At 40.7% G+C, this 71788-nt stretch overlaps 4 protein-coding genes and 1 long non-coding RNA gene across 12 annotated transcripts in view; 3 read left to right on the top strand and 2 right to left on the bottom strand.

The window, feature by feature from the left end:
• LOC102722817 (SAGA-associated factor 29 homolog A-like) overlaps positions 1-5740 on the bottom strand; it is a 14178-nt gene extending 8438 nt beyond the window's left edge. Inside the window, exons 1-4 of one of the 2 annotated variants that reach the window (XM_006663896.3) lie at positions 5442-5740; positions 2337-2430; positions 251-327; positions 50-162 (exon numbers count right to left, since the gene is read on the bottom strand). In XM_006663896.3, the coding sequence (XP_006663959.3) occupies positions 50-162; positions 251-327; positions 2337-2430; positions 5442-5607 (450 nt within the window). In that variant the 5' untranslated portion in view covers positions 5608-5740. Of the gene's footprint in view, positions 1-49; positions 163-250; positions 328-2336; positions 2431-3731; positions 4362-5441 lie in introns of those variants that run through there. The other variant, XM_040529287.1, reaches the window with a different exon arrangement.
• A 9293-nt stretch (positions 5741-15033) lies between these two features.
• LOC107305417 lies at positions 15034-18331 on the bottom strand. Of its 3 annotated transcripts, XR_001551570.2 has the most exons (5): positions 17948-18331; positions 16969-17101; positions 16658-16750; positions 16295-16408; positions 15034-15350 (listed from the first exon to the last, which is right to left on the bottom strand). It is a non-coding gene; the product is annotated as an uncharacterized LOC107305417 (long non-coding RNA). The 3 variants fall into 3 exon arrangements; XR_001551571.2 differs by lacking the exon at positions 16658-16750 and having other exon boundaries at positions 16295-16397; XR_005812939.1 differs by having other exon boundaries at positions 16295-16750.
• A 9572-nt stretch (positions 18332-27903) lies between these two features.
• On the top strand, positions 27904-50282 carry LOC102699269 (helicase and polymerase-containing protein TEBICHI). 4 transcript variants are annotated; one of them, XM_015842789.2, is made up of 28 exons: positions 27904-27988; positions 28086-28372; positions 28467-28617; positions 28706-28774; positions 28874-29818; positions 31064-31128; positions 31308-31413; positions 31494-31694; positions 33640-33840; positions 36150-36311; positions 36406-36645; positions 36879-37091; positions 37239-37589; positions 37657-37809; positions 38339-38548; positions 38738-38956; positions 39039-39156; positions 39400-40388; positions 40603-40800; positions 40872-41131; positions 42677-42866; positions 42973-43074; positions 43162-43514; positions 48778-48886; positions 48965-49114; positions 49217-49313; positions 49398-49560; positions 49724-50282. In XM_015842789.2, exons 1-27 carry the CDS (start codon positions 27953-27955, stop codon positions 49466-49468), a joined length of 6246 nt encoding a protein of 2081 aa, XP_015698275.1. In that variant the 5' UTR covers positions 27904-27952; the 3' UTR covers positions 49469-49560; positions 49724-50282. The 4 variants fall into 4 exon arrangements, with proteins under 4 accessions (XP_015698275.1, XP_040385265.1, XP_040385264.1 ...); XM_040529331.1 differs by having other exon boundaries at positions 49826-50282; XM_040529330.1 differs by having other exon boundaries at positions 49398-49555.
• Positions 50283-60971: 10689 nt separating this feature from the next.
• Positions 60972-61970, top strand: LOC102699550 (ribulose bisphosphate carboxylase small chain, chloroplastic-like). Its single transcript, XM_006663898.3, has 2 exons — positions 60972-61201; positions 61310-61970. The coding sequence occupies exons 1-2, from the start codon at positions 61055-61057 to the stop codon at positions 61709-61711; spliced, it is 549 nt and encodes a 182-aa protein (XP_006663961.2). The 5' UTR covers positions 60972-61054; the 3' UTR covers positions 61712-61970.
• Positions 61971-64301: 2331 nt separating this feature from the next.
• LOC102717485 (telomerase reverse transcriptase) overlaps positions 64302-71788 on the top strand; it is a 13420-nt gene continuing 5933 nt past the window's right edge. The window contains exons 1-6 of one of the 2 annotated variants that reach the window (XM_006664442.3): positions 64302-64746; positions 64852-64932; positions 66959-67024; positions 67107-67286; positions 69320-69943; positions 70637-70763. In XM_006664442.3, coding sequence (XP_006664505.1) covers positions 64408-64746; positions 64852-64932; positions 66959-67024; positions 67107-67286; positions 69320-69943; positions 70637-70763 — 1417 coding nt within the window. In that variant the 5' untranslated portion in view covers positions 64302-64407. The other variant, XM_040529283.1, reaches the window with a different exon arrangement.

Raw genomic sequence — 71788 nt, forward strand, 5'->3', positions numbered from 1 at the left:
CTGAAATGCAAAACTAACTAATATTTCCAAATTCAGCTGAAGTTGAGACCTGTTCTCCTTTCAGGTTTGTAGCATGATCAAGTTGGCTCCTCATAGATGCAGAGGAGAATCGTGTAGTATCTGTATCAGACTTCATCCTCTTCTTTTTCTGCTCACTAAGTTCTACAAATGTAGAAAGAATTGATTGTTTTTCATGCTCAACAATAAAATGTTATGGCCTGATTTGCAATATGTTACTTCTAGTGATTACCTATTTTTTTTCTTTGTGCAGATGAAGCTCCAGATTGCAACAAACCATCCAATAGTCCTACCAAAGAAGACGAAGCACTGCAGGAAAAAAGTAATATGAAATATTTAATCTCATTGCATTGCACATTTCTTCAAATAATAGACATGCATTCAGGTAGGAGCAAACATGAAGCGTGATGAAAGCAATGATACATGTAAATATATTTCAAATCACCAGACATTCCAAACAGATAAATAGTGATCCCCATGCTGGTCAGCATGAAGAACAATATTGAGCAACACCAAAGTTCAATGTTTCAACAAATCGTGCCCAACAAAAATAGCAACTTTCTGCTGACAAATAGGAAAAAAGTAAAAAATCAAACTGGTTTTTAGTCCACCATACAATGTTACATTCTGAAAGGAAACAATAATGTAAAATAGGTTAGCATGTGCAAGATATGTACACATCCATAGCACCCAAAGTGAAATGTTAGTTTCATAAGAGTATATTTTTTTTTTTCGAAATACACTGCATTAATTTCACATAGGATGTGATGCGCAATTCTCTTCCCTTATTTACAGTCAGTTCTTTTTGAACTAAGTTTCCGTTCAGGCATATAGGTTGATGTATTCATTGTTGAGAAGCAAAAGTGAATATGATAAACTTCTTAGACGCTTTTTTTACTTTTAGTGCTTCAGTTTTATTGAATCAGAACTGTTCTCTCAGGTAAGCAGTTGGTCACAACTAGCACCTATTATTTTGCATTTGCAGTTTTGCACTCAGTAGATTGGGTAGGGAAAATTAGACTTAAACTTTCTGGCAGATCATGATGTTGAGAGCTACCTTTTTACTACATCTTAATGGGCCAAAAGAATAGCATGTGAACACTTCAACTAATAAGATTTCGACATGCTTGATCCCAAATTTAGTTGAAACTGATTAAGAAAAAGCTTCAGCGTGTATGATTTTGATAACAAATACACTGAGTTGGTTCACCCCCTATTGTTTCTTCGTTTCATTTATAGTTACTATGTCGTGGACCAAAGTTCTCAACAGAATAACTACCAAAGGAAGAGGCCAGATAGCATTTCTTTGAACAAGGAAGCCCTAGATGAACAATGCTACTTGGCAGAGAGGGACCAGGTAGGAAGCCACAAGAACAGGACAACGACTACTTAAATTTTTCGTACTTAACCTTCCAATAACAGTTAGGCATCCCTTTATTGATTATGGTGTCACAAGTAAGAGATAGACTCAGACTAACTAACGCATAACCTGAACATTGAATAACGAGTCAACTTAATGCCTAATGACTTGTCTGCCGCAGCACTCATCTCGTGTTGCTGCAGCCTTGACAGGCTGCTGCCACAATAGACTTGAAGTAACTTACAATAACATAGTGACATTTTCTAGGTCTAGATTGTTAGAAGGAACTAATGTGTTTGTGCGTTTCATTTATAGTTCTAAACAACATAGATTTATAGCATTGATTTCTACTACATAGTTTATGAACTTAAAATAAAGTGCTACCTTGTACTGTGCAGTTATACCTGGGGATAGAGATAATATAGATCCGATTTATGCTTGCCAAATTTGTTAGGCTTAAGGCTATTCAAAGTTTCAAACCCCACCATCAAAGGCTTAAAAAGTAATGCAGATTCCACCTCTACTCAGTCCTCTTGACCCCCAAAAGAAATTGATCGAATCAATGTATATTCCAACTAATGCAATTTCAACAAGATTGTGCCATAGGAGCGGCACCTAACCACAATATTGCAAATTCAAATAATAGTATGCTTGCATTTTTTTTGAAAATTGGTAATGACTTCAACAGATAAGCTAGTATAATAGTGGTCAAAAGGTGACCTTTTATAAGTATGGTGCCTAAACAGAACAGAATGCAGCAATGTTTTTCCTAAAGGAGCATGAAGAAACTTGAAGTGAGAAAGCACATGCATCTTCACAAAATTCAATGCCTTAATTCTACTTCTTTGAGTTCTTGACATAGAGACCCTCAATAGTAATTGATTTATCATTACAAAACATCTTAAGAGAACAGAAAAACAAAAGAAAAATTCCACCAGTCTGAACTCTGAGAAATTACCTGACTTCACTCTCACAGAGTTCTTTGGCGCGTGTATACAAAGCACGAAGCCGAAGCAAAGTATTATCAACTTGTTTATCGTTCATCTCTGGAGCTACAACACAAACCAAATGTTAAAAAAAAATTAAGAATTAGTCCATGCAATAGCATAGCAGATTGCAAACATTACTGTCCATTAAATAGTAGCAATCTCAAAACAAAATCCATACAACAAAAATATCAGAGGGCAAGGGCTCAGGCAGACAGTAACACCAGAACCCCAGACATCCATCAGCTGGAGACTGATCCAAGGAAAGGCATCAATGATCTGGATGAGCACTTCTTGTGCGATACAGGAATCACCCACATTGACCCAGGCTACAGGACAATCATGCAGCAGCAGCAATGTGCATGCCAATATTGGCCAAGAGATCCAGATGCAAGAAGCCAGTTCTGACACAGGCAGCAGAAGCATGGACATGATATCCAAACAGCAAGAGGCCATAGTTTCGACAGAGTCAGCAGAAGAATGCTAGGACATCTAGCCAATTCCAACAGAAGCAGCAGAAACATTCTAGAGGACCTGTACTCACTAGGAGCCTGCTTCAAAGTTTCTCTCTATATGGAATATCAATTTATCTGCTGGCTTAACATTTGCTTCATATTCAAGTTTGATACTTCGTGTCTACTAAAGGGTACGTTTGGATCCTTGGCAAACGAAATCCTAACCTGGCTTAGCCAGGAGATGCATTTGGTAACACCACAAAAACTCCTAGGCAATAAAGGCTATAACCGCCCACAAAATCTTCCTCTGTTGGCCAGCAAGCAAGCACTCGTATTAACTTCACGGGCTAGTTTATCTTCTCAGCAAACTAAACAACACACGTGCTGCTTCGAGCTACCCCAGCTGTTTTAGCTAATACTTACCTGGCCAAGGAAAATAGGAAAGAGATCCGAACGTGCCCTAACCTAATGAACAGTACGATGTTCCTAATTTGCCTCCACAAATCTGACTATAAAAAGACCACTTGTGTCAGACCTAGTCCATCATGACATGATGACTACAATGGCCATGGATCAAAACTTAAAATTTCTAATCTTGAGCAGAACAAACACAGGGAAACCACCAGCATGGCAGCATTCAAACATGATTTCAGAGGGTTTGAGAAGAACGATTTCAAGCAGCCTCTAGAAAAGATAACAGTCTTCTGACAAAGACCCTGGCAAACCTGAAGTGGTCCTTCTGTAAACAGTGATTCAGAAATAACAAGTAGTTAAATGCACAACATAAACCGATAGAAAACAAGGAGAAAAAGGGAACCCTTCATTCTCCTGTAAATCCATTCAGATTTCTCCTTTCCCAGCCAAAGAAGGAAAAAACATGAAAGGCATAGGGATGGGAAGAAAGCAGCTTACAGGAGCGGAGTTTTCTATGGATTTCATTGATCTTCTTGGTGATTCTGTCCTGATCTTTCTGCAGCTGATCCAGCCGATTCAACTTCTCAATCAGGTGCTCCATGTAACCTTGCCCTCTTCTTCCTCCTCCTCCCCCTATCACTCCCCCAGATGATGAAATTTCCTCCTACTATCCCTTAGATAAGAACTTGACCAGATTTGTGTGTGTGGACGAGGTACAGATTGATACAGATCTAAGAAAGGGGATTTGGTTTGTTCTCTTAATTCAGCTTTACAGGTGTGCACCAGCAACAGCAGGTGGCCTGGAAGTGAATAAATGAGCAGTCCATTTCTAAACGGACAAATTCAGGCGCAGCCAGGTTATGGTTGCATCCTTTATTGCTGATTTCTAGGCGCATGTGCCAGTTTTCCTTCCTGGCTGTCGTTTTTCTCATTGGGCTCTGCAACTTGTTCGCTTCCAATTTTGTTCAGCAGATTATATGGGTGCTATGAGTCTATGACCTCATGAGTACTCTTTAGCGCATAGCAATATAATGTGTCACTTATACATTTGGGTTCCACAAAAGAAAGGCAACCTAGGATCATCTAATATCCTCTATATATATTAAGATTGACTAACTAATTAATTGGTGAAACATTAAGGTTTTAGAAAAGATAGTTACCTAACTTAATTGAACAAATAATAAGATTGTCGTAATCTTCTACTGTAGTTCTATTCTTATCTGCAGTTCTTGATGAGTAAAGATAATGGTATATCTTTAACTATAGAAGCTATAAAGTTCTAATTTGTCTGATTTACCCTGTGTCCCCTTTCGAAAATACCATTTTTGCCCACATACATGCGATGCACTCTTGTGGTATCTTACGTATGTATGGAGGAACGCTTACAATTTTTGCCCGGTTACCTATACAAAAATTTGAATCTATGCTTTTCCTGAAAAATACGCATTCATGATAAGAAGCTGAGTGTGAGCAAGCATCTTGACTGCGGTTAGCTCACAAAATGGAAATGAGCTGCCATTAAATATTTGAGCTAGCCTTTGAGATTGTTTCTTTCATGCCCCCACTCACCAGCCAATAAATATTTCGAATTAATAGAAGGAAACAGTATTTACTGATCCACAAGTATCCTTATAAATTTGGCTTTAAAAAACACAAACCTAGCAGTTCTGTTCATATTTTGAATTTTTTTTAATGAATAAGGCTCATACTACATAAACCCCGAATTTTTATCCCAACAAGCACGCACAATTAAGAAAAGGACAACAAATCAGACTTTCAGTTATACAGAGCCAAAACACCTCTTTCCAGCGTTCCTAGAGTGAAGACAACAGCAGTCATGCACGACCCACCCACCCACCCCGCACAACCATAACGGCTGTGCTCGAGCAAGACATCAATCCTGCAGCTAAGCATATCCCATCCAACTAGCATATCGAACAAACCAACAAAATTACAAAATCCCCTAGCACTGCCTCTCAATCCACCTGTAATTAATTCGAGGTAGCAAGCAGCTAAAATCCATCTAAACCAGCGAAAACTGACAACTCAGATAACTGGATAAGAAACGGACCCCAACATCGTCCGTTACCTACGAATATAATCGAACACCTCGGCGACAACTCGAACAAAAGCATGGAAACGAAGAGGCAGATTTCGCCCGCGCGCGCAATTAGGGGCCGCGCGCGCCGAGAGGGTGGAGCTACTTACTGGAGAGGATCTTCTTATGCATCTTGTTGATCTCGGTGACGACGTCGTCCTGCTCCTTGCGCAGCTGGTCCAGCTCCTTGGCCTTCTCCAGCAGGCTCGCGATGTCCGCTCCTCCGCCACCGGCCCCCGCGCCGCCTCCCCCTCCGCCTCCGACCGACGACGACATCCCCGATGGCTGCGGCTGCGGCGGCGGAGCGTTCGAGCGGGCGGGTGGATCGATCTACTTTCTAGTTTGGGGTGGGGGACGGACGGACAGGCAGCCGCTGCTCGAGGCGAGCCGAGGCTTTTGTTCGGTGCGCCGCAGCAGCGAAAGGGAGAGCAGCGCGATGCGTTGCTTTTCTATGGAAGGACAACCGTGTGGTGTTTTGGTTTGACGGGTACTGTTTAGCTCCAAAAAGTTTTTTTCTAAAAACATCAGACGAATCTTTTGAGCCTAATTAATTCATGATTAGCCATAAGTGCTACAGTAACTCACGTGTGCTAATGATGGTTCAATTAGGCTTAAAGATTCGTCCCGTGGTTTCCAAACGAGCTGTGAAATTTTTTTTTATTCGTGTTCAAAAATCTCTTCCGACATCCGGTCAAACGTCCGATGTAACTCTTCTCCAAAAAATTTTGCCATTTAAATGGGCCTTAGGCGCTGAGCTAGGGCGTGTGTTTTGGTGGCAGCATATATTTCTAGATTGAAGATGGCCATCTCTAGTTTGGTTTGTGAGTGAAAGATTGTTCATCTAGTTTTTTTTAAGATGTGTTTGGTTATTGATCTGTCTTTTGTGCACATAGCTCGATAAGAATGTACTATACGATGAATTGGTCAGATGAGTTTATACACTTTAAATTAGTGATAATACACTTTAAATTAGTGTGAACTAGAGATAATAGATATATTTTGTTGTTAGTTACTCCTCAGGTTCGTAATGTAATATGTCTGATTTTTTTCTTGTAATTTTTGACCATTTGTCTTATTCAAAAAATTGTGGAAATATTATTTATTTTGCTCGTGACTTAATTTATTATCAAAAGAACTTTAAGCATGACTTGTCATTTTTTATATTTGTACTAAATTTTTGAGTAAGATGAATGATCAAACGTTGCAACAAAAAGTTAAACATCTTACATTATTAATTTTATATTATAATTTATAAGTAATTCAATATGTTTATTCCGCTACCCTAGTCCATACAACCAAATAAAAATCACATCATTTCATCTATTCTACTGCAGATAAAATTGGATCCGTATCCTTGAAAATATATAGTCATCCCATCCCATCTAGATTACCAACTAAATGCACCCTAGGCTTTTGTTGGAAGAAAAAAGACCAGACGACTAGACAAGTGACCGTAAATTATATATATTAATAAATCTATATATATATTAATAAATCTATATATATATATATATTCATTGGTATATGAATAAATCTATGAAACATCTTGTAATATAGAACAGAGATATTGCTTGGTTGGTTGCCTTGACCAGATTGAGAATGCAAATTGCAAACGAGGTTATTTGGTTTTGTATAAAGTTTGCTTGAGTTGATATGTCTTTATTATCGATGTAATGTTTATATCATTATGTTGGTTGATTTATCGGTTAGCCGATATTTAGCAAAGGATATAACCACCGTAGTCCTATCCGTAATCTATCTCTAACTCTAAAATTCGTAACCCTCATGGGCCGTAACTGCGATCGGTGGTTACGGGTCAGAATTGGATTAGAAAAAACCCCCGAGGCCCACCAGTGCGATATAAAAGAAGAGGAGCCCACGGGGACGCTCGTGTCGCTTATTCTCACAACTAGAAATTTGAAATCAATCTCTCCCGATCAGAAACGCGCTGGAAGGGTTTCGTGCGGCAATTCTAGGGCAGTGCCGCTGGAGACCCGAAGGTCGGAGATTCAGAACAGATCATCGGCGATCTAATCTCGCCGGAGACGAAGGACAGAAGACGGAATTGAAGGAAAGGAAAGAAGGGAATTAGATGGCTTCATCTGAAGGTTTATTTAGTTTTCCGCATTTGAATTAATCGGTGATCATGTATTGATTAGAGTTTAAATTCGTAGTCTATTGTTTATGATTGAATTAAATTATCTAACATTGTTGGTATCAGAGCCAATCCTAGTCGTATTTGATCCCATCAGTGATTGATTATGAATCAATTGATTGTTTTCGGTCTGTTATTAATCTAATCGGTGAAGGATTCGAGTTAGCTACATACACTGTTGTTGATTCGAATTCCAAACCGAGAAATCAAAACCTCAAACCCTAGATCAACCAAAACTATTTGATCCGGCTTTGGATTGAAGAAACTCACCGAAGTGAGATTAGTCGTCGTCATCGCTGTCGTGTAGGCCTCGGCGACCGCATGACGTCGCCGTCGCCGCCATCTAACGCTGGGGGAATAGGCTGCCACTGCCGCCGCCGTGTGGGCTTCGCCCTGCGCGTGACTGTGCGTGGTCGCCGTCGCCGCCGTGCGGGCTTCGGCCCGTGCACACTTGCGCGCGCTGTCGCCTCCGCTCTCCTCCTCCGGCCATGCTGGCTACGCCGCGCGTGCACCGCCACCGTCGCCGGGCCTCCGCGCTGACGGGAACGGCTGGCTTGGGCGTCGCCGCCTTCAGGCGCGCTCGTCCCCCCAGCTGGTAGGTGATGGGCCGCGCTTTTGGCACATGCCCTCCCCGCTGGACCACCGCGCCGCCACCATCTTCCGTCGTGGATGCTCGTCGTCCACCGCCAGAGAAAGAGGAATCCGAATTGAATTTCGCTTAGGGTTTTTCCGGCCGGCGGGTTCTTAATCTCGCCGCGCCAAATCGCAGCCATCCGATCTGATCGGACGGCCACGGGCCAAGCGCCCTTGCTCTTGGGCCGCCGCCACTTACCGGGTCGCCGCCGCCTATTGAGCCGCTTCAGCAGAGTGGGCCGGCGCCCATAATGTGCCTGCTTGCCACTTAAACAGGCCGGCCTCTTTGCGGGCCGGCTCATCAATTAATTGGCCGAATTCATTATTTATTTTTCTTAATTATTTTTTTATTGTTTCTTAATTCCAGAAATTATTTTATACCTTGTTTGGGCTAACCTTTAATTTTAAATTAGAATATATATATTTAATTTCTTTTTTGCATAAATTCTTTTATCCTTCCTAGGCCAATTTTAAATTTATTTATCATGATTATTACTTTAAAATTACATAAATTACTCTTTTGTTCCTTTTGTGGCATTTAAAATTACTTTTAAAAAATATTAATAACATATATTTAATTATTTAGAAAATTATTTCTAGTCAAATGGAACCAACGGAAAGTTTGCTAGAAAGAATTCATTATTTTATATTCTTTCCTGGGCCATTTAAAATTAGTGAAACGTTGCGTTCTAAGGGATATCGATTTTACTGTCCAGACTGTGTCACTAAATTTGTAGAAACCAGACATGATGTATTATTGGAAAATTATGAAACGGGGAGTTCACAGGAAAGGAAAATTAATCTTGAGGAAATTCGGGTGAGTGTTTCTTCTCCTCCGGAAATCCAAGAGAATAATGTCCCTATTTTTCATAATGTACCACAAACTGTAGTTTTCACTGTTGGCGCTACGACTACTGCTGAGGAAAATACCGAAACCCATGAAAATAATGAGCCTCAACAGAGTCCTGTGATACACAATGAAGAAGAAATTCTGCAACCTGATCCTGAACCATCTGTGGTCAATAATGAAAATTAAGAATTAAGACGATCACAATGGAAGAGGAGATCTGCCATCCCTGATTATTATGAAATTTACATGGGTGAAGATATTGGGAAGGTAGACGACCCCACCTCATTTAAAGAAGCCATAAGCAGTCAAAATTTCATCCAAGTGGATTCAAGCCATGAAAGACGAACTCAAATCAATGAGCCAAAATAAAGTGTGGGATATAGTAGAAATTCCTATAGGAGTAAAAACAGTAGGCTGCAAATGGGTTTACAAAACTAAATTGGACTCCAAAGGAAATATCGAACAGTTCAAAGCAAGACGTGTGGCAAAGGGTTTTTCGCAGAGAGAAGGAATTGATTACAATGAAACTTTTCTCCTGTCTCTAGGAAAAACTCATTCAGAATTGTCATGGCGCTAGTGGCACATTATGATTTAGAACTCCATCAAATGGATGTGAAAACGACATTTTTAAATAGCGACTTAAATAAAAATGTTTACATGGCTCAACCAGAAGGTTTTGTTGTGGAAAGAAAGAGCCATATGGGATGCAAACTTAAGAAATCCATCTATGGACTTAAACAGGCGTCAAGGCAATGGAACCTTAAGTTCGATGAAATTATCAAGAAATTCAGATTTAAGGAAAATAAGGTGGACAACTACATTTATACCAAAATTAAAGGTGGGAAATTCATTATACTAGTACTCTATGTAGATGACATTTTATTAGCAGCAATGACAAAAATCTGCTGCGAGAAACCAAGGAATTTTTGTCATCGAAATTTGATATGAAAATCTCGGTGATGCATCATACGTTTTGGGTATTGAGATTCACCGAGACAGGTCCAAAGGGGTGCTAGGATTATCTCAGAAATCATATATTTCCAAAGTAATGAAAAGATATAATATGAGCAAATGCTCGATATCACCTGCTCCAATTATGAAAGGGGACAAATTTGGATCATTCCAAAGTCCGAGAAATGAATTGGAAGAAAAAGAAATGACTAAGGTACCATATGCTTCAGCTGTCGGAAGCTTAATGTATGCTCAAGTTTGTACGCGGCCAGACTTGGCGTTTGTAACCGGGATGCTTGGCAGATATCTGTCTAAACCAGGTATGGATCACTGGAAGGCAGTAAAGAAAGTATGGCATTATTTGCAAGGAACTAAACATTACATGCTCACATACAGAAATTCTGATAAGCTTGAAGTTACAGGCTATTCGGATGCTGACTTCGCTAGGTGTTTAGATACCAAGAAATCTACTTCTGGGTATATATTCACTCTCGCGGGGGGGAGCCATTTCATGGAAAAGTACTAAACAAACACTGACTACATCGTCGACAATGTAGGCAAAATTTGTGGCATGTTATCACGCAACGGGGCAGGCTGTATGGCTTAAAAATTTTATCCCGGGATTACAAGTGGTTGACAGCATTGAAAGACCACTGACACTATACTGCGACAATGAGGCCGCAGTTTTCTATACAAGTAACAACAAGCCAAGTGAAGCTGCCAAACACATTGACATTAAATATCATGTTGTGAAAGATAGAGTACAGGATCAAACAATTAAAGTTGAATATATAAACACTAAATCAATGCTTGTGGATCCGTTAACCAAAGGCTTACCTCCCAATTTGTTCAAATAACATGTGGCCAACATGGGATTGTGTAATGACCTTGACTATGATCCTGGAAACCGGGGCAATTAAATTCAATCAACACCCGCTTAATTAATCAAGGGTTTATTTGTATGATATTGTGAACTATAAGTCTTGTTGTCTCAATGATGCTAAATGTTGTTGTGACACATTGCTTTGGGGAGCTATATTATATGATGGACTCGTAATTAACCTCTAAATCAAGGGGAGAATGTTGGTTGATTTATCGGTTAGTGTCATGCCCCGAAATTCCTCACACAAATTTCTGAACTTAATTGTGTATTAAAATCCCTGTCCAGGACCAGCCAGGGTACACAAATAGACAATGTTGATTACATAACCATCGTTCCTAGAGAACAACTGAAAATAACACTTATTCTGACGAAAATGCTGCGAAAAGAAAGGTAGACTAGCTCCAGCGGGTACGGCTCCAGTCCAGAGGTAAAACTTCAACGGTAGGCCGGCTCACTCCTGAGAGTCTCCTCCATCAGACTCAACTTCTAGCTCTGGAGGGGGAAATTGAGCAAGGCTGAGTATAAACCACCGTACTCAACAAGTAGCACGGAAAAGAGGGTAATAAATGATGCATAAGGATCATCAAGGATAGGCTTAGGGTTAGTTGCAATAAAGCAGCACTTAAATAAATAATAGAGATTAAACCGAATAAAGGTAATTAAATACGTTAAAGGATAAGTAAATAACAGTTATAAAATACCACAACACTGTCCAACGTTACACCACGTTGCGACAGGCCCAACCACTACTCAACGTTACACTACGTTGCAGTAGTCCCAAGTGAAAACCAGTTTACCCAAGTCATTAAAGGTTCACTAATCACAATGAAGGTGGGAGTTCGCCCGTAACTGTGGGCACGGCTATTCGAGTAGGTTATACTCTGATCAGAGGTGTACTACTATACCCACAAGACACGACTCCACTGCACTTGAACATGCGCCGACATACCACCATGGCATACCAGAAAGGAGACCGTGATAGGACCCATCACATAACCCTCCCTATTCAATCGCACCACACTTCAGGTTTCACCCCCTCCTTTACACCAAGTCAGGCAGTCCCCTCTTGTGCCTTGGTAGATCCGGAAGCAGTAGAGGCTTTCGTTACACCACGATTGCCCGTCCATACTCCATCACGCCTACCCTTGCCTTGGTACGTCAAATAGTTCGAAGCCATGCTCCAGATCTCACGTTACCCATTCGGCATGTGATTAGCACTTAATTACTTCCAAGGTTTCCCATGAACCGGTCCTTAATTACCATGGGTGCGACTCTCAAAACCGTGCACCCACAACCCACCATTAGCAATATTTTAGTTGCCATTAACCCGAACCGGATAATGAATCATTATTACAGCTATTCTTAGCTAATCATGATTATTAAATCATCCCATGAGCTACTTGATCTAAGCATGGCTAAGCATTAACCTAAGCCTAACTCTAGTCAAGTTACCCCTAGTCTAGCATGAATAAAGTTGGATAATCAACGGCATAATAATAAGGATTACCCGAGAAATAAATACAGTAAATACTTTAATTAAAACAATGCATATTTGAATAAATAAAGCGGGGAATTTGCAATAATAGGTTCAATATGATCAAAGATGAATGCCACTTGCCTTGCTCTGGCCCCTGGGGTACTTCGGCGACGATCTCAAAGTAAACCGGCTCTTCGATGGGGTCCAAATCTAAGCGACAAAGCAAAAAATAAATAAAACAGGCACAAACTCTACTGAAACAGCAAAAGAAAGTATTTTTAATGGATTCTTGACATTTTTATGAATTTAATGAAATTTGAATGGGCCTAAACGGAGACTAGATGAATTACTTATGAATTTTAGAAGTTTTCTGGGTTTTAATTAAACAGAAAAGTCCTAAATCGATTATTGCGTAATTAATAGGGCTGCTGACGTCAGCGAGGGGAGAGGAGGATGGCGCAGACAGGTGGGCCCCGCAGGCAGTGAGAGGGAGGGGTGAGGGGAGGATGACGTGCGGGCCCAGGGAAGAGAGAGAGGAAGAGGTGGCGCCGACTGACGAGTGGGCCCGGGGTGGCGAGAGAGAGACGGAGAGGCCAACGGGTGGGGTCCACCCGTCGGGGGGCAAGGAAAATAGGGGAGGAGAGGGAGATGGCGACCGGCGGCGCTCGGCGGCGGCAACCGGTGGCGGTGTGCGGCGGCCTCGGCGGCGCGCACCGACGGGGAGGAGCGGCGACGCGCCCGCGGAGGGGAGGGCAGCGCGAGGTGACGCGGAGACGGCCCGGAGGCGGCTCCAGCGCAGGGAGGAAGACGGTGGCGAGGGCGGCCGAGATGGCGACGACGTGCGGTGGCGGAGGGCGGTGGCGTCGCGAGGTGGCGATGACACGACGGCCGCGAGGCGACAACGACGTTGGGCAGCCACCTGGTGGTGGCGGCAGGCGGCTTCCGGCGCGAGGCAACGGCACGGGCGTACCGACGACGATGGCGGAAGGAAGGGAGAGGGGGAGGAGAAGATGGAGGCGCTCACCGGCGATGGGGGAAGTGGCGGCGAGGTCGGCGACGACCGAGAACGAGCGACGGCGAGCGGAGAGGTGGCGGCGATGTCCGGAGCGCGGTCGGCAGCGAGGGCGCTCGGGTGCCCACCGGCGGCGGCGAAGTCCGGCGGAGAGTTGGCGAGGTCGAGGTGGAGGTGGCGACGCGGATGGGCGACGGCGAGCGGCGCTCGACGATGGGATCGGATGCGGCGGCGAAGGAGGAGGGCGCGGCGGCGACAGAGCTTGGGCGGACGGGGAAAAGTTGCGGTGGCGCGCGGACGACGGGATTTATAGGAGGAAAGCGCCAGCTAGGGCGGGGCGGCCGGTGGAGACCGAGTCGCACACGCGGGCGTGGCAGGCGGCGGCCGTTGCGAGCGGCGGAGTTGGGGTCGGCAACGACTCCGGCGCGGGCTCGGGTTCGGCCAGGAGGGAGGGAAGCCGGACTTCGGGGACGTGGGCGTGATGGCGAGCGAGCCGGCAGCTGGGCCGAGACGGCCTGGCTCGGCTGGGCGGGGAAGGTGCGCGCGGCGCGGGGAGGAGGAGGAGGAAGCGGGGCCGGCTCGGCCGGACTGGGCTGGGAGAGGGAAAAGGGGAAAAAGGAAAAAGAAAAGAGAGAGGAAAATTGGACTTTGGCCCAATTTGGGAAGGAAGGGAAAAAAGAAAAAGGAGGGAAAAAGGAAAGCCCCACTTTTGCCGAGTTTTAAATTAATTTGTTTGGCCAAATTTTATACTTCTTTAATTTGAGTTTAAATCTAGTTAATCGATTTGCGAACCACGATTTAATTAAATTAATTTCTTTAGAGAGTTTTTTCCTGAGTTAATTAAGCCAATTATTATTTACGAATTTCCTTTACGAATTTAGGCATAGGATAAAACTCCGGGTGTGACAGTTTGCCGATATTTAGGAAAGGATATAACCACCATAGTCCTATCCGTAATCTATCTCTAACTCTAAAATTCGTAACCCTCATGGGGCGTAACTGCTATCGGTGGTTACGGGTCAGAATCGGATTAGGAAAAGCCCCCGAGGCCCACCAGTGCGATATAAAAGAAGAGGAGCCCACGGGGACGCTCGTGTCGCTTATTCTCGCAACCAGAAATTCGAAATCAATCTCTCCCGATCAGAGACGCGCTGGAAGGGTTTCGTGCGGGGATTCCAGGGCAGTGCCGTTGGAGACCCGAAGGTCGGAGATTCAGAACAGATCATCGGCGATCTAATCTCGCCGGAGACGAAGGAAAGAAGACGGAATTGAAGGAAAGGAAAGAAGGGAATCAGATGGCTTTATCTACAGGTTTATTTAGTTTTCCGCATTTGAATTAATCGGTGATCATGTATTGATTAGGGTTTAAATTCGTAATCTATTGTTTATAATTGAATTAAATTATCTAACACATTATAGTCTACGAGAATTTTTGGTTGGTCATATGGATTCAAGCTCTTATATTTATACTTGTGACGGTGACATTGCCAGAAGTCGAACATTGCACATTCATGCGACTCTCGCCATTATTACGTGCCATGAAAACTGCAGATTTTATAAGAAAACTAGTAATCGTGCACGTGCAGCACGTATGTCACAAAAATATTGTAGGAAAATACATATAGTCACATTCTAAATTTAGGAACTACATCTCAAATAACCAAAAAGGTGTGCTCGCGTTCATTGCTGACTTGGTATTCTAAAAAGATCACTATTGAAAAAAAATCAAATCAGACCAGCACTCAAAATCAATTTGTTAGCAATAGAATCAGTTTGCTTAGTCGATTTAGTTCCCTGGTTAGATATTCATTGGATTCACTTCTTAATAGATATGAAGCCATAGTCTCATTGTCTTGAGTGCCGAAATTCATTTGTCTACACAAAGTGAATATTCATGTTCCACTTAATATCAAGCAGTGGACAAATAATGTTCACTTTCTGCAACTAAAATTACCTAATTTCGTAGATAAGCTCCCAATATTCCTCTAATAGATGTGACCACCAGAGATTGAAGGAAATGACAGATTCACAGTAGAGCTTCTCAGGTTCTTTAGTAGCCTGTAGTCAAAGTTTTGTGGAAAAAAAATGACTAAAGAGGAGCAAAGCAAGATTCATATATGCTATAGGTAGAATCCAACTATTTCTCATCATTCATAACAATATTTTACGGTCACAGAACATAACACAAGTACCATGGAACAGGAAAAATAACTAATACCTACACACCGGCTAGATTGTATGGGGGCAACAGGAATAACTACTTCTCCATTTCTTCTCATACAAGAAGAATAACTAATGTTCCATGGACGAAAAAGAAATAACTATTGCTCAACAATGGTAAATAATTAAACCAGAAATCATGTAGTGGCATCTCTTGCCATAACCAAAGTATTCATTATTTAGCACATATTCTGGGACAATTTTCTTGGTCTGTATTTGCAGGAGCTGAAACCTCAACCTATAATATTATGCAGATGAATTAGCACTACATGAGCCTCTGCTATGTCAATAGATCATAAGAATAATATAATTGATTATAAAGTTTGATAATAGAATAATATGGCAGTATATCATTCAACTGTGGTAGGAGCAAGAAACTGAGTATCAAGACAGGACAACGATGATATCCTACAAAAGTGTGAAAGTACAAACTGATTATTTCACCCAATTACCAAGGCAAGCAATCAGTGCTGCAAAATTGATCGGTTAAAATGTCTCAACTATCAAGATGCCATAATAAATTAAATTAGTTAAACCATGCTAGTTTTCACATCGTCAGTTCGCCGACGGCAATCTCCTCCGGTCTACGTGCAACCCCAAATTGCACTGCCATTAATGATCACATAAAAAGCAAATTATCTAGCTATAAGGGCAGCTAGTATCAATAGACCAGTGAAGTGCCTGATTGGTAACAAGGACAGGGGGTTAGGCAGGAAGGTGAGGATACGGGGGAAAACAGGCTAAGCAACAAAGGAAGTGGAGCAGGAGTTAGAGCGGGTTACCTGAATGTGGAGATCGTCGATGATGACAAGGCTGCAATTTCACCCTGGTAGCATTTCACTCCTCAAATTTGAATGCTAGTTTCTTCCCCAACTTCAACGAAATCTGAAACACCACTATGTGATATTCACTGTTAGGAGTATATAGATATTCACAAACTTCCTGGCTGCCAGTGGTAACTTTTATTGGACAAGGCTAAAAATAATTTTTGACTGGTATTAGATAAGCCAATCGTTCACACAATTATTCTACAATACACATATATAGAGAGGAACTTTAGAGTTTAGAGAGCATATATTCTGCGTACAAAGAGTTTGGTTGAGAAATTGAAAGTTGAAGCATTGGAGACATGAATGGGTTATTACATGTTTGTGCATAAAAAAATGGTGTGGAGCTTCCACTTGTAGTGGTGCTATGTATTATAGTAGACAGAAGGGCAGAGATCAGTGACCACGTACCTGCATTGTGTACATACATGAGCACTGATTGGAACCAATAGTTGATTGAATAAGTTTCAAGAAGAAGAAAACAAAAAATAATACTCCCTCCCATTTTTTATATATGACGTTTTGAACTAACCAACGTCATATATTTAATCATGGATAAAGTACATGATCTAAATAACTGCTTGATAACCCATACAGTGAATAATGTGTTATGTATAACACATATTTACCTGTAGTTGTGCATAGCTGAGGTGTAGAGGGTACTGCATTTTTCATCAAAGAAATCGCCGGATTTGGGGCAGGAGCTTTCGTTGGTGTCGGCGCCGGTCGGGAGTGTTATGGTAGCATTAGTAAAATAAGAAACTGTATGGCAAGATGAATAAAAAAAGCATAAAAGGGAGTATAAGATTTATTTAATGATGCTGGGTTGCACTATTTGGTCTGGAAAAAATCATTATGAAATGGACACAGTGAAAATATTGAGAGTTTGGGAAGTTGAAAGAACTATAAACAAATTAGCGACAAGACAATTCATCAGTATCCATGTCCATGTATAGTGCATATATTAACGGGATGTATGTATTGCATCAACAAAAGCAGAACTCTTCACCAACTGAATAGGCAGGCATAGCTCAGTTGTGAACAATTAAAGTGACACATGTATCTTCGTTAATTGAATTCAAAAGGGTTAGGAATTCAAATGAAGTGTTATGGAAAGGATCACGGCATAAAGAAAAAAATTACAAGGAACATAGGATAGGCAGGAATTAAATACAACAAACTTGGACTAACAGACAGTGCAGTTATACCTAATACATTATATTTTTTCACACAGCAAACATCCATTTACCCTAATAACAGTAACAAAACAAAGGATGTAATAATTAGAAAAGCACATGGATATATATTATATTGGACAAGCGGTAATATGTTGAAAGAATGAATTTACATACTCCCTCCATATTTTTTTTATGTATGACACCGTTGACTTTTAGAATCACGTTTGATCATTCGTCTTATTCAAAATGTATATCCAAATATGCAAAATTATAATGCATAATTAAAGTTTCTATAATAATAAATCATATTATAACAATATAATTAATAATTATATAATTTTTTGAATAAGACTAATGGTTAAACATAGACCTAAAAGTCAACGGCGTCATATAAAAAAATATGAAGGGAGTATAAGATAAGAACACATACACTGCAAGGCAGCGTCCTACTATACTCTGATCAGTTGCCTATAATTGGTGCTCTGCGCGGCGGGCGGAGGCGGCGTGTTGCGCCTGGCTTTTTAACGAAGGCGGCTTGAGCGTCGAGCGGCGTCGGCTTGAGCGGGAGGGGGTGGCATCTTGGGCTGTGCGGGGGTGGCGTCCTGCGGCGGTCAGACGCGGTGGCCTGCAACGGGGGACGGGGACGACGGCGGTGTCCTTGGCGGAGGCGGCGCCCTATGCCGGGCGGAGGCCACCACCTGTGCCGGGCGGCGGTAGCATCTTGCCGAGAGGAGGTGAAGGTCTGCCTCAGGCGGCGATGGCGCCGGTCGGGTTGCGTTTCGCTACAAAATCGGGACAACGTAGTTAGGGGGTGTGTCCTGTGTGAAGGATTGCAAGAGAGGGATGTTTCAAAACATTCTAGGCCATTGGATAGATGTATCTAAAAGTGGAAAATAGATCTAATAAAATTCTGTGTACATTTGGTAGTGTGGCTATAAATAAATTCCAACTTCTCCTTTTTATATTAGTATAGATGATTCAAAGTATAATATAAGGCTATTTTAAAAAAAAATATGTTGACAATTGAGTTGGATCATAAAAGCATTTGTGCAGCTACGATGGCTGGCCATCCTTCCGTTTGTTTCGTTATTTCGTCCGTCATGACTATACATGCGACATTGCTACTGTGGAGTTTACTTATATATGCATATGCATGAGACCATAAGTAATCACTTCGATATTTTTTCCTTGTATATATGCTTCTAATTTCTAAAAACAATGGTAGAATCAAACAACAAACTATTCATGGTACTATATTTGTGTACATCTTATTAATTAATTTAGATTGAAACATTGAATATGTATATCACAATCAATGTAATACCCAACATTACTCTTTAGTATAGTTTAAATTAAAATCAATAATCAATAGTAGAACATGTACCGGTTTAGCTTTTTGCATGTAATATATTGCACCCTAAATGATCTAATAATTATGGAAAGTAACAGTGTAGATTAGCCATTAAGTCCTTTTAAATGAAGGATTTACACAAATTTTATTTAAATTCAATTCTCTTAGTGTTTTTCTATATAACCCATTGATTCAAATGAGGAAGATAGAAAATTTATGATGGTGTTGTCGAATAGAGATCTAACTACGGTGTTTTAATTAAGATACATGATTCAGGTCGCGTTCGCCCTCAGTTAACTTAACTCCCTCGTTTTTCATGCGCACGTTTTCCACGCGGTGTATTTTTTGCAAACATTTTCTATAGGAAAGTTGTTTTAAAAAAATCATATTAATCTATTTTGTATTTAAATAATTAATAAATCATGTACTATAATATGTTACTATGTTTTCCGCGTCAAGTTAACTTACCACCCCTCTAACCGAATGTGACCTCAATAGGTGCTAAGGTACATCTGACACAGTAGCAACGAGAAAGAGATAGATTTTTATACATATTCAAGTCCAATTAGGTAATGGCTTTATTCTTGTCGGTTGTAGCCATTTTTGCTATTATATAAATCTCACATCAGTACAATATATAGGGAGAGAACTCTAATCTAGTCTGCAACTATAGCGGTATGGTAGCATGGGAGTGATTGTCGGTAGCTAGGCATTATCATGCTTTTCTGATGTTGACTTGATGGTATTTATTTAATTCAATTTTTCTTAGTTTTTTTCTATATAACATATTGATTGGAAGGAAGAAGATAGAAATTATATGATGGTGTTGTCGAATAGATATATAGGTACGGTATTTTAAGATACAAGGTTCAATGGGTGCTAAGGTATACATGACACAATAGCAACGAGAAAGAAATATAGAGATTTTTATATATATTCCGATCCAATTAGGTAATAGTTTTATTCTTGTTTGTTGTAGCATCTTTCGTCATTATATCAAATCTCACAGAAATACACCATACATGAAGAAAACTCTGGTCTAACTTGCAACTATACGTATGGTAGCATGGGAGTGATTATACCGGACTTTATATAAAGATAAATATATACAATTTTTAATCATAAAGTTTTTACAAATATGCAATGTATATCTTTAGAATCTAACTTAAATCACAATTTTTTAATCAAATTGTTAGAACCAGTGTTGTGGAAAACTACCAACTCGGCCACTAAGTCGTTGATGTTAGTAAAATTGTCGCGTATTGATGATACGGTCATCATTTTGCGTTCATGAACATTAAATTTTCATATTAATCATCCAATTTTCTGTTTAATCGTTCGCATAAGCCATATAAATCGCCCACAATAGCTAACATATATTGACTCGGTACATTTGATTTTGTTATGTTTGGCATTTCATCATCGGCAACTAATCTATGTTTCTTATATAGTTCTTATCCACTAGGTATAGAGCTCAACATGCACACATGTCATATCATCACTCACTAGAAGCTATTATATTTAAAGCTCATGCAATGTCACACCCTGAGTTTTGCCCTAGCCAATAAATCTTTTTCCTCAATTAAATCTCAAGAAATTGTGTTTGTTTAACTAGGATAAAACAATCCAAAAGAAAATATTTAATTAAATTGCCTAAATTTCGTTGGGTCTAAATCGATTAACACGACGTATGTTCAATTTCAGAAGGATTGCATTAAAAATTGACCGAATAAAAATCAATCAAAGTTTTAACGGCAACTTGGCATTCGTTTTCTCTTTTTAGCCATAGGCTTTCATTTATGGGCTGAAACTGAGTTTTGCTCGAGTTTTGGGCTCAAAAGGCTACAGGCCCATCTCCCCCCACCTACGGCATGCCTCCTTCCCTCTCCCCTGCCAGGCCGCACTCCCCCTCCCTCCTCATGCGCCCTCTCCCACCCCGCGTTGCTCATCTCCCCACCCTTTCCCTGTGTGTGCACTTTCCCCTCCCCTCATGTCGTCGCCTGTTCCCGGGCGACCGTCTCCACCCTCAGTCGCCACATCCCTTGCTGCCCACCCCTACTCGACCGACCCAAGCATTAGCGAGTAGCAGTGTAGCCGCTTGCCAGCTTTTCTCCACTGAATCTCAGATTCGCATGATGTTTCTGCTTGCAAATCAATCTATTGTGATCTACTCCCTCCATATTTTTTTATATGACGCCGTTGACTTTTAGGTACATGTTTGACCATTTGTCGTATTCAAAAAAATTATATAATTATTAATTATTTTGTTATAATATGATTTATTATTATATGAACTTTAAGTATGCATTATAATTTTGCATATTTGGATATAAATTTTGAATGAGACGAAGGGTCAAACGTAATCCTAAAAGTCAACGGTGTCATACATAAAAATATGGAGGGAGTACTATTTAATTATGTAGGTTTTCTAATCTGGTGGCTAACATAATATCATTTTGTCGTGCGAAATTCAATTTTGCCTTTGCCAGCGCCGATTCCCGGCCGGCCTTCTCCACCCTCAGCCACCACATCCCCTGCCGCTCACCCCTGTTCGGCCAACCCAAGCATCAGTGAGCAGCAGTGCAGCCGTTCACCGATTTTTCTCCACCGAATCTTAGGTTCGCATGACATTTGTACTTGCGAATCAATCTACTGTGATCTACCATTTAATTGCGTAGGTTTTCTAATCTAGTAGCTAACATAAGATCATTTTGCCGTGCAAAATTCAATTTCGTATGCATAGATCCGTTTTGTATGCACAGATCTGTTTTACATTAAAGTCATTATGTTTCAATTTAGCAAGTCCTTAAATCCCGTCGTTGTTCTGCCGATAGTTCACGGGTTCGCGTTTCGAGTCTGATTCGTCGTATGAATCTCTGATTCGTGCATGTTTCAATTCTATCACGTGAATACATGTTCCATTCGCGGTTTTCCCGAGTCGTTTAGTTGTCATTAAAAAGTCGTTAACCCGTTTTTCTGCAGGTTAAACAAGAAAACAATGTAACTTCTAAAAGTCACAACTTTTTAATCCGAAGTTCGTTTAAGCCCATTCAAATTGCATTGGATCAAAAATTTTGTCAAGAATCCATTACAAATAGTTTTGCATCCTGTTTCAATAGTCTTATAGACTGTTTTTTCTTGTTTTTGCTTTGATTGTAGTGTAGAAGCCAATTTTGTCGAAGCGCCATTTCTCCTCGAAGTCATCGCGGAGGTTCCTCATGGTTCAGAGCAAGGTAAGTGGCACCCCTACCTTGAACATTGATCCCATGATTATAAAATCTTTGTTTTACATTCAAATATGTATATGCCCTATAGTGCATCAACGAGATTTACTCATTGGACAAATCTAACGGTTCATATCATCTGCTTCAGATCGGACAATCCATGTTTCATCTACCTCTTTCCATTTATCAGCTCTTCAAATTGCGCGCACATTCCATCTATCTTCCCAACATTAAATCTAATACATTAAATCCGAATTTTTAAACTATTAATATATTATTTAAACTACAAAGAATTCATGCGATAAATATTTGATAGAAATTATATTTTGACTTAATATTTAATTTAAATATATTTTCATGTAATATATAAAGACACGAAGAAATTTATTTTTAAACTCAAGAGATGCACAATTGTTTTATACGTCAGGAGAATTTTTTTTTATTAAAGGAAGACAGAAAATTGTATGTGATGCAACTCATGTTTGTGTAAAGTGGTTTACATTAAATTTAGTTTTTATAGAGTTTAAATTTTATGTTAATATCAGATAATGTGAATAAATTATTTAATTAAAATTGTCCTTGCAATATATGAACTTGGCAGTTGATTCTGAAATTAGTATATCAATTATCCTTGCAATTTGTTGATATTGTAGTGATTTTGAAATTAGTAATTACAGGTTATGCAATTACTGTCCAAACTTAAAAACTCTTAATTTATTACGATATGGTCTAACCTATAATTAATTATGCAAAGTTGCAAGTCACCATTAACTAGTGGTTTGCTGGTATTTTGTTAGAGTTTGTTTAAATAATTAAATTAACAAATGCTTGATAGACAAACAAATTTGAATATTTGGTTTATATATGATTGCATTAAAATAAATTTATAATATCTTATTTACATTATTAAATTGTAAATTAGACTGTAGCGTTAGCACGGGTATATTGCTAGTTGTATTAAATGTATTTACTTTATTTACTTGTCGGGCAATTACCTATTATTCATCCATTGATTAGTATTCAATATTCTTGTTATAACAAGGATAATTTGACTATATTTAGGGTTAGGCAATGCTTAGTCATGCTTAGTTCAACTAGCTCATGTGTTATTATTTCATTAATGCTAGACTTTTATAGCAATTGTTTATGATTAATTACCCGATAAGGGTTAAAGACAATTAAAATATTACTTAATGGTGGGCTATGGGTGAATGGTTTGAAGAGTCGTGCCATGGTAATTAAGGACCGGTTCTAGGAAAATTCTGGAAGTCTTACACATACTAATCACAAACTAGAGTGGGCAACGGTAGGACTCGTAGCTTAGCTCATCCTTATTCGACATACCTAGGCAAGGGTGGGTGCAATGGAGTATGGATAGACCCCGCGATGATCTATGCTGCTTCAGAATTCACCTAGGCACAAGAGGGGCTATCCGACTTGGTGTAAAAGAGGGGGTGAAAACTGTAGTGTGGTGTGATTGTTTAGGGAGGGTTAGGTGAAAGGTCTTATCATGGTTTCCATTCCGCGGTATCGTGGTGATACGTCAGTGCACGACAATGTGTGTGAGACCATGTCTTATGGGTAAAGTTGTACACATCTAATCAGAGTAAAACTATTTGAATAGCTGAGCCCGTGGTTATGGGGCAAACTGCCAGACTCGCTGGGATTAGTTGAACCTTTAATAACTTGATGAATCTAGAACTAGTTTGACCCTATCGCAACGTGGTGTAACGTTGGACAATGTGATTTGGGCCTGTTGCAACGTTGGACAGTGGATGATTATTTTACATATTTACTTTATGTTTTTATTCATTCTATTTTATTTATTATTTTGCAAAATGTTGCCGCTTTATGCAAACTAACCCTAGCATCTCCTTGTTACAAAATGCATTCATTCTTATTCCTCTCTTGGGTGCTACTTGTTGAGTACCGTGGTTTGTACTCAGCATTGCTTAATTTTTCTACTACCAGAGCAAGAGAAAGAGCTTGAGTTAGAAGTAGCTAGTTCACAGGAGTGAGGTTCGTCCTATCGTCGAGAATGTCTGTGGTGTGGAGTCATCTTTGCCAGCTCAAGATTAGATAGTTAGAGTTTATTTCCTTTTCGCCGCATTTCAATAGACAATTGTTTTTATATGTTTTTAAGTCGTGGAACAAGTTGGTGTGTACTCGGGCAGATTCCTGGATCGAGATTAATGCATGCTATTGGTTTAAATTTATGGGTGTGACATGCAAGTATTCTACAAAAGCTCCACATGCAAACATGACATGTCACAACCCATTAGTAACTATTAGATTTAAAGTTCATGTAATCATACCACATCATATGTGAAAGTGCATCTAGCCCCTAAATGGAGTTTTGAATGATTAATGATAATGCTAGCCAGACATGTGTGCATTAATGGGTTGTGATTACAGAGAAGATAAGGGGTCAATTCAATTAAAGGAATACGCGATCTAATTTGAAGCATGTGTGACCCGAAACGACGTTTCTACGGAGTTGAAGGCGTTCGAAGGCGGATTTTATTGTAGTTAGGGTTAAGTTTGAGCTGGGTGGAAGTTTGTCGCTGTTTTCCTAAGCAATAGGGACCGGACGGTCCACCCCCTGGGTGGACAGTCCGGCGGCAGGACGTTCGGACCTTGGTCTAGCCCCTGCTCAGGCTAAGTGAGTTAAGTGTCAGCCGGGCGGTCCAACCCCCTAGCCAAACAGTTCGGTTAGGTTTCTTTGCCAACGGTTAAGTGACGTCTACCAGCCTATATAAAGCCCCCTTTAGATCTAGCCGTTGGTGAGACTTTCTGTTTGAATTCACTGGTTGCTAGGGCAAGTTTAGCACCTCTCAAGCCTCCCCACTAACCCAAAATACTTTCTAGAGAGATTAATCGCTGGATCATATCTTAGGGAGAGTGTTTAGGCTAGTGAGTGATTGAGTGTTCATTCTTGAGTGTTGATGGATGCATGCGGAGTCAAGGTGGCCTATTACTCTTGGAGATTGATCTCCTAGACGGATAGACGTCGCCCGCGAGCCTCCGATTCTTGTGGATCGTCCGGGAGCAAGTTTGTGAAGGTTGTTGCCTAACCTCCGCAAGGAAATAGGTAAGATTGTTAGTGGATTCTTGTGCTTCTTCGTAGAAGGCTACAGGGTAGAGCGGATTGCAACCTAGGGCTGGGCAAGCCGCCTTGATCTTTATCTTGGTGGTCGATCAAAGGGGTTGCTAGTCGTTAGGTGTGAATTCGGAGACCCGTGTTTGGCCTTGTGGGAAGAAGCCAAGAGAGGAAATGGATCGAGAGAGATCCCGCTCGCAGGAGCGCCTCAACGGATAGTAGGATCGAAAGATCCGAACTTTGGGATAAATCTCTCGTGTCTTCATTTTTGTGATTTCGGTGTTCTTGTTGTTCCTGCGATATTTCTGCGTTTATATTCTGCACACGATCACTTCACATTTCCAGGAACTTCACTGAAAAGGAAGACGACCAAGTCTTCATTTTTCACTGACCGGACAATCCAGTGTTTTAACCCAGACGGTTCGTCTAGAGCTCTCGGTCTAACCGAGAGTGTCGACCGGACGGTCCGGCCCCTACTAACCGTTGTTGTTTCAAAGAATTTTTCAAGACACCTATTCACCCCCTTCTAGGCTCTCCCTAGGACTTCAATATATAGTTTATTAGATTCTAAAGATTAATATGTAACAATATCAAATCATCATCTTTACTATTTTCATAATATTTCAACGTAAATTCATCCATTATTTCAACTTATTTTACCTGCATTTATCCATGTATCCCAAATTAAGTATATTTATGTATTATTTCAATATATTTAACATACATTCATTCATATATCCCACATGTCATCTAGTTATACTTATACTTGTGCCTTTGTTTATTACCATTTTATATTTTATTACAAGTTTGTATGATTTAGAATAATAAAATAAACTAAACATATTACTATTTGGTGTGAAATTGTAGCCTTCACATGTCATGATTATATTCTTATGGTTGCTCAAATTAATAATAGTATAAATACATCTATTTTATATGATCTTTGGCATTTAAATATCTCCAAAACAAATAGTAGTACTAATGCATACATATATTAATACAAACGTTAAATTTTCGTATAATTCCTAAATGTCTCAATTAATCATTTGACAACAACCTACGCATCCGACACCCGATTTCCAAACTTGAAAATTCTACAATTACTGTCCAAACTTGAAAACTTGTATTTATTACAATATGATAAACCTGATTAATTATGCAAAGCTATAATAATCACTATTAACTAGTGGTTTGCTGCTACTCCCTCCATTCCGTAATATAAAATTATGGATATCTATACTGGAGGTATCCAGAGATTATACAAATACGTACGGTCAATGGGGTACCGAATAGGAAGGAGAATATACCTGTATGATATCGGCTAGGAGTCTGGTACGTACCGGATTGCATACCGTGTACTTAGGACCAGAGCCATAACCGAATTGAGATAGATCTTAGTCTTACTAAATTAGAACTCTATCATATCTGTAACACTTCCCCCACTATACAAGGGGTACGGGGTGCCTCTTGAGGGCAACGGAGATTTATCTGCGCAATACAATTGCCAAGCAGGAGTAAGGTATTATTTCGCCACGTCGAGAGCCAGAACCTAGGTAAATCGTCTACCTCGTCATCTTAACCATTGAATTCCGAGCTCGGTAGCCACTCTGTAAGTTTATTGCCGACACCAATCGTCGACAAAGATATAACCACTTTTTTCTTTGTCCCATAATATAAGGCGCGCATGCAAGTATGCATTAACTAAAACATTTTCATCATCAAAACATCCAATCACATTACATGCATGCATACATTCACATATTCTTTGGGTTAGCGGTGGTTTTGCCTTATATTATGTAACGAAGGAGTTATTTGTTAGAGTTTGTTTAAATAATCAAATTAACAAATGCTCGATAGACAAACAACTATGAATGTTTGGTTTATATATAATTGCATTTAAAAGAATTTATAATATATTAATTACAATATTAATTTGGGCCGGGTATATTACTAGTTAGGATCATTATGGTTCTATATAAAAGATTGTGAACTTATATAGGGAAACTTTTTGAAAGAAAAACTGTACTACATTGTTTGGGAAATATGTAAATAGTGAAAAAAAAGACTCCCGAGTGCCGCGGCCTCCCCCTAAGGCCCCACGCGATTAGTATCCAAGAAACGGGCCGAATAAGGTGGTGTTTGGTTCTTTAGTTCTAAAACTAAAAATTAGTCTCTAGACTAAAATCTTTAGTCCTACTGTTTGGTTAGATGGACTAAAAGAGACTAAACGCGTATTATATATAGAAATTTTTGTTACGAGATAGGTGTAAAAGAAAGTTTTAGTTTCAATAAATACCTATGGAAGAGACTAATAGACTAATACAATTTTAGTCTCTTTTAGTCCCTCCTATTTAGATTTTTTAGGACTAAAAGAGACTAAAATAGAGAGATTAATGGATTAGCCATCTAAACCAAAACCAAAGAGGACTAAACCGTTAGCCACCCAATGAAGAGAAAAAAAGGAAAAGAAAAGAAATAGGAAACCCAAACCTTCGTGGGGCTTTTAACTTTTTGCCACTCTTACAGATTTTCATAACAGATTTGCCACTAGACCCAACTGTTATAGACTCATGAGGATCCACATGTCATAAATAGTGGATGACAAATCTGTTTTGACCGCTCGTAAGAGGGGAAAAAGTTAAATTTCTCAACCTTCATAGTGGCCGCCTCTTCCCTCTTCCTCCCGTTCCTCCCCCATTTGAAACGAAAAACCAGCGACCGCCTCGGCGCCTCTCCTCCCCATTCCCCCCGATACCCTCAATGGCGTCGGGCTCCTCTCGAGCCAACATCGACCAGGTAAACCCTAGCGCCGGCGATTCCCTCCTCCCCTCCCCTCCCCTCCTTCTCCCCAACTCCAGACCCTAACGCTCTCCCCGATCCGCCCCCTCCGCAGTTTTTTCCGGCCAAGAAGCGGAGGCCCTCGTCGCGCAAGGACGAGCCGCCGTCCGGGAGCCCGGGGGGCGCGAAGGGGTCCCTGGAAGGATTCCTTGTCCGGTCCCCTTCTGCCGCGCCGCCGCCCACCTCGGGCTCGCCGAGTGGTGGTGGGGACGCGGGCGCCAGAAGGAGCCTCTCCGCGGCGATGGATGTCGATGTCGGCCATCCCGCCTCGGCGGTGGCGAAAGATAAAGGGGATTTGGAGCTGAAGAGAATTGCCATGGAATTCTTGTCCCATTACTGCAGGTATGTCGAATCTTGTGCAAGAACCGTCTCTTTTCTGGTTTTGGTGCCAAGAACCGTCTTGCGCGAAGTTAATGTTTAAATCTTGTTGTTGCAGTGCTATCCCTTCTGTCATGGGTGATGCTGGCAATGGTGAAGCGGACAAGAAGCAGAAGAGGAGTGCGACCCAGTCGTTCTTGGTCCCTTGTAGCAATGCATCTGCCAAGAAGCAGCGGGTTGCTCATTGTGGGGGTCTGGAAGCTCTAAAGGTGGGGGGCGTATACAGTGCTCGTCCGGTTTGGCAATTCTCTATGGGAGTGATACATGAGTTGCAACTTATATTTAGATGTATTGCAGGATGTAGGCCATCAAACACTCTTCCAGGAACAATGTGGCACTCATTATGGTTGCTCGGATGCTCTGGAGGTTTGGTTGATATAAAAAAGAAATTAGTCCGGAATTGTTTTGGAAATTCTCATAGTATTCTTTCTTTTTATGGAATTCTCATAGTGTCCTTATCAGCAGGAATTAGGTGAGGTGGCAAAGGTGAGCAGTGAGGGTTTTGTGGCCTGGCAGCGATGTAGCTTTACCCCAAATACTGGACAGAAGAAGGTTGGATTCTCAACAGCACCTGGGGCTGGGGAGACACCGAGGTCTGTATCCACGAAATCGCTGATCTCACCAGGGGAGGAATTCTGGAATGCAGCAATTGAATTTGCTGATGGCATTTCTGCTCAGGCTGACAAGGGCCTTAGAAGGCCTGAATGTGATGTGGATGACAAGTCATCTTGTGCTGTTGCATTGTGCTCCAAGATTCTTCCCAGATCAGGTCAGGTTGATATCGACTATGAAAAGACAGTAGGCAGCAATGAGACAAAGTACATGGACGAATCTTCAAGTAAAGAAGGATCAGTGGCAGCAAATAGTCATCATGTAAACAGCTCCCCATTGCCTGTGAAGCATTTGGACTTCTTTCATGAGGATGAAATTCAAGTTCCAGGCCTAAAAACTAAACAAAAGGGTGGCACTGTAGATGTGAACCATAAGGGTCAACTGAAGAACAGTAGCTTTCAGAGAGTAGATAATCTCATGCATTCTGTAGATGACATGAACAAAAATACTTCAGACATGCGCATTGATTCTTCAGCTACAACTCATAATGGGCGTTTGTTCAAGTTAACAACTGCAGGAACAAATCATCCAACAAGAGTGGGTGCCAGTGGCTTTAGTCCGACTAAAAGAGACCTCAACCAACTGATCCATAGTGCGGATAAAATGCTTACTGCATGTTCAAATCATGACAAGCCTAACAAAGATTGTACAAATAAATTTGCATCTCAAGAAACGGAAGCCAACACTCCTACTAGCTCAGTTCTCCAGAAGGATCACTCAAAGCTGTCAAGCTGGCTGCCCCCTGAGCTCTGTGCTATATACATGAAAAAGGGCATTTCACAGTTGTATCCTTGGCAGGTTAGCTTTTTCACCATTTTCCTCACAATCTCATGTTGAATGTCGTGCACTTTTGCTAGTGAGCTAGTCATGAACAGAAAAAAAAACATTGTTGCCCTCTAAAGCACAACTGTGTGCGTGTAAGCTAGCAAATTGTATTTGCTACAATGCTCGCAAACAGTAAAATATGACTTTATTGCTAGCTCATTTATGCTAATAAAGTACTACCTCCGTTCCAAAATATATCTATCTTTAGAATAGTGCTAAGCCAAACATTTTAAACTTTGGCTATGAATAACAAAAAAAATAAAAAAAGATCAATCATGTAAGAATGATGTTACTAGATTTATCATTAAACAAACTATCATAATATGCAACCCTTTTTATTTAAAATAACATATTTTCAAAAATATTATTGGTCAATGTAGCATCTCGTTCACAGTGTCCAGACCTAAAGGTAGCTGTATTTTGGAATGGAGGGAGTATATTCTATTCACCAGCTTGAATTAACAACTAATCTCAAGAACTTCTCGTGTTCCATCGAACTTTCTATACTTAGTATGAAGTAAGGGTTATGAATGCCAAAAGGCTACTTCTCCAACTTTATGTGAAGGGATTCATGTAGAAAATTCAAGCCACTATCTTATCCTATGGCTACCACTGCCGTTTGTACTAAACAGTGTGTGGTTTTCTGCTATGTAATGCTTACTGAGACAAGCCTCTCAATTCTCTTTATTTCATCTATTTTAGTGAGCTGATATTACTCGCCTGTCTTAGTTTTTGCACGAGCCAAGTGTTTCCCATTGTTGGGTAGCACATGAACCTAAAAACTCTTCTATTTATTCAACGAAGTATGATTGCTCTCCAATTCTCCATTACTTTCTCGTAAAACATATCTGAACATCATACTGATGGTAGCAATTAAGCTGGGTCATCTTTTGGCTTTTTAAAAGAAAAAGGCAAACGAAAAATAATTTGTGAATAATAGTTTTATATATGTGTTTTTTGAGCGATATAAAAGCGAAGGCTGAAAAATAAACTATGATGTAAAAACACTAAAATCAACTCCAAAAGTTAGAAAATTCAAAATTTGGCTTATAAGCATAAGCAGAAGCGAAAAGATGAGGGCCAAGGTTGTTGCCTTAATAGATTAGTACAATTTTGTTTTAAAGTAACCCTCACATGTTGTCTGTTTTTAAATGCTTCTCGACAGAGGCATTATTGATTGTCTCTCTTATCCGTAGTGTTACATCTTGTATACTGCAGGTGGAATGTTTACTTGTGGAAGGTGTCGTGGAGAAACGCAATCTTGTGTACTGTGCATCTACAAGGTACCTGGAGGTCTTGGATTCTTTTTACTGTTGATAATCTCAGTATCTATATGATTCAGCCCTATTTGTATGGATTGTTTATAAACTTATATCTTTGTTTTAAATGCATAATTCTCTAGATAACACTTGAGTTCTTATTAGTATATTCATGAGAATAATTCCTATTTCATACATTACAGTGCTGGTAAAAGTTTTGTTGCTGAAGTTCTAATGCTGAGACGGATATTGTTCAGTGGAAAGATGGCAATCCTTGTCCTTCCCTATGTGTCAATATGTGCTGAAAAGGTTCTTCCATATTTTTACTAAGCTTACTTTTTGAATGTTTCATCATGTGTGCTTGGGTTGTATAACTAGTTGTTTTTTAGGCTGAACATCTCGAACAACTTCTTGAGCCACTAGGCAGGCATGTTCGTGGCTTCTACGGAAATCAGGGGGGAGGGTCACTTCCTAAAGATACGTCAGTTGCTGTATGTACTATAGAGAAGGCAAATTCTTTGGTAAACAAGTTGTTGGAGGATGGCCGCCTCTCTGAACTTGGTATAATTGTAATAGATGAGCTTCATATGGTAAGTTCATATAAAACCAATTTGCCCTCAAAATTTCTCTTTTCTTAACTTTCATGTTGTCCTTGACTGCTGCTTATGTTTACTTTAATGAGTCCTGGGCATGTGTCCTATTGATGGTGGCTACTCAAAGGTACCAGATATCCTTCTATATCTTCTACCTTTGAGTATGCACCATCAACAGAACTTATTCGAGTGGCAATATGACAAATATCTACTGGTATATTGGGATTTGATTTTCATATTTCAACTAATATACCTTTTGTACACTTAAAAAAGATATATTACATATTGACATTAAGTACATGGATGTAATCATATATAAATAATCCATAGATGAGATAGCTAATTGATATGATTTCCAACAATGCACAAGACATATAAATAAGACAATAACACTAGTTCATCCTAGTCTTATTGTTCTGAAAAGCAGCTGATCTTGTTCCAAGTAAAATGGTTTTGAAAAAGGGAAACTTGGTTTCATACCAACAATATATTACACATGTAGTTTTATACCACTGAAAATTCAGTTCACTTTAATACCATCCAAGTCGTGCTACGTTCAACAAGTGTTCCACAGCTCATGTGAAATACCTGACTTACCGCTGTACGTTCCTGTTACACATCGCTGCTCGGTCAGCTGATGCTGGTGAACTGGTGAGTGAACTGATGAAACGTGCCTTGCTATTATTGTCCACAAGCTAGGTTCAAATGGGGATGTGGAGGTGAGCTGGTAACGTCATGCTACTGAACCTCAGTTTGGTTGGGGATTGCCAACAAGTGGCACAGGGGAGGGGTGGACACAAAATCTGCAGATGAAGGGGTTCTCAGCTTTGAGATCAGTAAGAAATCAAGAATGCCAGGATGTGGTTGGTCCTGTTTCCATGCATTGGTAGGAAGAAGCGGATGTTTGTATCATGTGACAATGGATCTACCAGCATCCACTCTTTGTAGATGATACATCACTCTGGTGTTTGGTTTTGCCCCTGGATTGCTTGTTTTGATTGTGCCGCTGCTTCCCTGCAACTGCAGCTCCTATTCATGTGTAGTTGTTTCCACAATGGATGTATGAGTGCCACGGGGAAGAGCACCATGGGTCGTTGGAGGCCTGCTGCCGCAAGTGCGACATGCTGAATTTTGGGAACGCTAGCCAGCAGCAGAGGTTGGATAAAAAAGAGTAGAGAGATGGATGCACGACCATGATAAGTAAGTTAAATTGGTAAGAGAGAGAGATGCAAGTAAGTTAAATTGCCCACGATAACAGCAAGTGGGCAAATTCACGTGAGTGATGGAAGCAATTTAGGCAGGGAAAGGGGAAAAAAATCAGTGGTATAAACACATCAAATTTTGGTGGTATAAAACCATTTTTCATTTGAAGACATAGCTGTGTCGTCCAATACATTGTAAAGATGGTACTTCAAGAGGACATGCTAATGTAGTATATATAGCATGTACGACTGCCTTGGTTGCTTGGTCAATACTCAATATTTCTTCAGTTGTTTGGAAATTGCAAACTGCAAAATGAATCTCTTCACCTTACAATTGAAGTTGGCCTTTATCATATGAAACATATTATTGTACTATTTTTGTATGAGAAGACGAGTTTACCATCACCATCACCATGCACCAGCAACCTCAAATATGTTTAGTTGGGGATCTGGTCAATGCTTTTGATTGTGGACCAGTCTGGCTTCTCTCAGTGCTTTGGACTTTACTCATAGAACATTTGTTAAGTCTAGCAAAACAGTATTGCTTTCTCTGAAGCATGTGTGCTGTCAAGAATGCTGTATCTCTGGTTCCCAACCCCCAAGTCATGATCTTTTTCTGTTTACCTTCCCCTCATGTCATCTGAAGTTCTTTTGTCCTTCCTTTGGCTCTCTGTTGAAGAATATATGATAATTAGTATATGTGAATATATTATTTTTTTGACATACAATTTGTGTCTTAGGTTGGTGACCAACACCGAGGGTATCTTTTGGAGCTGATGCTGACAAAGCTTCGGTATGCAGCTGGTGAAGGAAATTCAGAATCATCTAGTGCAGAAACCTCAGGTTCTAGCAGTGGGAAGATGGATGCAACTCATGGGTTGCAGATTATTGGTATGAGTGCTACTATGCCCAATGTTGCAGCTGTAGCTGATTGGCTTCAAGTAAGAAAACTTCTGTTGTTTTGTTCATACTAGTATCTACTTTCTAGGGGATGATGTTATCAACCTGAAAACATACTTGCAGTGTACTATCTTATGGTTGGAATTCATCACCATCATTTTGACTAGAATGCATTATTTTATCCAAACTGTCTGATGAAATGCAATAATACAATTCATGTATGCTGAACTAGTGAACTGTGATGTTTCACACGTATATTTTTCTTGAGTTGCTTTCCTTTTTTATGACAACACCCCCATATGTTTTGACTGTACGCTGAAATGAAATACTGTGCAGAGTATACAAGTATAAAAGATGCTGGGAATCATTGCTTTTCTATTGAGGATTCCACTGAATTAGTCTCTTTTTTATAAAAAAGAAATAGGCCGACCTGAGAGGTTGACTTGTAGTGTGTTCACAAGGTGCTGGACGGCTGGACAAATACTGAGTGCATTATTTTGTCCATCGTGTCTTAAGGCCCTTATGGAAGGCATATGAGCTGCACTTGGCTGATGCAACAATCTGATGTTGAGGCTGCAGAATGACAAAAGAATTTACATGTTCTAGTTACACTAACTGATTGTTTTATTTGCTGCTTAAGTGTTTCACTAAAAATCATGTAGAGATATACAATGCTCTACAGCCTTGCAACAGTCATTCGACAAACATATTTAGCAGCCAAGTCATGAATATTGCTATATAAATATGGTATAATAGCCAATCTGGTCCCTCAAGTTTTCCCCAGGGGTCAATTTGGTCCCCAATGTCTCCCTTTAAAAAAAGCTTCCTCCAAGTTTGCCCTTCGGTTAACAGTAGTCCTCAAGACCACTTCAAGTGCCATGCAGGTGACCAACTCAGGGAATCCCCATTGCTGGTATCAAAATTCCCTGAAAAAATTATCATGCCTCTCATTTTATCTATACTCCTTATGTGGAAATTGGGAGGGTTGATGGTAGGTTCTACACTAATGCCTACTCCGGATTTTATGACTGCAAATATGTATGCATGTGTATATATAAAAGTTTACATCTTTGCACGAGTATGCATATATGGTCAATTGATCTCGTATAACTATGTTTATATGTTTTAGATTTGAAGACAATTACTCCCTCGGGTTCCATAATACTTGTTGTTTTGGACAATGTGAAGTCAAACTTCTAGAACGTTGACTATGAATAGCTTTTAAATATTCTGTCCAGATTTGTAGTACTAGGTGGAGTTCCATCCTGTACTAGATAGCTATATTTTGGGACAGAGGGAGTACATTTTTACTAATATTTTTTGTGTGGTATTTTTTACTTTTCTATTGGCATATAGCGTCTGCAATCTGCTTTCTGTTACGCTGATGGAAACCCGCTATCCACTATTTAGTACCTTACTTGTAATATATATATATTGCACACAGAACTGATGCTTGCATTCAAATAGGAAAAAAAGGGAAAACTTATTCTTTTTTTGTAGTTACTAGCTGAATGCCCTTGCTTTGATAAAAGAAAATATACTATGATATTGCTTAAAGTATAAAAATATATTTTCCATGTGTTACACATATTCTCTATAGGGAATATTCACCTTAATTTGATTTTATATGTGGCTATCCATTTAAATTTGATTGTTTTTTAATATTAAGAAGTTTAAGGGGGTATTTTGCAAAATTTACTGGGAGTAGCCAGGTTAGCAGATTCACTTCCACTACTACCTTTATTTTAAAGGATTATAGAAATTCATTAAGAAAATCCTGAAATTGGTTTAGATTATGTAAATTCGTATGTAAGGCTAAGGCTTTGTGATCCTCTATGTTCTTTCCTATGTTGGATGCGAGAGTATAATAAACTTCTCATAGAGAACTTTCCATCTAGGATAACATTAGCTGAGTTGGTTTGTCCATGTGGTGCTTTAGGTGGCCCAAAGACCTTTTTAAACCAAATGACAAACTTGGAGGGCTTGTTTAGACGAAATTAAACGCAAGGTACCAAAGTGACCATCAGCTGAAAGTTGAGAGACCAAAAATTGGGTATTATCTCTACAAATATCTAATGATGTCTGTAAACTGACCAAAGCAATATCAGCTTGATGCATAGCCGAAATTTTTCTCTGTTAGTAGTCTTGTTGATCTTTATCCAGTCTTTTTGTTTATTTCGAAAGGATTTATTCTTGTTTTTTGGTTGTTGACTTGATTTTGTGTCACTGTGTTACCATCTTCCTTGATTATCTTGTTTTGCTAATCCTTGATCTTTCAAGTGGCATTTTACTTTATTGCTAACTCAAATCTGATAATTCATGTGTACCTGATATTCTGATGCATCATCAGGCTGCACTTTACCAAACAGAATTTCGACCAGTTCCGCTGGAGGAGTTTATTAAAGTCGGTAATCAGGTCTTTGATAAAGATATGAACGTTGTTCGCGTGCTTCCAAAAGTAGCTGACCTTGGTGGTAAGGATCCAGACCATATTGTTGAGTTGTGCAATGAGGTAAATTTAATACGTGCTCTTCAATCTCCAGTCATTACTATTTTCTTACTTTATAAAGTACATATGTACACATCTACCTTGTTTTGCTTCCCAGGTTGTTCTACAGGGGCATTCTGTTCTTTTGTTTTGCTCCAGCCGCAAAGGCTGTGAATCAACTGCAAGACACATTGCCAAGTTCTTGAAATCAACTTCTATTGGATCAAGTGATGTTGACTCAGAATTTGCAGATGCCACATGTGCAATTGAAGCCTTGAAGAGGAGTCCTTCTGGGTTAGATCCTGTATTAGAAGAGACCCTTCCTTTTGGAGTTGCATACCATCATGCTGGATTAACGGTATTGTCGTTTTACTGTAATTCCTCATATCATGCTTTGAAAAGTTTGTGGACCATATTTTATGCCATTGTCATTCCCCTAAGCATTCAGAACCTGCACTAATAGCTGAATGGCTTTTTTTACTACATTTTAGTAGAATGCTGTTTGAATTTGTTACTAATTGCTAAAACCATTCCATTTCTTTGGTCATTCCTGTTTCATTCAACTACTGTTACAGCTTTCTCTTTTGGCAGGTTGAAGAGAGGGAGATTGTAGAAACATGCTACCGTAAAGGTCTTGTCAGAGTATTGACTGCCACTTCAACTTTGGCTGCTGGAGTTAACTTGCCTGCCAGACGAGTAATATTTAGGCAACCTAGGATAGGTCGTGACTTCATTGATGGAACTCGCTACAGACAGATGTCTGGTCGTGCTGGCAGAACTGGAATAGATACAAAAGGGGAGAGTGTAAGATATGAAACTTTCATTTATACTTCTTTGGCATGAGGTCAACAGTTTAGTTTTAACTTTTCATTTTTGTATCTGGATTTCTTGTTTTGATCTGTGGCCATTTGGCAACACCATCTATCTAATACTTTGGCATTTGAAATGCAGATACTTCTATGCAAGCCTGAAGAAGTCAAGAGGATTACATGTATTCTTAGAAGTAATTGTCCTCCCTTAGAGTCTTGCCTTTCAGAAGATAAAAACGGAATGACTCATGCAATCATGGAGGTTGTTGCTGGCGGAATTGTGCAAACTGCAAGTGATATCAATCGATATGTGAGGTGTACGCTGCTTAACTCAACTAAACCTTTTGAGGATGTTGTGAAGTCAGCTCAAGACTCCCTTCGTTGGTTATGCCATAAAAGGTTTCTTGAGTGGAATAATGAAAGTAAAATATACTCCACTACACCACTTGGGCGAGCAGCTTTTGGCAGTTCACTTAATCCTGAGGAATCATTGGTAGGTTACTTGTTTTATTCTCGATATTTTTTAATGTAATCTTACCATTATCTATTTCTCACTGTAGGTTGTGCTGGATGATCTTTCAAGGGCAAGAGAAGGCTTTGTTCTGGCATCTGATTTGCATTTGGTTTACCTGGTGACCCCCATAAATGTGGATGTTGAACCTGATTGGGAATTGTATTATGAGAGGTTCATGCAACTTACTTCGCTTGAGCAGGTGCACATATCTTCTTTTGCATCTTAGAATATTTGCTCTCCAACATTTAGTCTGAGCATGTGTGATACTTCCATATTCTATTTATGTTGATTGGAACAATGTGAACTGGATTCTTTTACAAGCTCAAATGATTGTAAACCAATACTGAACTAAGAAAGATCAGCCAGATAAGAAACTATAAAAGAAATAAAGGCATGACACTATCACAGAGTGGTTCTTACTGAATAGGTTATTGTGTATGTTGTCCTTATAGCCTGACAGGCAACCCCTTTTCAATTGAAAATATTTTCTTTTTATTGCTCCTTACCAAAAGGTGAAATAAGATAGCATATTGAAACAATCAGCATGAAGGAAGTGACATAAAACAATATATTGTTTCTTTCTATTTTATTATAAATTTGTAGTTAGTGATGTTATATATCAAATAATATTCATGGGCATCACAAGGACACAAGGCTATGAACTAGATTATGCTGAAACTTACTCTATTTTATCTCTAGTATTGATGTTCGTTGGTAATGTTGCACAGTCAGTTGGCAACAGGGTTGGAGTAATAGAACCATTTTTGATGCACATGGCTCATGGGGCTGCAATGCCTGTTCGTGGAAAGCGTCAGCTCACTGGTATCCGCAACAGATCACCAACTCGAGGTTCTGGTGGAAATGCTCTTATTAATGCACAGACACTTCGAGTGTCTAAACGCTTTTATGTGGCCTTAATGTTGTCAAGGCTTGCACAGGTACAGTTCCTCACTAGCAGATTGTGTTATAAAACAGCTAATTACTATTTATGAAACTTGATAGTTGATCTCTCTCTGCTGTACTAGTAAAGTGCATGACTTTAATTGGTTTAGAATCTTTTTGTATTTGGAAAAATGTAAATATAGTATGGTATTTGAAGCAGGCATTGAATGTATTGTGTCTTTCAGGAAATTCCTGTCACAGATGTTTGTGAGGCATTTAAAGTTGCAAGAGGTATGATTCAAGCCTTACAGGAAAATGCTGGCAGGTTTGCTTCAATGGTTTCTGTGTTTTGTCAGAGACTTGGTTGGCATGATTTAGAAGGCCTTGTTGCTAAGTTCCAAAACCGTGTCTGTTTTGGAGTTAGGGCAGAGATTGCAGAACTTACGTCAATTCCATTTGTCAAGGTTTGTTTATGTCACTGCATGCACGGTATAGGCATTGCCGCATCATATATTCTTACTTATTTTTATATGTAATGGGATGCAGGGCTCACGTGCCAGGGCTCTCTATAAGTCTGGTTTGCGTACTCCTGTTGCCATTGCTGAAGCATCTATTCCTGAAATTGCAAAGGCTCTTTTTGAATCTTCTACTTGGTCTGGCCAAGGTATAACTATGCTTAGACTTTCTATTAAAATGTTTTGTGTATGTTGTGTTACTTACGGAGACTTAGTATTACTGTATGGTCCATAATGACATTCCTTTATGTTTTCTACTCCTGTTTTCCTCATTTGTGTTCAACATTCTGGATCAGTTTACTATCAAGTGGTTAGATACTTAGATTCATCATGTTAATCTATTTCTTGTGCATTTTCTTGTCTTGTCTAATAATATCTTTTCAATTGACTAGATGATTCTGGTTTACGGCGAATGCAATTGGGTATTGCCAAGAAGATAAAAAATGGAGCTCGCAAAATAGTTCTTGAGGAGGCAGAAGCAGCTAGGGTAGCGGCATTCTCAGCTTTCAAGTCACTTGGTGTACAAGTTCCTCAGTTCACTACACCTCTACTCTCAACTATCGACGAACCTCCAACTCGAGATAACATGGTTTCTCATGGCAGAGGTCAAGCTAAGTGCCATGATCCCACTTTAGGGATGCATGGTAGCGGTGATAGAAATATATGCTTTAGCTATGGTGCTCAAAGGGCTTCAGCAGAGAGTGCTTTAGGGAACGATATGCACCCTGGTTCTTCCAAACAAATAACAGAGAGTGCAGGAATAGCCAATAATGTCAACATCAGTGTCCAAGAAGCATCACCTTTGTCCACAGGAACTATTGATAAATTGAGTAGCAGAAATGTGGCTGACAAAGGCCCTGTTAATGCATATAATTTCCCAGGAGGGTTTGACAGTTTTCTTGATCAATGGTCTACTGTTAGTGAGTTTTCTTTTGATCTTCATTATGTTAAGAAATCAATTAAATCATCTTCAATCTTTTTCGATATTCTTGGTTTAGCTGTCTGTTGGGAAAATTCACCTGTCTACTACTGCAACTTTCCAAAAGACCTCATGATAGCTGGTAGCAATGATTCCATTGAAATGTGGGAGGAACTAACAAGGAGATGGAACCGGATAATTGAAATTATGCGACGAAACAATGTGAAAAAAATGACGTGGAACTTGAAGGTCGAGATTCAAGCATTGAAGTATCCATGTGTTTCTTGTCAACGACTTGCTAGGCTTCATCTTGACTACAAAATGTTGAAGAATGTTGAAGTACTGGACAACTTGTATGTGTTTCTACCACCAATTTCTGTCCACAGTGGATTGGACATATGCTTGGTGGCATGGGTTCTCTGGCCTGACGAGGAAAGTAAAACAGTGCCAAATCTTGAGAAGGTATAATAATCTTATGCTGTGATCTATAGACACACTTGTTTTCCTCCAAATGTATGAACTTTCATGAAAATCACTTTCAAGCTTAACATTGCTCAATGATTTGTTAATTTCTTGACAGAAAATTGATGCTGAATATCAGTAAATGTAATGTCACATGGCTCCGAAAATCTATTGTTTTTGTAATCTCACATTCTCACTTGATTTTGTTAAGTAGTTAGTGAAGAGACGACTACACCATGAAGCTGCAGCAGCTGCAACTCGAGATGGTAGATGGAGAAATCAGATGCACAAAGCAGCTCATAATGGTTGCTGTCGGCGTGCTGCGCAGACACGGGCACTGGGTTCTGTTTTGAGGAAATTACTTGTTTCTCATAATCTCAATGGTTTGCTAGAGACAATTGAGGGTCCATTGGTATGTCCTACGCCCTGGCCAAATGATTATTATAAAATGCTTTGACATTCACATTAAATTTGTTTGGGTAGGTGAATGTTCTTGCTGATATGGAACTTTGGGGAATTGGTGCTGACATGGATGCATGTCTCCATGCGAGGCATATCATAATAAAAAAGCTGAAAGAACTAGAGAAAGAAGCATATAAATTAGCGGGAAAGAGTTTCTCGCTAAATTCAACTGCTGATATTGCTGACATTCTTTATACACACCTAAAACTGCCAGCTCCGAAAGGTTGTGAGAAAGGAAAGTTGCATCCTAGCACCAACAAGCAGTCCCTAGACCATCTAAGGTATTTGTCATGTGCGTCATTTCTGGGCATTGTGAATTTGTTATTTTCGCAACAGTGTTCTTTTTCCCTTCTAATGCTGCCGGTCACAAACTTTACATGATTCAGGCATTTTTGAAAATTAAAGTATTTTTCCTTGTATATCTAGTCTCAGGCATTATTATGTAGCTGTATACTTGCAGCCATGTCCAATCTAATCTCAGCCACGGTTTGCAACAAATTCCCAGGCTGAAACCGACCCACCCCCTAGGCGGTACGGTGATAATCACCGATTATCGCGCAAAAATTACTCAAATTTGAATCAAAACAGTTCGAATGGAGCCGTGGCGGTTTGGGTGTGAAAATCGTGTGATATGTCGTGATTATCACGATATGTTAACAAATAATCGTGGTGGAATGATCAATATTGATAATCGCAGTGGCATGATCAATATTGATAATCGTGATTTGGGAGTGAAAATCACGTGATATGTTGTGATTTATCGCGATATATAAGCCGATAATCGCGGAGGAATGATCAACATCGATGATCGTGTTTTATATGTTGATAATCCTGGTGGCACAATCAATATTGATAATCATAAGGATTGCACCTATAATTGCACTTTTTTTTTGTAATATACTAATATCTCCTAGTAAATGCTGTTTTCACAACTAGTTAAAAAATTGCCTCTCTAGTTTTTATTTATTTATTCAAATATAATTCACTTTCTGACCATAATTCAATGCTACATGTGTTAGTTTTGAAAAATTTCTTCACCGCAAGGTTCTAAAAGTGAGAACTATCACCACATCTTTTTTTGGATTTTGACCAGTTTTCTTTTAAAAAAAAATGGAAATCTTGCAAAATTTGGCAAACCCTACCGCAGCTTACCGAAGCTGTGCCCTGACGGCTCACGCGGTAATTGTCGCGATTGTAGCAGTTTTGTGTACCCTGGTCTCTACATATCGAAGATGACATTATGATGTTGTCTTGGTCTAAGCTGGAATTATTGGGGATTTGGGGTGCCATCACATTGTAGTGTTTCTTGATTTTCTTCTAGACAATCAACATGAGCCATGCCTGGCAATTTATCTACCAGTTAGAGTGGTGCCGACATGTTTGGCTTGGTGCTTTAAAAAGTTATAGTGAAATGAGGTTCATGGATGAAAATAAATTTTATGGCTTTCAGAATGCCATGACAATGCTAGCTCAGAATTTATTGAAATGCCAATGTACTGGCCAGGGAAACTTTATTACATGTTACTGCTTTATATTCTTTGATTCTGCACTGTGCAACTTGCTTATGGAATTTCTTTGTTTGCACTGGTAACAATAAGGTTTCGGTAACTGGGGATAAGAATTCCTCTTGTTGAACTTCTATTGTAGATAATCATTTCTTCTAATGTACAGTGTATTTTTGCTGTTTATTTGGGAATTGACACATAATCTCAGTCGACAGTGATATAGGAACATGTAATGTTGGCAAAACTAAATTTAATCAATATTTAGGAACACTTTGGTTTGTTCACTTTTAATATTAAGTGTCTTATGCTCTTCTTATTCAGGGATCAACATCCAATTATATCAGTAATTAAGGAACACAGAACACTAGCAAAACTGTTGAATGGTACGCTGGGGTCCATTTGCTCACGAGCTCAGTTGTGCAGCAAATCACAAAGGTACATCATACAAGGAAATTGGCTCCAGACATCAACTGCCACTGGCCGTCTATCAATGGAAGAGCCCAATCTCCAGGTTATTACATTATTATTAGTGTTCTGTATATAACATGATCAATTCATAGCAATTATTGATTGTATATTTTGCTCAGAAAAATAACTGACTGAACTATTCTCTGTAGTGTGTTGAGCACTTGCTGGATTTCACAACATTGAAGAATGATTATGATTCAACGGTTGATCATCATGAAATCAATGCTCGTGATTTTTTCGTTCCCACTAGAGTAATCTCAATCAACAATTGTTTTGTGCTGTATATATTTTCCTTTTAACAAGTAGGATAATTTTGTGGTCTCCTTTCTTTTTGCTAGGAGAATTGGTTGCTGATAACTGCTGATTACTCACAGATTGAGCTGCGTTTAATGGCTCATTTTTCTAAAGATCCCACATTGATTGAATTGTTAAATAAACCAGATGGTGATGTATTTACTATGATTACTTCAAGATGGTCTGGTAAAGAAGAGTCATTGATCTGTTCAAAGGAAAGAGAGACCACAAAAAGATTTATTTACGGCATCCTCTATGGAATGGGTGCCAACTCTCTAGCAGAACAACTTCAATGCAGCCCAGAGGATGCTGCACAGAAAATCCAAAGTTTTAAGAGGTTCTTTCCTGGTGTCTCTTCATGGCTACACGAAGCTGTGGCATCATGTCGCCAGAAAGGGTTAGTTTGCTTTGCATTGCTATTTCTTCCTTTTATAATCTGATATCTGTTCCCTTTGATTTTTTTGGGGGGCTGAAACATTAGGGGTAGACCCTACTGGAAATATTTATAGCAGTTTTAGGCACCATGCTGGATGTTGCCAAGGCACCCAATTAGCTACAGGTTGCAGTACTTTAAGAGTGGCGATATTTTACGTGGGTGTCTTCTCATTACCCATATGTGTTTTTGAGACAAATTCTGAAATGCATATTGGGCCATCTACTGTTACCAAAGTTTCACCTATTGAGATATAGATGAGCAATGTTTTCACGTAGGAACATATGGTATTTCCTTTTTGTTGCATTTTGAACCTGATGGAATAAGTCTTTGTGGTCTTATAGTCCTTTTTTTGGTCTTTGTATTCCTTTAGCATCTAGGACTAGTATCTTTTGACTAGTTTTCAGCTTTTAGGTCAGCCACTTGGTGCTATAAATATGTATCCCCGACCCCTTAGGTTGGTATGGCATTGTGTGAGGAATAAACAAGAAAATTGCCCCAACTCCTGTCATCCTCTCTAGATGAGAGTAACACTTGTGCTACTAATATCTAGTATCAGAGCTGCCCTTGCTGCTGCTGCTGCGGTCTGTGCCGCTGCTCGCCTGCGCTCTTGCGCTGCAGCAAGCTCGGCGTCCTGCTGACGCTGTGTGCTCGTGGCGCCTGAACGCCGAGACTGTCCATCAGACATGGCGCGCCTCTGGGGGGCTGCTGCGTGGAGAAGGGAAAGGGGAAGGAGGAGCAGCCGGTGCTGTTGCTCGTGGTGGTGGTGGCTGAGTGCTTACTCGAGCTTGGGAAGGGGAGGAGCGAGAGATGTTCAACCTACAGGAAAATATGGCTCTGATACTAGATGTTAGTATCTCAATTGTTACTCACACTGATGAGAGGATGACACTCAAACTTGGGGCAATTTTCTGTTTACTTATCACCAAATGTCATACCTTCCCGGGGGAGGGTGGATATATATTTATAGCTGTATTCTAGCCAAAAGGATGTTGTCCTAGAGCATCCTAACAACCTGTCCTAGAGCATCCTAACAAGCTGTCCTAGATGCTGTCCTAGTAACTGAAAGCTGAAAAAGCAAGGGTAGGGCACCACAAGACCAAGACCAAACAGCCCAAGACTTATTCCTTTAGGAGCTTGCCGACCTCCCTCGTGGTCACCACGCGAGCACCCTTAAGTGGGTGTTCAACCGGAAGAGGGATGAAGTCAGAGCCATCGTCAAGCACAAGGCTCACTTGGTGGCACGTGGTTTCATGCAGTGGGAGGGGATTGACTTCGACGATACCTTCGCCCCCGTGGCAGGGATTTCGTGCGATTCCTTACAAGGTGCTACGCCTGCACAAGGCCTTCTACGGCTTGCGGCAGGCCCCAAGGGCATGGAATGCCAAGCTGGATTCCACGCTCAAGGGGATGGGCTTCAAGCAAAGCCTGCTCGAGGCGGCCATCTACCGGCGGGGTAGTGGAGGAAATGCCCTGATCACCGTCATCAAAGATGCGAAGGTGGCGGTGTTCAAGGAAGAGATTAAGGCCACCTTTCAGATGAGTGACATGGGGCCTCTCTCCTACCTAGGGATAGAGGTGCACCAGGACGACTCCGGGATCACGCTTCGACAAAACCGCCTATGCCAAGCGCGTTGTTGAGCTAGCTGGACTCATTGACTGCAACCCAGCTCTCACTCCGATGGAGGAGGTTGAAGCTGAGCCGCGACAACACGATAGAGGTGGACGCTGAAGTCCCAGGGAGAGCCTAGAGGGGGTGGGGGGTAAATAGGTGTCCTGAAAAATTTCTTTGAAATGGTCAGTACAGAGACCGGACCGGACCGTCCAGACCAATGGCCGGACCGTCCGGTCGGCACTCTTGGGTTGGGCCGTCCGGGTTAGAACACCGGACTGTCCGGTCAATGGGAACAACATACCTGGAGGTTTCCTTTCCCTGTGAAGTTCCTGAGAACGTGAGGATGTGAGGTGATGGTGTGCAGAAAATAAACACAGGACAATCATAGAAACAGAAAGAACATCGAAACTACAAAAGTGAATACATGAGAGATTTATCCCGAAGTTCGGATCTTTCGATCCTACTCCGTTAAGGCGCTCCTACAAGCGGGATCTCTCTCGATCCTTTCCCTCTCTTGGCTTCCTCTCACAAGGCCAACACGGGTCTCCGAATTCACACCTAAAGACTAGCAACCCCTTCGATCGACCACGAAGGTCAAGATCAAGGCGGCTTGCCTAGCCCTAGGTTGCAATACGCTTTACCCTGCAGCCCTCTATAAGAAAGCACAAGAACCCACTAACACTCTTTTACCTTTTTCCTTGTGGAGGTTAGGCAACAACCTTCACAAACTTGCTCCCGGGCGACACCTATCCGTCTAGGAGATCAATCTCCAAGAGTAATAGGTCACCTTGACTCCACATGCATCCATCAATCACCCGAGAAAGAACACTTATCACTCACTGACCTAAACACTCTCCTTAAGATATGATTCAACGGGTAATCTCTCTAGGAAGTGTTTTGGGTTAGTGGAGAGGCTTGAGAGGTGCTAAACTTGTCTTAGCAACCAGTGAAATCAAACAGAAAGCCTCACCAACAGCTAGATCTCAAGGGGGCCTTATATAGACTGGCAGACGTCACATAGCCGTTGGAAAAGATACCTAACTGGACATTCCGGCTAGGGGGCCGGACCGTCTGGCCGACACTTAGCTCACTTTGAGCAGGGGCCGGACCAAGGTCCGGACCGTCCTGCCACCGGACTGTTCGGCCAGGGGCCTGGACCGTCCGGTCCCTGCTGCTTAGCAACAAACCTTCGCTCAACATAGACTTAACCCTAAACACTCTTGGATGCATGCTGAGCTTCTGGTGACCCCTCTTAATAGACAAAAATAAAAACTTTTTCGAATGCTTTCGTCTTTGTAGAACCGTCGCTTCGGATCACACATGCATCAAGTCGCATAATCCTTCAATTTAATTGATCTCATCTTCTCTGCAATCTCAACTCATTAGCCTACACATGCTTGGCTAGCATTGTCATTAATCATCTAAAACTTTGTTTAGGGGCTAGATGCACTTTCAGACGCTACTCAATACCGACGTCTTGTGGGGAGCCTTTGCTACCTCGCCAACACATGGTTGGACTTGGCATTCTCTGTCGGCTACTTTAGTCGGTTCATGCAACGACCGACAACAGAGCACCAACAGGCTGTGAAGAGGATCATCCGCTACGTTGCGGGGACTCTCGACAACAGTCTCTACTACCCGAGGTGCCCTGGAGAGGCACGCTTCATCGGGTATAGCGACAGTGACCATGCCAATGACATCGACACCAGCAAGAGCACGAGCGGGATTCTCTTTTTCCTCGACAAGTGTCTCATTAACTGGCAGTCGGTCAAGCAACAGGTGGTGGCCCTGTCCAGCTGTGAGGCCGAGTACAAAGCAGCCTCACCGCTTCAACCCAGGCGCTCTGGCTTGCTCGAGTACTTGGTGATCTCCTCGGCAGAGACACTGGAGCGGTGGAGCTCAGGGTGGACACCAAGTGGACAGCAAGTCCACTCTGGCCCTTGCAAAGAATTGAGCAAGCACATCCGGGTGAGGTACCACTTCATCTGAGGCTACTTGGAGGAAGGGAGCATCAAGACGAGCTACATCAACACCAAGAACCAGCTTACAGACCTGCTCACCAAGCCCCTTGGGAGGATCAAGTTCCTTAAGCTTTGGTCCACTACCGGGATGGTCCAACTTTCCCATAAGACAACGCACAAGACTTAGGGTGAGAATGATGGAATAAGTTTTTGTGGTCTTATGGTCCTTTTTTTGGTCTTTGTTAGGGCTGGACGAAAAGCTCGTGGCTCGGTAGCTCACTCAGCTCGTGGCTAGCTCAGTTTGGCTCAACTCGACTCGTTTCAATTTCTTAACGAGCCAAGCCACCATTTTAGCTTGTTTGCGATAACAAGCCAGCTTGAGCTGGCTCGCGAGCTACTCGTGAGCTAAACGAGCCGCATCAAAGTAATTTTCTAGATTATTTTGTGCCTTGATACTTATAATTTAAGCAATCTTGATCATGAAATTAAATTTAGATTATGTTTTCATATTTTAATTAAATTTACATTATATTTTTTATATTTATATTTTTATGGTAATTGTAAATTTACAGTGCAAAGAATTCATGTAAATGTCGTGGCTTGCGAGCCTAACAAGCTAGCTCGAGTTGGCTAACGAGCCGAGCCGAGCTAGCTCGTTAACCAAACGAACTATAACGAGCCGAGCCGGTATCCAGCCTTAGTCTTTGTATTCCTTTAGCATCTAGGACTAGCATCTTCTAGGACAACATCTAGGACTACCATCTTTTGACTAGTTTTCAGCTTTTAGGACAGCCACTTGGTGCTATAAATATGTATCCCCACCCTCTTAGGTTGGTATGGTATTGTGTGAGGAATAAACAAGAAAATTACCCCAACTCATAGTTTCATCCTCTCTAGATGAGAGTAACACTTCTGCTACTAGCAGAACCAATCTCCTCCACCCTCACTCTCTTTTCTTCCTTAGCTCTGTACCCCCTCATCCTTGATCAACGGCAGCATGATGTGAGGTGAGGAGGATGGGGACTGGGGCATTTGGCAACCGACAGATGTATGAGGTGATAGGGTGGCGACATGATGAGTAGTCAGCTGCTGCTACCTGAGCATGGCACACCTGGCTGGATTCAGGAGGTCCTGAAAGGAAATATAGCTAGGTCAACTAGTTTGAACTAGTTTCAGTTAGAAGATGAAGTCAACTTGTGGCATGCTTGTGTTTGTGATTTTGACGAGTGTGGTGGCAATCTAGTTATGCATGATGGTTAATACAATTCTGCTTTCCAAGTTAACCAACATAACACACATTTTCTGGTGGTTCACAATGAGGATGCATCTAATATCAAAAGCTGAGACAACCTTAAAGAAGAAGAAGAAACTGCTAACAAATGGGTGAATAGGTGCATCTAATTCAGTTAACCTACAACCAGCTCAGGAGGTGTAGGCACCAGTGCAATGAGAAGAAAAGTGGTACAATACGCATGATGTTGCCTACCAATATGTCCTATAGTAATATTGTCCACCCCACATGAAAGGCGCATCTGTGCTTTCAGCTCATGTATTGAAGTAGATATCTTATAAACCATGGATCTTTCACTTGAGCTGCTGCTACCCACATGTCGATACTTAAAGGTAGAGCCTAAGCTATTATCACTTTCAGGTATGTGGAGACCTTAATGGGAAGGAGACGTTTTCTTTCAAAAATAACAGTTGGAAATAGCAAGGAGAAAGCCAAGGCACAGAGACAAGCAGTTAATTCTATTTGTCAGGTAATAGAGCAAACATCTTTCTTAAGCTGCTAGTTTCTTAATTCACTGCAATCAGTACTAAAGTGCAAGTATTTGCAGGGTTCTGCAGCTGATATTATCAAGGTGGCTATGATTAAAGTTCACTCTGTAATTACAAATGGGAGAATGATGGGAACTACAGATGATTTCACTGATGAGGTTATGCAGAAATTTTCAGAAATCAGAGGCCGCTGTCACCTTATTTTGCAGGTATTTGATGAAGCTGTCATCAAATTTCTATTTTTCATTACTGTTCTGCTACTCTGCTGGTGTACTGTGTGGATAATTGTAATATTTTGTTCCGCTTTTTAGGTGCATGATGAATTGGTGCTTGAAGTTGATCCGTGTATGGTAGCAGAGGCTGGAAGGTTACTGCAGACAGTCATGGGGAACGCAGCTTCACTTTTAGGTATCACTTTCAACCTGAAAAACAAAGTATGCTAGTTTTCATGTTCCAGGTGAAAATTGAATTCCTATTTGTTTCTTTCCCCAGTGCCTTTACGCACTAAAATAAAGGTCGGGAAAACTTGGGGTTCTCTAGAACCCTTCCATCCAGAACCTTGACGCAATTGTGAAGGCTTCTTTGGTGCAAGGTCCCAGGAAAATATTTCTGTTAATGAGAAGGGCTAAAAAGTCATCGCCGTTGGTTGGGTGAGGTTGTTTTGCAAACTTCTTTGAACCTATGATTGATCTGCCAAATTCCACTTTGGATTCAAACTTGCTGTAGCGCGACGCGATTGATTCATTATTTCATACTACCTTCCAAATTTGATTTAAAATATTTTTTCTCTGCTATCTCTAAAATTTAACTTGAACCAGGTCATTGATTCTTGTTCTCTTTCTCCATGGATTTGGTTGTGTGCCTCGCCTTGAATCTTTGTAAAACAAGTTACAGTGATGGATTCCATTGTTGACGATCAGGGTTGAAGAACAGGCCACAACGGTTGACTGAAGCTGCGGACCCAATGCACGTTTGGTGTATCATATTGTCCATATAGTGTTCGCATGTGCCGGCAAGGAGAACACCTCAAGAGGAAATCCCCTGTGCATACACAGTATGCTGTAAATAAACGATTGAAAGAGTAGGGGCTTGCTCAATCTTTTTATCCCCTGATGTATTCATTGTGTATATATAACTGATTTGTAAAGGCATGTTGTATTATATAGGAGAGTAACATCGACCGTTGCTCATTTTTTGCATTGTGCTTGTATAGGTTGCAGTCGAACAATTTTTTTGTGGGTCGAATTGAATTCCATATAGGAGTACTTGGTGTTCAATGCATAATGCCATAATGTGTTAAGACTTGAAGTTGTCGTTGAGCGAAGAGATTTGAAATAGGGAGGACGCCAAAGCAACAAATTTACGTTCGAGGGCAGTATGCTACTGGGCTATCCTATGTCTCTTTGGCAATTTCAAGCATCTCAAACAAATAAGTTTTGCCGTATGCAAAGCTGGTGTTCTTACCCTTTTTTTCTTTCTTTTGAGATGGAAAAGGATTTCCATTAACTGATTGGTCTGGGTTCTGGAAAAATTTCAGGAAGCATCACCTTGAGGGAAAAAAATTCTATGGGGCTGGGCCTGGAAGCCTAATCAGCGAGGCCCCGCTTAGATTTTTGTCACATGGGATACACACATCTTAAAGCACAATTAATCTCTAATTTAATTTTGTGATTCTTTATCCCGTATCACTCTATGTATATGAGTATACGCCTCGTACGTACTCGCCGTAAAAAGGAAAGACATCCCACGCGATTCCGCTACGTGATCTGACGCAGCTCGCGACGTCGCCGTCTTGCTCGCCGTAGCAACCGCGACGTCGCCGTCCTGCACGCCGTAGCAACGAGGAACCTCCACAGCCAGCATTGGCATCGTGATCTTTGCATCCTTGACCATGGAATCTGGTATGGTGGCACAGCGCACACATCATATTCCCTAATTATGCGATCTGCTACGCCCTAATACGCAGCGACGCCATCATATTCGTCGGAGCAATGGAGACAACCAGCAGTACGGTAAGCTGTTCATCCTTCACCAAACTCATGGATTCATCACCCTCGATGGTTACGCATGGATCGGTGATCTTGACGGTGGCTTCGTCGCCCTCGACGATGGTTCACGCATTGACGATCTTGACAACTCCAACGTTGACTGCTTCTACGTCGATTGAATTGAAGAGTTTGTGTCCATCAGTTTCAGTTGCACCCACATACACACATGTACATCAGCATTTGTCAACCTCTGTTGCACCTGCATCGATGAACACACATGTACAACAACTGCTACCAGCTTTGGAAGTACAAGCATCTACGGTAGCACATGATTCAACAGTTAGCACAATGTCTATTTCAAGCACACTAGCATGTGCTGATGAGGTAACGCATTGCTTTAAACATATGCTTGTATATTATGCAGACTCCTTTAGAAAAAGCAAGACCAATGCAATTTCTTTTTGTACTTACTACAGGTGGATAATGAAAATTGTGAAGGTATCGTTGTCCCTAAAGAAGGAATGATTTTTGAATCAGAAGATAAGGCATATAATTTTTACAATTTATATGCTGGTAAGGTTGGATTTAGTATTCAAAAGAGTCACTCAAAGCTAAGAAGAGATGGCACCATATATCAAAAACACATTGTTTGCAGCAATGAAGGAGAACGAGGTACTCATTCCTCACATGATACTAAAAACGAAAATGCTAACACCATGTCATCATGTAGTGCTGATGAGGCATTCTCAGTTTCTTGGCTCCTCGCACTAAATACTTCCTATGGTAAAGTCGTCCGTCCGCCACCGCCGAGTAACTACCATAACTACTAAGCTTTTACTCTCTTCGTTCATTTTTACATGACATTGTACGTTTTGATCATTTGTCTTATTTAAAATTTATCTAATATAAGATTATAAGGTGCACTTAAAGTTCTTATAATAATAAATTATATTATAATAATATAATTAATAATTATATATTTTTTGAATAAGACGAATGATCAAACATAGATCTAAAATTCAACTAAGTTATATAAAAAAATATGGAGGGAGTGTCAACTTAATCGTGTAGTCTTAATAAGTTGAACTGAACTAAACTTTTAATGCATGAGCTTAGTGAGCCAGCTTGCTAGTTTAAAAGAACACTAAAATTCCATATACTTGGAATTTATTCTTATAATTAAATCCAAAGTATCTGTATTTAATGAGGTTTTTATCAGTTAGTGTATATTATAATATTAATACACAATAACATAGAAACTTTAAAATTATAGAGGTGAATTAAATGAGTTATAGCCCATTAATATGGTTAACAAGCTTAACGAGCCAGTATAAGAGATGAGCTAAGTTAGTGTGGCGATACAAACTATACCAGTTTATAAAACTAACCGGTATAGGATGGAGATCACAATATTACATATATGTAGAGTACTAGCCCTAAGGTGGTCCTCTCACAATAATAGTGTACTCTCAGAATAATAGTGAACATCAGAAACAACATAGCTTTCAGGGATAACTAAAGTGAATCCTAAACATGCAAGTTGGCAATCAAAATAATTACACAAAAATATAGGTACAATGTCACGCCCAGAAATTCCTTACACGAATTTCCGAACTTTATTATGTATTAAGATCCCATCCAGGACCAGCCCGGATACACAAATAGACAATGTTGATTACATCACCAATCGTTCTTAAAAACAACAATAAAAGGTAATTAAAGTCCCCCATCAAGAACCAGCCCGGATACACCAATAGACAATGTTGATTACATTACCAATCGTCCTTAAAAACAAAAAAAAAGGTAATTAAAGTCTAACGATATCCAGTGGAAAGTAAATAAAGGGCTTCTGGCTCCAGCAGATCTTGGCTCCACTCCACAGGCAACACCTCGACGGCGGATAAGCATCAAACTTTTGAGTCACCTCCATCAGAACAGTACTCTACCTCTGAAGAGGAAAACGCAAGGCTGAGTACAACCACATACTCACAAACAACACAGAAAGGGAGTAATAAATGAATGCAGGTGAAGTTCAAGGAATGAATATGGTTAGTTGCACAAAAGCAGCAAAGCATAGATTTAAATAGAAGAACAGGATTTACATAAATAAATAAAACAATTGTAGAAAACATCACACACTGTTCAACGTTATACCACGTTGCAACAAGCCCAACCCGTACTCAACGTTACCCCACGTTGCAGTAGGCCCAAGTGAAAGCCAGTTTACTCAGGTTATTAATGGTTCAACTAATCACAATGAATCTGGGAGTCCGCCCGTAACCGTGGGCACAACTATTCGAATAGATTATACTCTGATAAGAGGTGTACTACTGTACCCACAAGACACGACTCCACTACACTTGAACGTGCGCCGACATGCCACCATGACATACCGGATAGGAGACCGTGATAGGACCTATCATACAACCCTCCCTATTTAATCACACCGCACTTCAGGTTTCACCCCCTCCTTTACACCAAGTCGGGTAGTCCCCTCTTGTGCCTTCGTGAATTCAGAAGTAGCATAGACCATCGTTACACCACGACTCCCATCCATACTCCATCACGCCCACCCTTGCCTTGGTACATCAAATAGTTTGAAGCCATGCTTCAAATCTCACCTTACCCACTTCGGCATGTGGTTAGCACTAGATTACTTCCAAGGTTTCCCGTGAACCGGTTCTTAATTGTCGTGGGTGCGACTCTCAAAACCATGCACTAACGACCCACCATTATCAGTATTTAGTTAGAATTAACCCTGACGGGTAGTGAATTATTAGCCTAGATCAGTCTACAAGTGATTAAAGTTTCCCATGTGCTACTTGTTTTAAGCAGGGTTAAGCATAGCCTAGACCTAAAACTACTTTAGTTACCCCATGTACAACAAGAGTAATGAATGGATAAACAACGACATAATACAATAGGTCGAACCCGAAAAATAACATAAAGAAAAGTACAGAAAATACCGTAAGTAGATAATGCATGTTTGAATTAAGTAAGCGAGAATTTGACAATAAATAGGATTAACATGGTCAAAAGGTGTGCCACTTGCCTTGCTCAGCTTCAAGAGGAATCTCTGCGACGATCTCGAAGTACACTGGCGCTTCAGTGGGCTCCGAATCTAAGCGACTGTTGACGTCGAAAATGCGATCCGACGTGTCACACATGAAAGCCTAAGAGTCAATCTTAGACAGCTCCAGTGCAGGACCTAAATTTTTACAATGATGCACGGGCGTGCCAGTCAGTTTGATCTTGCAACTGACAAGATGAATAGTAAAACAAGCCAATTTGCTATCGAGCCGATAGATAACTAAATATCCAGCCGATCGGGTATTGATGCTGCAACAGTTAGCCGATAGGATGAACGATCGGTTGTAAAAAGCATGGATCGGCTAGAAACACTAATAGAAATAGACTTGAAATAAATATTAGACCAACATAATTCATTAAGTTACTTATTAATCTTAGTCGATCGGAGAAGCCCCTATAACCAGATCGAACTAGACGTACAGAGATTGGACTTAACTAAGACAATATGCAGTCGAGCATGATATGATTATAGAAAACATGAAGATCGATAAGTCTAATAATAAAGCGGCGAACTACTTGGACTAAACAATGAATCATATGTTACGATCGGCTAAAACCAATTTACATGTAATTCTCATAAGCCGATGCAACATAAATAACTGTCGATCTAAATAAATCAAGTCGATTGATGTAGAAATAATGCAGTAAAACAATCAGCTACTCTATTGATGTAAATATGTTAAGCATGTAGGTCGGCAAACATCATCGGCTATAGACGGCGGACAAACTACCAAGATCTATAAAATACCTAGCCCAGATTGCTAAGAATAATCATAGAAGATCGGACCCAACCGAGACAGTTCAAGACTAAACCTCGCAATGTCAGGATAGATACTAAACAGATCTAGATTGCTATCAAGCCAATGAGCCGATGACTGGTAACTTATCGGTTGGTACTCCGATAAAACAATGAATAAAATACATCGATCTGATATAAACCATCTGACAAACGCAATCTACTAGATCGAGCCGAACCGAGACAGTACTAGATTGAATATGTCAAGCGGCAAATATCAAACCCATGTAGATCGCCCAAAGTGGTCGACCAGATCAACTCAAAACACGAAAGTGATCTAAGTTGAAACTGATGCGATAAGTAGCAATCACACAGCTAGATTAGAAGATCAGACCGAATCGAGACAGTTCTAATCTAACCGAATAATTACCGTGGCCCGACGGAACGATGGACTTACCCCTCCGCTGGAGATCGAGACGATGCAGCTCCGCATCAGGTGCCAAGTTCCACCGGAGTTGAAAACCTCGGATAAGAGGGTGGCGATGCGCCGATAGAAGTTGATCTAACTGATAGGTAGATGAAAAACAATGACCCTATGCATACATATTTATACCCTCGGGTTGAGGCTAGGCCGTGTTGGACACGACATACAACTCCTAATAGATAAAAAAATAACAAACTCCTACTTAGATTCTATATCTAACACACAAGTCCCGATTGGACTCTAACTCCCTTAGAGATAAAATAAAAATCCTAACTAACTCTAATTAATAGATAAATTTGTGCCACCAAGCCCTAGGACTTCACGATTCCTTCTCGAATTTGGCTTCTTGTGGATAAGATTTTCTATCGGCGATTGCACCTTTCCTTATCCGAATCCAATACGAAAATTTACCATATTTTGGTGTTAACAGCGACAAAGCACAAAAATAAATAAACATGCACAAACTCTATTGAAACAGTAAAATAAACTATTTTTAACAGATTCTTGGCATTTTTATGGATTTAATGAAATTTGAATGGGCCTAAACGGAGACTAGATGAATTAGTTATGAATTTTAGAAGTTTTCTGGGTTTTTAAACTAAACAGGAAAATCCTAAATTGATTTATTGTGCAATTAATGAGTGAAAGTGTATCTAGGCCCCTAATTTGTTTTGGTGATTAATGACAGTCAAATGATGAGGACTTATGACGTGTGTGAGAATGTGAAGGTATAAATAGTCCTCATGAAAAAGTTGTTGCGCCACCCACGTGAAGAGAGAAGTAATGTTGGTATATTCGTGTTGGCGTGTGTATTTACTTTGAATTTGAGTCAACTAGAAATGTCGTACTATAAAGCGGGGTGTGCAAATGAAATCTAGGAATGAATCCAGTGCTCGGAAATATTTTTGAAGTTCATCTTTTGCTATCTTTTTGAAGTTGTGCTGGAATTTACGGAAGTTCCGAAGGTACTGTCGGAACTTCCGAAGGGGTCAGAATCGGTTCTGTATGTTTCACGGAAGTTCCCAAGGAGACCTTCGGAAGTTCCGAAGGGGCTAGAATCGGTTATGTAAGATTCACGAAAGTTCCGAAGGAGCCAGAATCGGTTCTGTAAGATTCACGGAAGTTCCGAAGGTCTTGACCGGAACTTCCATTGACTTGACTTTTTGCAGTTGACTTTGAATATTCTAAGTGTTGGGGGCTGCTATTTTGAACTGAGTGGAAGTTCCGAAGAAGGAATCTTTTGCTCCCAACGGGCAGAAATTGAGAGGGGGGTATAAATACCCCCCAACCCCTCAAGCTAGGGTTGCTTCTTCACCTGTTCATCTCTATGCCCTTGGCTTGCTTTTCTTAAGATTCACTTTGAGCCTTGCTTTCTCACTACCTCCTGTCCACGGATCTAAGTGATTTGGATTTTGTGTGTGTGAGAGTTGGTTGGTTTGAGTGCTTGGTGTTGACTTCGTGAGAAATTTCGTGAGCACTAGATTCATCCCAAGATCTCTTTGCTAGCTTGTTACTCTTGGTGGTTGAGGACACCTAGACGGCTAGGCGTCGTTTCTCGAGCCACCGAAGCTCTTGTGGTGTGCCGGAAAAAAGTTTGTGAAGGTTGGATCTCACCTCCGAACGGGAAGAGATACCTCGAGTGAGGTGGAGTGTATGAGTGCAACCCCGAGGAAAGGATTGTGGAACCCGGCTCAAGTTTGAGCTCCTCAACGGAGAGTACAATCCCCTCAAGGATTGGAACTTCGGTAAAAAGTCTCCGTCTACATTTGTGGTGAAATCTCTTTAACTTGTTTATTTAAGCTTTGCTTTTGGTTGCCGCGCGTACTCTAGTTGCTGTTTGTACAAAGCTTGGAGTTGATTTGCTTATTTGAGGTTTGGTTGGCTAGATCTACTCCTTACTCGTTCTAGATCTGGTACTGTCGGAAGTTCTGAAGATCAACGGAACTTCCGAAGGCCGAAAGTTCCGAAGCCACTGACTGGAACTTCTGAAAGTCTCAGATTCCGTTTTTTAGGCTTAATTTTTTAAATTGCCTATTCACCCCCCTCTAGGCCTTGATATACTCTTTCAATGAGGCTTGCTGACGTCAGCCCGAGAGGAGAGAGGGTTCGGGCTGACAGGTGGGCCTTGGAGGAGGGAGAGAGAGGCGATGGGGTGGCTGCCCAGTCAGCCCGATCAAAGAGAGGAAGGGGGCTGACTGGTGGACCCGGCCTGTCAATGGGAAAGAACAGGGGAAGGAAGGAAGGGGGCGACCGGTGGCTGGCCGGTGACTAGGCGGCAGAGCGGCGGTTGGCCGGCCATGACCGACGGGCGACGACGATGGCGGCACGGTGGGCGCGAGAACGATGACATCGCCGGTGGCGGCAAGGGAGTCGGTGGCGCGAGGGCACGGCCGGGGGAGACGGCGTCGTTGGACAGAGACAGCGGCGACGGCGTGCAACGAGCGCGGGCGTGCTCGGGCGCGGGTGGCGGCGGTTTGGCGACAGCGTCGTGAGGGTGACGGCGACGGCGGGGGTCGGTGGCGGCGACGAACGGCGTGCAGTTCAGAGGGGAAAAGGAGGGGAGGAGAGGGAGGTACTCACCGGCGACAGGAAGACGACGGCGAGGACAGCAAGCGGGTGGGACGCTCGGTGACGGGGCCGGTGACCACGTTTGACGGCGGGATTTCCGGTGCGCGGCTCGGGTGGTGGCGTTCGGGCGACAGTGGAAAAAGCGGTGGCCGAGAGCGGCAGCAGTGTTTAAATAGCGGGGGGGGCGATGTGCCGGAAAGGAAAGGAACATGGGGATGGAAAGGGGGCGCAAAAATGGTAGGTGGCGGCGCTACTCGCGGCGACGGGCGACGGAGATGGCGGCGGTGACGGCAACGCCGCGTCGGACGCGGGGACGGTGCGACTGACAGGTGGGCCCCGCCTGTCGGTCGCTCGTGGGTGGAGGGGGAGACGGACTGGACCGGCGCGGGCGAGTGGGCTGGGTCGATCGGCCCAGCGGGGGAGACGCGCGTGGGAGGGAGAAGGGGATGAGCTAGGCTTGCCCGGGTAGAGGAGAAAAAAAGAGGAAGAAAGAAAGAAGGAAGGGAGAGGGGAATCGGGCTGCGGCCCAAATCTGGAAAAAGAGAGAAAGGAGGAAAAAGAGAGAAAAAAAGGAGAGGGAGCCTCAACTTGTCAATTTTTGATTTAAATTTTTGGAGCAAGTTTTATAATTTGAATTTCAAGATTAAATCCAGTTAATGATTTAGCGGACTTTGATTTATTTGGATTAATTCTTTAGAGGGTGTTTTTCCTGAGCTTTAATTAGACCATTTATTAATTAACACTTTCTTTGTTGAATTTGGCTTAGGGGTAGAAACTTGGGGTGTGACATTCAGAATGATGAGGACATCACTATTTTGAATATACACAGTACTCTTCTCAACTTATTATGCAAGGTCGATTCATTAGAGTTCGCGTCCACCAATTGAATTTACAGGTGAGCTCGGGCATAAGTACTTATTTTCATAGTTTGAGAATACAGTGCTACCTAATGATGTTATTATACTTAGCAACATTGGATTGTTATTATACTTAGGAACATTGGAGACATTCATGAAGTATTTGGAGAGAGTTCTAGAGTTGCAGAAGACCATCAAAGGCGTCCAAGTAAAGCAAGGGGCCTAGTCAAACTCGAGTTCGCGTCTGCCTCGGCCTCGAGGACTAGCATGCAGGAAAACAGACACCTAGGATGCATACGATCTCCGTTTCCGATGATCCACATATGCATGGAAAGATAATTTTACAAACTATCCAATGGATTTGGTTTAACATCAAAATCAAGATGGGGCCAATAGGAATCGTCAAACAAGTCAATATTCAAAATCTGGCAGGGTGCTATGCCACTTGTCTTTTGGGTCGTTGGGTTGTGTAACTTCCCAATCACTATATTTAGTCGTCATCCCCATGTTAGGTTTCTAGGTGTTTCTTAGATTAATATGTCATCGCAGTTTTGTTGATAGGTTGGTTTGTAAAACCCCAACTTTGAGTTTCCCATTAATAATTCATTTGCAATTTTTTTGTTTTTTTTGTTTCTTGCTTGTTTTCTTCAAATCGCATGCAGGGATTATCCTTCTCGTATGGAGCATGTGTATGTGTGTGGGGGGGGGGGGTTGGGGTGGATGATTTATGTGGGAAAAAGGGGCTAATGTGGGAAGAACGATCTTTGGGGAGCATTTTATCATATGGAGCAAAGGGTTATTTGATGGAGCTATGGACAACTGGGAATGATGATTCTTGAAATAGAGTAACAGAATCATCCAAGGGCCAGGACTGGCAGGGGATAGAAAGAGAAAGAGAGAGGTTAGTGGGCCGAGGGAGGAGGGAGAAGGGGAGTTGTGTTGCGTTGAATGGGAAGGAAGAGAAGGTCGGCCCAACATGGTTTGTTTTTTTAGGAACTTTTGGATTAGACATGTGTGGGAAATTTGGTATTCAATTTTGATTGACAACTTACAAAGGGTGACCCAGACTATTCTCAAGAGGGGGTTAAGGAAGGGGAAGTAAAATTCAAAGTCTTAGATTTCAAACCAAGAAAATGTATTCGAGAGGTTTATTGGTAGCCTGAAGGAGTAGGAAATTTGATGTATCTCGGCGCATAAACTGTGTTTTGAAAATATGGTTTTTAGTTAAAATATTTTCTTTGTTACAAAATCGTGGCATTACAGTTAGGCTTTTAGCTCCTTATGGATAGTGAGTCGAGCCAAATAGCCGTTGAATTGGCTCATTAAAATAATGAACCAAACCGAGTTAATACATTAAGATAAAATGAACAAACAATCTGAGTTGGCTTGTTATCCTCCACCCATAAAGCCAACTGATAATAATCGAATATTCCTCTAAAAGCAATAATTTAATAGTACAATCAAATGACAACTGTAAAAGTTATCACATTTTCTATTATCACTCTAATAAGCCATTTATACAAGTGCAACATGTGAATACATATTAAACCATCAGCACATTTATTCACCGTATTCTCCCACGGAGCTACTAAAAATAAGTGACTTATATGCCTCCTCGCATATCTCCTCACTCCCTACAAATCTAAGTTACAACTATTATAGCATACTCTTGTATAATTCTATATACCTGCTCTACCATATCAAACCGGTACGGCCACTCGACGCTGACCGGTGAAAACACACTCCTTCCACGCACGGGCGGAGGCCGGCCGGTGCTCCTCCGTGACACGAAATGAAGGAAGATGATCAGCGCGACAGTGCAGTCTGCAGGTCAGGATGGATAGGATTAGGATACGGTACGCAGAGGCCTGCAGCCGTTGGTACGTACTTGGTAGGGGACCCGTCCGTCGATAAGAGCCAACAAGACCAAGGCCGAAATATCTCACCGCCGGCTGAGCTTGCCGACGAGGAAATTAAGCTAAGAATATTTCGTATATAGGAGTATTTGTGTGGCTGGAAAAATAACAAATTAAAGGGGGAGCTTTCAACGAGACGGCCAGGGTGGAGTACTGGAGGGGGAGGATAGGTCGCCCATCGATCGCCCGCGAGCCTGACCGCCCGAGCCATCGCCTTCGCGTCCCCCGTGTCCCAGAGGAGATAAGGCGCACCACCTCGCGCCGACACGTGGCTGCCGACCTGATCGGCATGCCAGCCTGGGCGCCCGCCCTCATCGGCGCAAGGCCAGCCGCAGCCACTCCTTCCCAATCCCCTCGGCAGCCAAGCAAAGGAATGCACCATATGCATATGATGTGGTTGGTGTTATATAAAGCTGCTCGTGACCCAGCGCACAGGGCCTCAACTCGAGCCTGCCTTCTCCTTTTCTCCTAGCACATACTACTAGCTACTAATAAGCTAGCTACGTAGCTATGGCCCCCTCCGTCATGGCCTCGTCGGCCACATCCGTCGCTCCCTTCCAGGGGCTCAAGTCCACCGCCGGCATGCCCGTCAGCCGCCGCTCCGGCAGCTCCAGCTTCGGCAACGTCAGCAATGGCGGAAGGATCAAGTGCATGCAGGTAATAAACCAAGCCAACACCGCATATTCTTTCAGACCTTTGCATGCTGTCCTTTCCAAACTCCAAAGAACCAATTAATCTTTCATTAATTCGTGTTCATCGTCGTAGGTGTGGCCGATCGAGGGCATCAAGAAGTTCGAGACCCTGTCGTACCTGCCGCCGCTGAGCGTGGAGGACCTCCTGAAGCAGATCGAGTACCTGCTGCGGTCCAAGTGGGTGCCGTGCCTCGAGTTCAGCAAGGTCGGCTTCGTCTACCGCGAGAACCACAGGTCCCCCGGGTACTACGACGGCAGGTACTGGACCATGTGGAAGCTGCCCATGTTCGGGTGCAGCGACGCCACCCAGGTGCTCAAGGAGCTCGAGGAGGCCAAGAAGGCGTACCCTGACGCCTTCGTGCGCATCATCGGCTTCGACAACGTCAGGCAGGTGCAGTGCATCAGCTTCATCGCCTACAAGCCCCCGGGCTCCGAGGGGACGACCGATGCCCAGTTTAGATCGGTTACCGTGTAATGCTTGGTTTTGGGCCATGTTGGTTTTCCAGCTGTCTGGTGGTTATGTATCTCTATGGTCTCTACGTACTGCTTATAACGCATATATGTAATAATCTCTCACCCTCCCGCTCCGATCGGTTATTACTGTAAGAGTACTACAACTATCGTTGGGTGAGGACATGTGATTGCAAGCTCTCCGGCTATACACATAAAAGATATGTATTTAGAGCATACCTGACAAATTCGTCGACAATAAAAAATGGATGGTCTTAAGTGGTTGTGTGTGTGTGTGTTTTTTTTTTCGATTGTTTTTAATGCTCCTTCCTATATTTAACTTGATGTAATATCATGATTATATGATGAAACATAACTTATGTCATGTGAATTCATAATGAACGGATGCATCTGTTGGTTGTTAGTGGAATAACTTATCTGCATTCATAGGTAGGCCCAAGTAGATAAAAGGCATCAGCCCTACTTGACAGTTCACTCTATCAACTAGCCTTAATTGCTTCCTCCTATCCATCAACCCCTTAGCACATACACTTCACTTTTTTTTTCATAATTTATTTTTATTCCCGACATTTCTTCAAAACAAAACAACAAGAATTTAAGAGTAGCTATATTTCTCTTAGGCACGTTAGTGAACAAAATAGTTTCATGAATGAGATCAAGTACCACCCCCTCAAACACCCCATTTCTCTTAACACTCTTCAAAATAGCATCGAGAGCATCCCAACCAGATTGAACGAAATTAGTGTCTATGGGTCCCCTACCTTAGCTCTCTAAGGGCATCCACATCACGATGCTTAGATGAATGCTTAAGAGAGAGAAAACGATTTTTCTTTTACATCGTAACCATAAGACGCTTATTTGGAGGTCTCTGCTTTCTCTAGTGTCGATGCTTGACCACTGCAACTACATGCATGCAACAGCAAACAAGCATAAACACATGCACAATCAAGTGTCCATCTCTGTTTCCTTGTGTTGGAATACCAAGTTCTTATGCAAGGTGCTTAACTTTTTATCTTTTCTAAACACATATTTTAGCACTCCACATTGAAGATGCCCTACGAAGGATCTTGTTTACCACTGATATTCACGCTCAATTTACCCCTGTTAGTGATATGCTTTAGAGGTAATCATAGAGATGATTGTATCCGCATTATGTTTACATATTTATTATGTATTAGTCTTTAAGATAGATAACTTATTATTGATTAATGAATGTGTGATTCATCCATGAGACTTATACTGTAAGTTACTATTTCTTTAAGGGTTCCCCGATAATATCACATATGAAACATATGCGATTAGATAATCAACCCATATATTGATTGATGGCCATGGTTCATGGACCATAATATGGAGATAACTAAATTGATCATGTGGACATGTGTTAAAGAACACGATGTTCGATAAACCCAACGTAAGACGCTATGTATATATGATGTGTCATCAGTGTTTTCATTGAGTGTTGATCTATAATCCTTAAACTTGGGTTTATCATGGTTCCGAATATGTGTAGTGGATTGCTTAGGGACTACTAAATGCTACATCATGGCTGGGTAAGTATAAAAGTATTGTTCAGGGATATCATGAAACATGTAGGGAGATTTGAATAATCAAAGATGTAATTTACTATATCACTGGGCCACTCGGTGTTATAGATTATGGAAATGCATAGCAAATGTGATTGAGGAGTTAGTCACAAGTTGAACAATCTATTACATATCGAGTGAATGATTGAGTTATTAAAATGGTGTCACATATCTAGCATTGAGCTTAATCGATATCGTGAGGCAAATGGATTAATACAAAGATACACTATAGGTTCAGTGATTATGATCTTTTTATTTGCTTGGCGGGTCAATATGTCTGCTAGAAGCTGCTGTTGGCAGGTGGATATGTGGATCAAAAAGAAGTTTTTTGAGCTGCAACTTAGTATTTATGAATCTATAGGTCATGCTCTTGATGGACTGAAATATGATAATTGAATGTTGATCCAATACATGCTCAGTTTGGATAGGAATCCGAATAGGACTCCGTGGGCATTAGAGGCCCATTTCCAAGGCTTGTATATACAAGGGCGTGGAAGCTAGTTTGTTATGCGAGAAAATCCTAGCTGTCCTCCTTTCCAGCCAAACTCTATCTATACTTAAAACGCTAGCACATATACGCATGACGTTCCTTCCCTGGACGTATAGATACAAACAGAGGCACCGCTAGATTACGGTACTGACACATTTGCATTGTGAGGTGCATGCATGTAGAGTAAAATTTCGAGCTACGATAATCTGATACTTGCTTTACATCGACGCATGTCAAATCACCCATATCACTTCTGCCTTTCTAGCACTATAGAGTAAAATCAATCGCTGCAGTAGAAGGTAGATTTCTAATCTAAAGACATAGACTCGAAAAATTAAGAAAACTTGTCTCGTTTTTACGAACACATTTATAAAACTTATAAATAATTTTTTTTAAAAAACATTATTTAAAAGTTTATGAAAAACCATGCTAATATAATATTGTATCATCTTGTTCCCACTCTGAAATTCACACGGATAAACGATTAAGAAAACGAGATTTGGAAGAAGAGTATAGAAAAATTTCAGGCACCGCTTCAAAATCCCGCCTCAAAAGTTCTCGTCTCCATTTCCCCTCCCGCCTCTCCGCCTCCTCGGCTCCGCCCCCATCGCTTTCCCCGCCGCGATGCCACGGCGGCGGCGGCGGCGGCGGCCAGAATCCGGCGGCCGAGTTCCCCCGGAGCTCCGCCTGGCTTATGGCGCCCGGGCGCTCCCACTCGGCCGCGCGATTTTATCCCTCCTGCCCTCGCCTCGACAGGGCGAGCCCTCCTGCTCGGCGTGCCGCGGAAGAGCGGTCTCCGGGTGCCTCGCGTGCTGCCGTTGGGAGCACCTCCTCCGCGACGGGGACCCCGTATCTTACCGCCGCCTCGTCACTCGAGCCGTCTGCGCCGTCGCGGCCGACGACCGGTCCGCGCCCCCGCCGCCCAGCTACACTCCGGGCAACTCCGGGCACTCGCAGGCCAGGGTTTGTCCGGCTGCCCTTCTCTCGCCCTTGCACATGTACATTTCTCGTCTTCTACTGGTTATCTGAGGCTGTCGTGTTATTGCCTGCATGGTATTCGACTGGCAGCTTGTTCGGGAGATGATCAAGTTGATCGTTGCGAATCAGTCGTGTACATCCAAGAATGTCCTCTGTAATGGTTTGCGTGAGGTACAGTTAAAACTACATGTAGCATGAGTTGTCACTTTATTGCATTTACATCTATTTCTGTCGTTGTAATAATGTGGTTTTTCGTCAAAATGGGTTTCTGGGATCACTGTAGACCAAGATCCTGGTATCAGTACATTAGGAATGGTTGCCAGTGAAATGACCCTGAAAAATTATTGGATGTACTTTGGTGGTGTGAGGCACATCTGTGAGCCGCTCAATGTTGTTGGTTAAAAGGGGTCATTTCTAGCAGTAAGTGAAAAATGATGAAATAATAAACAAACCTCACACTGAAACTACCCTATTTTATTACCTGAACCAGGGATTAATATCAACAGGCCGTTAGAGGTGTCAGTTAACTAACTATCCAGTAAGCATTGAAATAAACACATGTTTTCTATTCAAATACTGATAAACAGCCATTTATTTGGTTCGATCATGCTTGGATTCAGTTGCGACTATTAAGTTTTTTTTTTTTTTGGGGGGGGGGGAAGGGGGAAATATATTACTCAGAAATAGTAGAGTTACAATCGTCTAGGATGTACTGTTGAACAGGATTACGCTCATGACCAAACCAGAAGCCGGTATGAGAACCTGTTCTTCCTAGATTAGCAAGAACATGACTAACTCTATTCTGAGTTCATTGAATCTTCCTAACACACACATTCCGCCTTCCAGAGATAATCTGTCGAACTTCTCTCACTAGAAGAGCCAGCCTCGATCGGTCGGTCATCGAAGAAATGATTACATTCTTTGCCTCTTCATAGTCTGTTTCCAGGATGATTGGAAGAAGAGTCCAAGACGATGCTAGAAGCAACCCTTCACGGCAGGCCATCAGTTCAGCTTCAAAAGCATCGTGGCATGTAACTAGTGCCCTACAGGATGTGAAGATCACACCCCCGTCACTATCCCTCAAGATCAGTCCAATTCCAGCCGTCCCGTCCTGCATGTGAAAAGAGCCATCAACATTTAATTTGGTCCACCCTGTCTGGGGCTTCTCCCATACCATTGGCACCTGGGTGACAGCACGATTAGAGGAGCGACTCCTTGTGCATAGCCTGTCTCGATCAATCACTTGCTTTCCTTTTTCAATACTTGTCCCGGGGTGCTGTTTAATAAAGTTAGCTAACATTTAGATAAAGTTTCATAAAACAACAGATTTGACCAATTTTCATTTGATCCACCATTACTATGACTTCTAAAATTATATGTTAAATTTATAACTTGTTTGAATGATGATATACCAGCTGTAGCTATCTAAGTTTAAGCATTTTTTTTTACTTTGCTATAATAACAAGTCAAATTGGATAGTGGTGTGGTTTTGTGAAACTTTTGGATTGTAAATCCCAGGGTTGTGTGCCACATGCCAAAACCCATGTGGTTTTGTGTAACTTGGACCATGACACCTGTGGTTTAAATTTAATCTTTAAATAAAGGTAGGTATTTAGGGTTTTGTGAAACCTTTACACCTTGAAACCTTGGGCAATTTGCCATAAGTCATTACCTCTGGCTCTATGCAACTTTTGCTATAAAACCTGGGTTTTAAAATTTACTCTATCAATTACTTCTAATACAACCAAAGGTTTTGAATAAACCTGCAGCTCAGAAGCTATTATTATTATCAAATGCAGCCAAAGTAATAATAACTTCATGTGTAAAGCCAGCTTATAAATGTTGATACCCAGTAACTCATAATCCATTCAGGCCTGTCTGTTTCTACCTTCTCAATAGATATGGACCTTAATCTTACTATCTCTTGACAATATTAGATTAGCCATATGGACCTATGCAAGCTTGTACAGACTGGGTTGAATGTGTCAATGAGGCTGTGATGCAATTATCTCATTAGTTTGCTTCTTCGCACATAGTATTATTCAGACAAATGAATCAATTTTACTGCTTCAAATCATTACCACCTGATAAGTTCTTATATGATTGACCAGGAGACATGTTGGCTACTTTAATATACATATTTCATGCTATTATTTTACATTTCCAATTAATAATGTTAGGTTGTTATGCTTACTAGGGTGGCCAGACTATATGTATCAGTGACCTTGTTTCTTCTTCATCTTGGAATATTCTTTTGCACAGAGTAAGTTGAAGATAAATCCTTTTCTCTGATCAATATGGCTTGCAATGTTTTTTATTTGATAATATAATTGTTCGTGTTTCAGATTGGGGATCTTCTCATGTGCTATTTGCTGAGGCACACATCAATCTTTCTGTGTGTTAAAAAGAATGATTATTTCCAGGTCTCTGGCGTTCCACTCAATGTGGTTATGCGGAATCCTATATTTGCAACTACTGTTGCAAGAAAACGTCAAGCCCAAACTACAAAGGCAAAATGTCATACAGTAAGCATTTATGTTCAGATTCCCAACTTAATGATCTGAAGACAACTCAACAACTTATTTCAGTGTGTCTGCGTTTACCATCTAAACAAGTCTCAACATTCATATTTAGTTGTCATGTACAACTATAGTGGAGATGAATTAAATATTTACCTCATCGAGGAACTTCATATCCTGCGATGTTTTATGATCATCTTGAGAAGCATATTTTTCTGAAGAACAATTTTAAGTAAAAGCCTTTTGGGGGTGGAGAAGGCATATTAAGCTGACAAAAGGTGGAGGTTAGACAATTCAACTGATATGACATATTGGTTACATTGTGTTGATGGTGCAAAGGAGGCAGCATTATACGGAGGGCATGGTGAAAGAGCTATTTGGGTAGTATTTAATTATTGGTAAGAGCACATTAGCAGGTTAAAGAAGGTGTCTTCTTATGTAGAAAAACAGACTGCAAGGTTCAGTAGGCAACTCGTCACTTGATTAGGCTGATTGGTTATAAGTGATTTTGGAATAAAAGCTAGATGGAGATTTCAGTACATCAGGAGCGTTGAGTTCTAACAAGGCCACAACTTTTCTGCATGATTTTCAATTAAACAAGCACAACACAACACAATTACAATGAAATTGATATTGCAATTTTTGGTTTTCATGAAGTTCTAGGAATAAAAAACTAGTCCAGAGAATGGGAAATGTTTTTTCTGGATATACCAAAATATCCACATGGAGACAGTTTTTTTATAAAGTATTTTTGTACCACAGTCTATTTTTTTCAGAGAAATCTTCGAATTGCATTGTGTGCACAACTCCTGCTAATTAAAACTAGTGGTTACATAAAAATTGAAAAACAGAGTTACAGTCTCATCGTCTTGGCAACAGTTATAAGCATAAGCGAAATTTTGAATATTAAAACTTAACTTTGGAGTTGATTATAGATTTTTTCCTTCGTAGTTTATTTTACACATTTGCTTTTAGATCACTGAGAACTCGTATGCAAAGTTTTACCCAGAATTTATTGTTTTAATTGCTAATAAGCTATTTCACTTATAATAAGAGTAAGCGAAACAATGAGGCTGTTAGTGACTTTGTCAACTTGATTTGGCTGCCTTCATTTCATAATGTAAAATATTCGAACCAGGCAGCTTTTGCTGTTGGGCTGGCTGACTTGATTGATCCACATGATTGTGCCTAGAAAGGATGCCTTAGCAATTCCCTGCCTCATTTTTCAAATTCTCTCCCTCCACTTGCCCAGATCCTTTAAATGTAACTGTCCCCTGAACTACTAGCTGAGGGAGCCTATTCTCCTGAGACAAAGTTGCCCCTTTTCCAGATCTAAATGCCATGTCTAATAGCTTCAGTGAAAAAAAATTGTTGGCTGTGCCTGTGAAAACATAGTGATGGACTGGTGGGAGGCTATGATAGGACAATAGGTGGTTTTATGCGTCCAACACTATGCCAACCGAGCTAAATATTCAATGGGCAATGAAAATTAGTGTCTAATGCTTCGAATATATCTTGTTGTCATGCGTCATTATTGCCTTAGTTCTTTTTAACCACAATGTATGTTTTTTATTGTTTATGTCAGATGCAAGTGCCAAGTACAGTAGTGAGCATCCCAACACACCTATTGACTCTTTTCATTATTTCTTTTTTCTACAACAATTGTATCCAGTGAATTCCTAAATTTTTATATTACTCCTTTTGCTATTTATCTCCACAATATGTTAGAAAAAAAGGATATGACTTAGTAATAAACTATTAATATGTATGAAACTGCTGGTTGAAACATATTGGACTGTTGATATGATAGCCTGACTGTTTTGAGCACTGGTGATGTTTTTAATTACAAATTTTTATAGCTTCATTAGTTTTTTCTGTTGATCTGTAGCTGATTCTACTTTCCTCTAAAACGTCATCAGTTATAATATTTGATGAGCCACATGATAATTATATTCTTTACTATAGAACGAATGCCTGAACAGTGCTCATATGAATTACTAAATAAACTGATGAGTCAGTACATGTCTTTTTGTCCTCAGTGCTACCTGTGGAAAAGTGTAGACATGGGGGAAAGCATTTCTACTTGTGATGACAGTTCAAATTCAGGGGTTTATTCTTCAGTTAGAAGCACCTGCAAAATTGTTGCTCAACAAAGCCCTGAAAAACGTGGTTCCATAAGAACAGAATCCAATGATCCAGAAGGATGTAATTGGCCTCAATTTCCTTCTGATGTTAGATCAGCAGAGTGTTTCAGCTGCTATACCCAGAACCCTAGGAAAAGAAAAAGGTTATACAGTTGGCAACGTCGCAACAGAAAGAAGCAGCTCTATTATTTGGATGGGTCTTCAGAAGAATGGAGTAAATTAAAAAGTAGGCATTTCAATATGTCTAATTGGCTATTGGAGGATCCAGCTGGAAAAATGAATTATCAAGCACAATCTTTTGAGCCCACTGTAGATAATACTTCTTTGGCAAGGAGAAATGTTGACAATTCTTTAGAAATCAAAGAGATGAATGCAGATATTTTGTCATCAGAAAAATCACCTCATTCAGTGTTTGACATTAAGGGTTTACAGGGATTATCGTGTCATCACAGCATGCCAGAAGTCCAGTACCAATCTACATGTCCCCAAGTTGGGCTCTCCAGTTCCTTACATCTGAATGTCAGCTTCCCTGCCTTGTATTTGTTTTTACCTCTTGGTTTCAAGCTTGCATTTCATACATACTGCACAAATATCCATTTATTTGCTATTTTTTTACTTCTGTTGTTAATTTAGTTTTTACCATTGAATCTTTTGCTAAAAATTAAGTTCTTTTTCAGAACACATGTTTTACCATTTAGAAAAGCCATTATTGACAGACAAAGTGCCAGCCTACCAGCATCAATATTTTACTAGATGTATAAATAACCAATGTATGGGTCGGTGTACATATCATTTGGTTAAATATAGCCCTGTAAGCCATAAACTAGAAATGCCATATCAGGATACCATTTTAGGACCTAGTCAAGTAAATGTTTTCAACAATATGCTTGTATTGCTTGTTCCTCGATGAATTTACTGTCTTAAAGCCATGCTGATTTTTTTAATAGTTAGAAATTTTTTTGTTTTGTAGTATAAATTTAAAACTGGACCTTTGGCATATATGTTTTTTTTTTGAAAAATATCTGTAAATCATTTTTTTTGCTTTTCTTGCACATATATGTTTTTTTAATAATATGTTTCTCTCTCCTTTTCCTCCATCGTGAGCTTGAGCATTCTTGAAATTCAAAATATCTGGTGAATATATTACTGCACAGTATCATGGAATTTCTTTCAGTGTTCTAGTAGTTTCACCATTATTTTTTTGACTTGCAGACTTTTTCCAATTGCTTCAATTGTATAATATCGAGTGCATCCAAATGTGTATCATTAGATTCCTTGATACCAAGAAATGGTATTTTCTATAACAGAAGGACAACCTATAGTGTCTTCCATTGCAAACGTATCCTTTTGCTGCTTCATGTACCTGTAAAAACAAGATAAAAAATATTTGGAAATATAGAGTAGAGTTATTTGTTGTAATGTTTGGAAGAAATGAATGAAACTTGTATGTGCTGAAGAGGTCAATTAGCACTTAGCAGAAGGTATTCCTAATCAATAGTGTTCTTGCTTTTTTCTGTTACACTAGCTAATGTTTTTTTTACAGAGGTTTAAATAATATTCCTTGCGTTTCATATTATAAGACTTTCTGGGTTTACCTAAATTCATCCATGTATCAATGTATATGTGTCTAGATTTATTAGTACACAAATGAATCTAGGCAAGACCAGAAAATCTTATAATGTGGAATGGAGGCAATACTAAATACCTACTAGTACATTGCAATACCATTATGGGATCTTTTGTTGTTTTACTTAGTACTATATCCGTGCACAAATATAACGGATTTTGCCATTTTTTTTCTAAAAAAAGTAAGGAAGTAGCAAAAGAGAAGTAGTACAAACAAAAGGTTGTAGATAGGGAAATAAACTAGTACAAAGTTGGTAGCTGGAAAATAAACAAGTACTTGCACAAAAGTTGGTGGTGGGGAATGAACTAGTACAAATACTGTGCCTTGGAATCACAAATCCCTTATATTTGCGCACAAACCAAAAGGGCATAATCCCTTATATTGTGGACAGAGGGAGTAACTTGTTGCTAGATGTAGATTGTAATATCAATTTCCTGTGATTTAGGTAACAAAGGTCACATGTTGTGGCCATCATCTACATATTTTTGTAGTCCCACTCAATTAGCTTTAGTTAACATAAAGAGCCTTTTTTTCTTGATTTAGAGGTCTCATCTTTAACTATCAACATTTTGTGTCATTGTACTGTGCTATTGTTGTACTATTTTTGGGTAGACTAGGACATTTTGATTTGTTATAATAATTTTATCAATTCATTTTTTGAACAAACATAGTCTGAAGGTATAAGTACAAAAATCTTTAGAGCATTATGCAATTGATCTATTATTGGATTAGCGTCT

The sequence above is a fragment of the Oryza brachyantha genome, chromosome 12, assembly GCF_000231095.2.
Source record: "Oryza brachyantha chromosome 12, ObraRS2, whole genome shotgun sequence".
Lineage (NCBI taxonomy): Eukaryota > Viridiplantae > Streptophyta > Magnoliopsida > Poales > Poaceae > Oryza > Oryza brachyantha.

Excerpts from the sequence above, each read along its gene's own strand:
- LOC102699269 (XM_015842789.2), top strand. The coding sequence starts at position 27,953 with ATGGCGTCGGGCTCCTCTCGAGCCAACATCGACCAG. Across the intron at positions 40,389-40,602 it reads CAGTGCCAAATCTTGAGAAG|TTAGTGAAGAGACGACTACA; the intron begins GTATAATAATCT and ends TTTGTTAAGTAG. Across the intron at positions 42,867-42,972 it reads TGGAAGAGCCCAATCTCCAG|TGTGTTGAGCACTTGCTGGA; the intron begins GTTATTACATTA and ends TATTCTCTGTAG.
- LOC102699550 (XM_006663898.3), top strand. The coding sequence starts at position 61,055 with ATGGCCCCCTCCGTCATGGCCTCGTCGGCCACATCCGTCGCTCCCTTC. Across the intron at positions 61,202-61,309 it reads GAAGGATCAAGTGCATGCAG|GTGTGGCCGATCGAGGGCAT; the intron begins GTAATAAACCAA and ends TCATCGTCGTAG.